The following is a 72,089-nucleotide window of genomic DNA, read 5'->3' as shown; positions in this document are numbered from 1 at the left end:
AGAATTGCACTATTGGTTCACCACCTAAATGCTTGAACTGCAAGAATGACCACCATACTCTTGCTGCCAGGTGCCCTACCAGAAGAGACATACTCAAGAAACAACAACAACAACAACAAAAGAAACCCAACCCACAAGCAACCACATATTCTGCTATCGCCAAGCTTCAAGCAGACACTACCAAGATACTACAAGCCACGCAAGCTGCTCCCACCACTTCCCAGCCAGCACCTACTGCCGACTCCACCAAGATTCTTTATTGCATTATGTATGCTCATGTACAGAATGCAGCAGAGCCTGGTTCATTCAAAACCACCATCAATGAACTTTTCAAACTAAACAATATGCCTGGCCTCACATTCCCTGCATCACCACCTTCCACTGAGATCCTAAAATCTACTGCAAATATTACCAGCATCACCGGTGCTCCACCGCTGTCACAACCTCCACTAGACACAGAGATGACCAATCAGAGACCACTGAGACGTCGGCAAACCCCACCAATGAGAGTCCATTACCGCTTGCATCCACTGCTAGAGCAATTGACCAGTCGGAAATCTCGCCTTCACCAGTTCAGCCACCAGCCAAGGAAGCAAAAACACAAGAAACTGCGGATGCACCTCACGGTGCCACTGCCACTGACACTGCTGCACCACAACAAGTCCGATGCCTGAAGGGTGCATACTTCTACACAACCAAGCAGTATAAGAACAGAATGCTGTCTTCAGAAATCCATCAGCACCTCCAGGACGGAACAGTCAAGTATACCTACGACCAAACTGTTACATACACCACCGCAGACATGACCAGACTACTCACTGCCAACACCCAACACCTTGTGGAAGTCGAGTACACCTCAAAGAGGAAATTCAGGATGCTTCAGAATGGGGACCTTGAAGACGGTACCCTCCTCTAGCACAACTATCCATGACCATTCACCATGAAGATAAGTTTCCCCAGCACTTTGCTGTCCACTAAAGCTGGAGTTTGGCTCCAATCGACCCTGTAACTGCTGCCTCTGCCCAACTGCGCTTCTCTTTGGGGAAGTCAGCGCAAGATAGAAGACGACGACACCCTCCAACCGGAGGGCCAAGAAAGAAGAAAGAAGAAGATGATCGTCACCCCCCACCCAGGGGGCCACTGCCGGGTCACCATCTGGAGAAGACCCAGGCCAGAAGTACCGGCGAATCAACATGAATGAATGAAAATGAACACCAACACACAACACTCCACACAGGAGAGCACAGCGCTAACACGATCGACACCATGCCCTCCCCTTCTAGGGCAGGGTTGGTGCCAGAGCCCAAGTTTGTAGCTCACAAGATGAGGGGGGTACTTGTGCCTCCTCCCATTGGAGACTTAGGTCTCAGACACTCCCTAGACAGGGAGCCAGTGCCAGGCCACCACTTGGAAGGGCCTGGGCCGGGAGAATACCGGCAAATCTTTAACAACATCCAGGATATAGAACTAGAGTGGACAGGCTCCTATATATTCTTGAGAATCTACATTGAAAAAATGCTGACCTCTCAGAAGCAGGCCGAGTATGGCAGATCCCATGCTCTACTCACTCAATGCCATGAGCCATGACGAGGCATCGTACAGGGGCGAGCAAAGAAGTATTTCGCTTGTACTATATACTACAAGCTGTGCACTCGCTCACTGACTACGGTGCACCAGCGTTGGCTCATCTCCTTCCCCCCCTCAGGGGAGGTTCCTTGATGCTGGTGAGGGGCTCTTGATCTAGGGAATTGGATCTGTGCTTCTGTTCCCTGAACTGAGCCTGAATACCTTCCATCCTCCCACATGCGCTGTATAATCCTACGTGTTTAGCGCTTTCCTGTGATTATAATGATAATAATAACCATCTCCTTCCACAGAGCAGGCAAAGGGCGGAGGTCGTACAAAACCAGGCAATAAGAACTATTCTTGGGGCCCCCATCTGGACCAACACAATATGTCTCAGATTTGAGGCCTGACTTCCTTCCCTGGCTGACAGAGTAAGATACATAAACGCCTGCAAAATAGCCATGATTCTGCACTGGCAGCAAGGTACCCCACTGAGAAGACAGATATTGGCAACCATGACACAGGATCCAACTCTCTTCACAGACTACCCCTGGATTTGTTCGTTTTCTTCTGCTGGGCAGAAGCTGTTGCCTATACAGCTAACCCTTGAGAAGAGTTGTGACCTTCCTCTTGCTGGGTGTTTGAACTTATTCGGTCCAAGAAGTCTCAACGGGGGAAAACACACCGTTTGAGGGCCCTTACACCCACCTAAAAACACAAACACACTCACCCGGGTTGGTGAAGGTGGTTGGAAGGCACTTAATTTATAGATTTACCCTTCAGGGAAGAAGTAGGTAGTTTATACTGTTAGTACACTAATATTAGGATTATTGAGGCAACTGTAGATAATAATAATGCAGATGTAATATATACAGACTTTGCAAAAGCCTTCGACAAGTGTGACCATGGCGTAATAGCGCACAAAATGCGTTCTAAAGGAATAACAGGAAAAGTCGGTCGATGGATCTATAATTTCCTCACTAACAGAACACAGAGAGTAGTCGTCAACAGAGTAAAGTCCGAGGCAGCTACGGTGAAAAGCTCTGTTCCACAAGGCACAGTACTCGCTCCCATCTTGTTCCTCATCCTCATATCCGACATAGACAAGGATGTCAGCCACAGCACCGTGTCTTCCTTTGCAGATGACACCCGAATCTGCATGACAGTGTCTTCCATTGCAGACACTGCAAGACTCTCAGTCTGGTTAGCGGCTTGCTAAAAACTGAGTCATATTGGGACTTGAGTAGCTCACTCATTTCCTTGCTGTCATCTGTGTAGGATCCATCTTGTTTAAGTAGGGGCCCAATACTGGACGTTGTTCTCGACTTTGATTTGGCATAGGAGAAGAAATACTTTGGGTTTCTTTCGATTTCATTTATGGCTTTTAGTTCTTCCCACGATTCCTAACTCCTATAAGATTCCATTAGCTTAAGTTCGATGCTTGCTATTTCTCCGACCAGTGTCTCCCTACGCATTTCAGATATATTAACCTCTTTTAGCCTCTCTGTTATTCTTTTCCGTCGCCTGTAAAGGGAGTGCCTGTCTCTTTCTATTTTACATCTACTCCTCCTTTTTCTTAGAGGAATAAGCCTTGTGCATACATAGAGTGCCACCAAGTTAATCTGTTCTAGGCATAAGTTGGGGTCTGTGTTGCTTAGTATATCTTCCCAGCTTATATCGGTTAGGACTTGGTTTACTTGGTCCCACTTTATGTTTTTGTTATTGAAGTTGAATTTGGTAAATGCTCCCTCGTGACTAATCTCATTATGTCGGTCTGGGGCTCGACGCATTCATGTCTGAACCTCAATTATGTTGTGATCTGGGTATATTGTTTTTAATATGGTGACATTTCTTATCAGATCATCATTGTTAGTGAAGATGAGGTCTAGTGTATTCTCCAGTCTAGTAGGCTCTATTATTTGCTGGTTTAAATTGAATTTTGTGCAGAGATTTAAAAGCTCGTGTGAGTGTGAGTTTTCATCAGAGCTGCCTCCTGGTGTTATTACTGCAACAATATTATTTGCTATATTCCTCCATTTTAGGTGCCTTAAGTTGAAATCCCCCAGGAGCAAGATGTTGGGTGCAGGAGCTGGAAGATTTTCCAGACAGTGGTCAATTTTTAACAGCTGTTCCTGGAATTGCTGGGATGTTGCATCCGGAGGCTTGTAGACTACCACAATGACTAGGTTTTGGTTCTCGACCTTTACTGCTAAAACTTCCACTACATCATTTGAAGCATTAAGCAGTTCTGTGCAAACAAGTGACTCTGCAATGTACAGGCCAACCCCCCCCCTTTTGCCTGTTCACTCTGCCACATCTGTATAGGATGTAACCTGGGATCCATATTTCGTTGCCCAAGTGATCCTTTATGTGGGTCTCAGTGAAAGCCGCGAACATTGCCTTTGCCTCTGCAAGCAGTAAACGGAAGAAAGGTATTTTGTTGTTTGTTGCTGGCTTTAGACCCTGTATATTTGCAAAGAAGAAAGTCATCGGACTGGTGGTAGTGTTGGTACTGGGGGGGATTTTTTTTCCGGCATTAGTATCTGTATCTGTTGGTTTGGAGTGAAGGCCATCGACTGTGGTTCCACTCCAGGAATGACTGGATTTGGTGTACGATTTCTGCCATTTCCTGCCAGTTTTTTTTTCCTTCCTGGCACTAAAAAACCTCTCCCTCTTGAGTGGATGTGGCTACCCAGGTTTTCCCATGGCCTGGATGTTTTGTATCTTTTTGTCCCCTTTAGATGGTGTGCCTGGCAATTTAAGTTATAGCACAGTCTTTCCTGTACTGAAGAGGTACACATTTCAGGGTGAAAAAGCTTACAGGAAGGGAGTTTGCATTTTCCTGTTGTCATATGGGCACGGCATTTTCTAGGGTGGTCATAGTTGCACGTCCCGTCTGTTTTTCCAGATTTCCCATGTCTACAGATACCAAGTGCATAGTATGTGCACAGGCTTGGTTTCCGTTTGCCTTGGGTTTCTGTGACTGTATTCCCTGTTGGTGCATGTTTCCCTGTCTTATTCCTATCCTCCCTAGCACCAACAATGGAGCTCCCACCAATTGTTTTTGGTAATATATCCTCACTATTGCTAGTGGAGTCCTCTTGTTTGTTATTGCCTGTGGTATTTCTAGTTTGCAATATTGGTTTTATCTTATCTTTGACTACACTTGTTTCCCCACTACGGCTCCTGTCCCCTATGAGGTCATTTATATGTATTCCTTCCTGCATATAATTCCCGACTACCTGGACAAAATCTCCAGCTTCACCATTACTGTCTCCCAGGACAGCACCTCCAGCTTCACCATTACTGTCTCCCAGGACAATGTAGTGATACTGGTCCTGTGGGGAGCAGCAGCAGGATAATACTGCACCACCTCTTGGGGCCCTTAACAACAACAACAACAGTTTGGTGTGTGTCATGGGCGCCAACACATGGTGTGTGATTCTCTCCTCCTCTATCTATATATATATTAGTGATGCAGATTACATGGTGAGTTTAAATATGTGGCCTGTAGTTATAACTTTTCTCTTGACATATGCAAGACATCACCATCCCTGTAGAAGCCATTATTAGATGTACTAGTCATTATATTTTGTTGTTGCAGAAGTACTATGAAGATTCTATGTTCAATAAAGCCTAGAGATAAGGCCTGTGTTTCTATCACAACAATTTATTGAACATAGAATCCTGGGCTACCTGGTGGTGATCCTGCGCTAGACTACATCACAACATGGAGCGTTTACTGAAACCTGAGAGGCTAGACTGTGACCCCAGCTTATCAACGGCTGCTCAGGAATGGAAGCACTGGTTTAAGACTTTCGAAAACTTCTTGGGAGCCCTTCCTAAAGAAGATCTAGATAAACTAAGTCTGCTCATCAATTTTGTGTCACCTAAGATATATGAGGCTATTTCTGAGTGTAATACCTACGAAGATGCTATCAAAACCCTCAAGTCTCAGTATATTAAACCTACAAATGAAATCTTTGCACGCTATCGCCTTGCAACTCGCCGCCAGCAGATTGATGAATCCTTAGAGGAATACTTTCAAGCACTGAAAATTTTAGGTAAGGACTGTCACTTCCAAGCAGTGACAGCTGCTCAGTATTGTGAAGAGTCCATCAGGGATGCTTTTATCAGTGGCCTGCAATCACCAATAATAAGGCAGCGTTTATTGGAGAATAAAACTCTCGACTTAGCCGCTGCCTTTGACCAGGCAAGAGCTCTAGATTCAGCCCAGAAGAATTCTGAAGTATACAGTACCACTCAGCCTTCTCGAGTGGTAAGTGCTGCAATTCCTGACCAAGACTCTTGCAATGAAGTTACTGTGGAACCTGCCTCAGTGACAGCAGCAGCAGGTACGGTGTGTTTCTTTTGTGGTTTTTCAAGACATCCACGTCCAAAGTGTCCTGCTCGTGAAGCAATGTGCCATAAATGCCACAAGAAAGGTCACTTTGCTAAAGTATGTCGTGCTAATGCATCAACAAGAGCTAGTGCCTCCACACATTCCAGTGATCATGCGACTCTAGCAACAGTGACTTCTGCGGCTACTCCAAATTTACTGTCAAAGGCAGTTGTGAAAGTATTCATCAAAGGAACAGAAGTAGATGGTCTTATTGATAGTGGCAGCTCAGAGAGTTTCATCAACCTTGACTTAGTTAAACGCCACTCCTTTACTGTACATCACTCATCAGGTACCGTTTCCATGGCATCAACATCTCTCTCTATTCAGACCTTAGGGTTTTGTAAGGTAAATCTCAGAGTTAATGGAAAGGATTATCAAGATGTACATTTAGCTATTCTGCCACAACTGTGCTCTGATGTTATCCTTGGTCAGGACTTTCAGAAGCTGCATGGTAGTGTCACCTTAACATATGGAGGTGAACTGCCTCCTCTTGTTGTCTGTGGACTTAGCACTTTAAGGGTAGACCCACCAAAGCTGTTTGCAAATCTTACCGCGGATTGCCATCCTATATCAGCTAAGTCACGCCGCTATTCTTATGAGGATCGGATGTTCATTGAGAAAGAAACTCAGAGGCTGCTGAAGGAGGGTATTATAGAACCGAGTGATTCCCCTTGGCGTGCACAGGTTGTTGTTGTTAAAATGGTTATAGGAAACGGAGACTGGCTATCGATTACTCTGAGACAATCAACAAATTTACACTTCTTGATGGGTACTCTCTACCTCGAATTGATGATACTGTGAACAAAATTGCTCAGTACTATGTGTTTAGCACAATTGATCTACAGAGTGCCTATCATCAAGTCCCTATAAGGAATGAAGATAAACCATACACAGTGTTTCAGGCTAGTGCATCAGTTTACCAGAGTCCCTTTTGGTGTCACCAATGGGGTAGCCTGCTTCCAACGAATTATGGATTCACTCATTCAGGAAGAGCAACTCATGGGAACTTACGTGTATTTAGATAATGTTACCATTTGTGGCAAGACCCAGGAGGAACATGATGCAAACCTTGATAAGTTTTTGGAAGCCACCAAGAGGAAAAATATCAGTTACAATGAGGAAAAGTGCACTTTTTCAAGTAAAAGGCTTAGCATCCTTGGTTATGTAGTGGAAGGAGGTTCAATATTCCCAGACCCTGAACGACTACGACCTCTACAGGAACTTCCAGTGCCTCAAGACAAAAAGTCACTCCGAAGAACTCTTGGTCTCTTTGCTTATTACTCACAATGGATCTACAACTATTCAAGTAAAGTCCGCCCATTGAGTCCTACCACATTTCCTGTGACAAAGAAAGCAGAAGCCGCTTTCCATACTCTTAAACAGGACATTGAAAACTCAGTAGTTCAAGCCATTGATGAGTTCCTTCCATTCGAAGTAGAAACGGATGCATCTGACATTGCCATTGCTGCAGTCTTATCTCAGGCAGGACGACCAGTAGCCTTCTTTTCGAGAACTTTTCAAGGATCAGAGAAATGTTACGCTGCTGTAGAAAAGGAAGCCCAGGCCATCATAGAAGCAGTTCACCACTGGAGGCATTATTTAACTGGTAGACATTTCACCATAAGGACTGACCAACGGTCCGTGATGTATATGTTCGACAAGAAGCACAAAAGTAGGATAAAGAATGACAAGATATTACGCTGGAGGATGGAACTATCGTGTTATGACTTTGATATTCTGTACCGACCGGGTCAAGAGAACATCTCACCTGATGCATTCTCTAGGTCCCACTGTGGAGCAGCATGTCATGATTTGCAATCACTCTCAGCGCTCCACAAGGCTTTGTGTCACCCTGGAGTTACACGCCTGTACCATTTTGTCAAATCAAAGAACATGCCCTACTCAGTGGAAGATGTGCGACAAGTGATCAGAGCATGCAGAGTATGTGCAGAGTGCAAGCCAAACTTTCATCAGCCAGAGAAGACTCATCTCATAAAATCCACCCAGCCTTTCGAAAGATTGAATATAGATTTCAAAGGACCTCTACCAAGCACAAATCAGAATAGGTATTTCCTTAACATAGTAGATGAATATTCAAGGTTTCCCTTTGTATTCCCCTGTGCAAATATGGCTGCTTCAACTGTTATTAGTTGTCTTTCACAGTTGTTCTCTATTTTTGGTATGCCAGCTTATATCCATTCAGACAGGGGATCCTCGTTCATGAGTAACGAACTTCAGGAGTTTTTGGCTAGCAAAGGTATTGCCTGCAGCAGAACAACAAGCTACAACCCTCAAGGCAATGGTCAAGTGGAGTGGTTCAATGGTACTATATGGAAGGCAGTTACAATGACATTGAAGTCGCGCAATCTACCTGTTCAACACTGGCAAACTGTCCTACCTGATGCTCTTCACTCTATTAGATCATTGCTGTGCACAGCTACTAATGCAACCCCTCATGAAAGACTCCTCAACTATTCACGTCGTTCCTCTACGGGAGCCTCCGTGCCCACTTGGTTATGTCATCCTGGACCCGTTCTCCTGAAGAGTCACCGTAGGATGAACAAGACGGATCCTTTAGTGGAAGAGGTAGAGCTCCTGCAAGCTAATCCACATTACGCCCACATTCGCTACCAAAATGGTGAAGAGACTACAGTATCTACAAGACATTTAGCCCCAGTTGAAATCCCCATTAGTGTGGAATCTCAAGATACACCAATAGATGTGAAAAATGATTCGTTTTCTCCTGGAAAGCCCCTTGAGACTACCCCTATGGAAATAGAGGATTCTGCTCCAGCAGTTAATCAAACCCACTGGAAAATATCGAACCTGGTGAAGAGCCTCAAGGGCTACGAAGGTCGGGACGTGTACGTCGCCCACCTAACACTTTGGGAGATTACTGTCTCTGATATTTTAGAAGGAGGAGATTGTAGTGATACTGGTCCTGTGGGGAGCAGCAGCAGGATAATACTGCACCACCTCTTGGGGCCCTTAACAACAACAACAGTTTGGTGTGTGTCATGGGCGCCAACACATGGTGTGTGATTCTCTCCTCCTCTATCTATATATATATTAGTGATGCAGATTACATGGTGAGTTTAAATATGTGGCCTGTAGTTATAACTTTTCTCTTGACATATGCAAGACATCACCATCCCTGTAGAAGCCATTATTAGATGTACTAGTCATTATATTTTGTTGTTGCAGAAGTACTATGAAAATTCTATGTTCAATAAAGCCTAGAGATAAGGCCTGTGTTTCTATCACAACAATCTGTTGACCCTGACAGGAAGAGAGCAGCAGCTGGCATGTACCACAATGGTCTCACACAAGGCTGGCGACTCCCTGACCACTGCACGGTCCTTCAAGCTGAGCTGGTGGCGATTCAGCAGGCATTGTCACATGCCCTACGACATCGGCTTCGAACTGTCATACATGTTAACTCCACCTCTGCAATCAACGCACTCTCCCATCCCCAACCACAGGACAATATTCACCTCAACACATCGATTCCGAGCCTATGTACAACCTTAGAAGTTCAGGTAACAGATCGACGTTGAACTGGATCCCCAGCCATGCTGCCATCCGGGGAAATGAGGCGGCAGATGATGCAGCCAAGGCAGTTTTAGTTTAATATGTTTATTATGCACCACATACCTATCCTGTGGGCGGTAGTCAAAAGATTACAGAGGTACGTAATGGGTCCAGGGACTGGACTCCAAAGTTTTGATAGCTGAGCAAGTTACAAAAGTAATGAACTCCGGGTAGATATGGCCACAATCATGACAAATTACAAAAGTATTTACAGATTACAGAGGTACATAATGAGTCCAGGGATTGGGCCCCAAAGTTTTCATTCAAATTCAAATTCAAAGTTTATTCTCTATAAGGATTACAATGCTGAGTTTACAGAATTTGGTTATTGTGTGGTTTACATGTAGTAAAGTAATGATTACAGAGTGTACCACTAGAACACCTAGCATGGCTAGGCATTTCGGGCAGACTTAGTTTAATTCTTAATTTTAAAATATTACAAATTATGAGGTAAGTTGGTATTTATTTATTTATTTACTACAAGTACATGTACATGGTATACAGTCCTAGCTGACAACAATGACATATTACTACAAAGAAAGCCACTTGTTATGCTGAGCATCTCGGGCAAATTAGGTCAGTGTCCCAGGATGCGACCCACACCAGTCGACTAACACCCAGGTACCCATTTTACTGATGGGGAACATAGACAACAGGTGGAAAGAAACACGCCCAATGTTTCTACTCTGGCTGGGAATCGAACCCAGGCCCTCGCCGTGTGAAGCGAGAGCGTTAACCACCAGGCCACCAGAGCTAAGTGACTAAATACTAGTTTGTGAGTTTAGCAATGTGAATGCTTTTGTTTTGGCACAGTACATAGTTTCAGTATTGGAGTATCGCAGGATTCATTATTTTAAGATTGAGATTAATATTTCTGTTTATGGTCAAATGGGTGAGTGTAGGTGTGAACCACCAGGTGGTATTCGTGCAGTTAGTTGACGGGGTGTATCAGGGAGATAAGATGTTTTCTAATGGTAGTTTTGAAGGTGATGAATGTGTCTGCAGTTCTAGAGTTCTCAGGTAGGGTGTTCCAGATTTTAGGGCCTTTGACATACATTGAATTTTTGTAAAGGTTTAGTCGGACACGGGGAATGTAGTAGAGATGTTTGTGTCTGGTGTTATGCCTGTGGGTTCTGTCACAACTATCAAGAAAGCGTTTTAGGTCAAGGTTGATATTGGAGTTTAAGGTCCTGTAGATGTAGATTGCACAGTAGTAAGTGTGGATGTACTGAACAGGGAGTAAGTTTAGATCTATGAAGAGTGGGGGGGGGGGTGTTGCCAGGGATGGGATTTAGTAATTATTCTTACTGCGGCTTTTTGTTGGGTTATTATTGGCTTTAGGTGTGTTGCTGCAGTTGATCCCCAAGCACAAATAGCATAGGTGAGGTATGGATAAATAAGTGAGTGGTATAGTGTGAGAAGGGCATTTTGCGGCACGTAGTATCGTATCTTGGAGAGGATCCCAACCGTTTTGGATACTTTTTTGGTTATGTGTTGGATATGGGTGCTGAAATTCAGGTTGTTGTCAAGGTATAGGCCTAGGAATTTGCCCTCATTATGTCTGGTAATTAGAGTGTTGTCGATCTTAATGTTAATTTGTGCATCTCCTGCTCTGCTACCAAACAATATAGTAGGTTTTGTCAGTGTTAAGCGTAAGTTTATTGGCTGTCATCCAAGTCGATATTTTGATCAGCTCCTCGTTAACAATGGTGTTGAGGGTGGCAAGATTAGGGTCGATATTTTGATCAGCTCCTCGTTAACAATGGTGTTGAAGGTGGCAAGATTAGGGTCATAGATGAACAAGGTACAAAGGTAATGAACTCACAAGTTACAAAGGTAATGAATCATGCAAGTAAATTTACGTTCAAGCTACGCCTTGAAACCAAACATGATGCCTTAATTAAGCTATATTGATAACTTAGTCATACAGCACACTCTCACAAATTATTTAGGTTGATGGTTCTGCTCACCAATCCACTGGTGCAGCTGGTAGTGCTGCCGTTGTCATACAGAGTGAAGACTTTCATAAAGAAATTGGATCACGCATCAATAACTGAGCCTCTACCCTTCAAACAGAACTGTTGGCCATACTCCTTGCACACAAATGCGTCCATGTATCTAAGGTTGACACTTTAATTGTAACTGATTCTCTGTCATCCATAAATGCTCTGAACTTATTAAGTATCAATTGTGGCATGCTCGTGTCAGAAACCAAACACAGGTATTGTAAGATTGTGGACAGTGGAGTCAGAGTGCACATGCTGTGGATTCCATCTTTTTAGATTTAGATTTTGCCACCGAAGTGGCTAGTTTATTGTGCACCCCATATCCATCCTGTGGACGGTAGCGCGAGAACATATGGATACACAAAAGGCCTAGGAACTAGGCCCCAAAGGGTTAACAGGAATACATATGGATTTATATCTACATATCTATAGTTCACTTATCTGTTACAAGCAAATTTAGGAAATTTGCTTAGTATATCTGGTATCTTATTTTCATTAATAAGATATCTTGACATGTCACATAGGTTATTATACTGTCTGTCTCTGTATTCCTCAATAAGTGGACAATTAAGCACATAGTGTTCAAGAGAGTGACCATATGCCTGATCACATAATTTACATTTAGACGTAGGTCACTAGGAGAGGTAAGAACTCAGATGTTGACAGGTCAGGTCCCTCTCAAATCCAGCCCCTCTCACTAGTGGAAGTTGTCGAAGTTGATTGCAGGTCTGTACCAAGATACCCTTGTGTTGCAGTGTCTGACAGATTGAACATTAAAATGGTATAAAATACCGACAGGTTGTTAGGTAAGACACATATGCAACAGTTAGGTATCTTTATTATGAAACGTTTCGCCTACACAGAAGGCTTCTTCAGTCAAGTACAGAAAAGTTGATAGAAGCAGAAGATACTTGAAGACGATGTAATCAGTCCATCACCCTTAAAGTTTTGAGGTGGTCAGTCCCTCTCCTAGTGGCCTACGTCTCACCTCTTGGCGCTATAAAAAGCTCCATCCTGTCACTTCTTCTCCATATTGTTTCATACTATGGAACAATGCTCTTCTCCAGAGTGAGGGACTGACCACCTCAAAACTTTAAGGGTGATGGACTGATTACATCGTCTTCAAGTATCTTCTGCTTCTATCAACTTTTCTGTACTTGACTGAAGAAGCCTACTGTGTAGGCGAAACGTTTCATAATAAAGATACCTAACTGTTGCATATGTGTCTTACCTAACAACCTGTCGGTATTTTATACCATTTTAATGTTCAATCTGTCAGACACTGCAACACAAGGGTATCTTGGTACAGACCTGCAATCAACTTCGACAACTTCCACTAGTGAGAGGGGCTGGATTTGAGAGGGACCTGACCTGTCAACATCTGAGTTCTTACCTCTCCTAGTGGCCTACGTCTCACCTCTTGGCGCTATAAAAAGCTCCATCCTGTCACTTCTTCTCCATATTGTTTCATACTATGGAACAATGCTCTTCTCCAGACTGAGGGACTGACCACCTCAAAACTTTAAGGGTGATGGACTGATTACATCGTCTTCAAGTATCTTCTGCTTCTATCAACTTTTCTGTACTTGACTGAAGAAGCCTTCTGTGTAGGCGAAACGTTTCATAATAAAGATACCTAACTGTTGCATATGTGTCTTACCTAACAACCTGTCGGTATTTTATACCATTTTAATGTTCAATCTGTCAGACACTGCAACACAAGGGTATCTTGGTACAGACCTGCAATCAACTTCGACAACTTCCACTAGTGAGAGGGGCTGGATTTGAGAGGGACCTGACCTGTCAACATCTGAGTTCTTACCTCTCCTAGTGACCTACGTCTCACCTCTTGGCGCTATAAAAAGCTCCATCCTGTCACTTCTTCTCCATATTGTTTCATACTATGGAACAATGCTCTTCTCCAGACTGAGGGACTGACCACCTCAAAACTTTAAGGGTGATGGACTGATTACATCGTCTTCAAGTATCTTCTGCTTCTATCAACTTTTCTGTACTTGACTGAAGAAGCCTACTGTGTAGGCGAAACGTTTCATAATAAAGATATCTAACTGTTGCATATGTGTCTTACCTAACAACCTGTCGGTATTTTATACCATTTTAATGTTCAATTTACATTTAATTTGATCATCATCTGTGTGTCTCCCAAACTGCCAGAAGTACTTGTAACCAAGCCTAAGCCTGGCCACTACAACATCAGTCAGTCTGTTCACATTGCAAGTTGCTCCATAAACATACTTATCTACGTTCATGTTATCATAGTGGGTTATAGATCTACTCAGGCTTCTAACTGCATTCCTATAACAATCATTTTCATTATTTACTTCTCTCCTAATATTATTCCTAATGCTAGACACTTAGGAGCTACATAGTTACCGTCAGCGTGCCTTGTTGTGCTCCCGGCTTTCTGGTGTTTTCACGGTCGCTCTTACGTGCTAGAACTTTAATTTGTGTCATCAATCCTATACGATACATCCCTCTAGCGCCTGGAACCAATCTTGGGCGGAAAACATTATATACTGAGTCAAAAAAGGAGAATTAGTGTGCATTACCTAGCAGAGTTTACTGCCAGAGGGGAATCATAGGCCTGTTTCCCGTGTGAAAAAAATAATAATAATTGAACGTTGTGTCAGAGGAAAGAAAGTCTCCCTGAAAGCATTGAGTATACATAGTGTATAGTGTATACTACAGTGGCTCCCTAGTATATTGATGATAAAGGCTAAAGTGTCATTTGAAAACAGGTGAATTTGTAAATGAAGTGATAAGCCTATAGAGGCAGGTGCCAGAAGTCGCCAGAAACTTACCACAGGTCAGCTGTTTTTAATAATCTTCCTGGCCTGCTAGTGTACTCGCATATAATCTAGTGATACCAGTGAATAGCAGAATACAGTGTTGTAGTAGCAACTAACCAGTATTATAATGGTACTTAGTGGAGTGGAGTGACTTTCATTAGTTTCTTTTTCTTGAAATACGAGACGTTACTGTGAATTTCATATAACCTGTAGTTACCAGCGGTCGCAATATACACAACGAGAAGCAATTATTACTACAGAAAAAGCGTCCTTCCTCCAAAATTTGCACCAGTCAACTATAGTGATAATATAGCATTTATTGTGGTGGAGACGGAAAAACAAAAATAGAAAAGCCAGATACAGCGATTGATAAACAAAGAGGTCGACTGTACGTCATTGTAGGAGCTGCCAGATATCACCGGCTCTTCAACACGCAAGTTATACTTTTGTATCAGTCAAATCACATATTACTCGGGTAGATAATTTCCAGTAGATCCTTCATGTGTTAGCTCAAATCACCGACCAGTATGTTTTAAATAAGTGACCCACTGATCAGAGCAGATCGACTGGTCCGAACCCTTGACTGGTCCGAACCCGGGACTGGTTTCAAACAGTTTCGTTGGACAATAAAGCAGACTGTAAACGGATGGGTTTGTAGGCGCCCTTATAAACACAAACATTAAAAATCAGGAACGTGACGGTAAGCTGTCCAATATACAAAAAGAGTTAGAAACAGAAATACAAATAGCTAGAGCTTCATTTAAGGTTATTAATATAATATTCAAGAGGTTGCTAGTAGACTTGCAGTAAATCAACCATTCAAATCATTATGAAGCTGTGTGTAGTCTGTGGTCAGTCAAACAAACGGGCTACCACATGGATAAATTGTCATTTTTGTGGAAATTGGTGTCACGCCCCTTGTGCAGATATCCCAGAACTAGCTACAAGCAGTATTAAAACAGAGAAGTGTTTTTGGGTATGCCCAAATGAGGAAAATCTGTGGACTAAAATCACAAGGGTATTAAAAGAGGATAACATCAAAGCTGCTTTCATAGAAAACCTGGAAGCTTTCTACAACAGATGGGAACATAAAAAGTCCGGGCTGAATGGTACTGCCCTTGATACTGGCCATGTAGTCACAAACTGTAAGGCTGGAGGTGATGTCCTGGTAGTCAGTAAATGTGGGGCTGATAGTGCTGTCCTGGGAGACAGTAATGGTGAAGCTGGAGGTGCTGTCCTGGGAGACAGAAATGGTGAAGTTGGAGATATTGTCCTGGGAGACAGTAATGGTGAAGCTGGAGATTTTGTCCAGGTAGTCGGGAATTATACGCAGGAAGGAATACATATAAATGACCTCATAGAGGACAGGAGCCATAGTAGGGAAACAAGTGTAGTCAAAGATAAGATAAAACCAATATTGCAAACCAGAAATACCGCAGGAAATAGCAAACAAGAGGACTCCAATAGCAATAGTGAGGATAAATTACCAAAAACAACTGGTGGGAGCTCCATTGTTGGTGCTAAGGAGGATAGGAATAAGACAGGGAAACATGCACCAACAGGGAATACAGTCACAGAAACCCAAGGCAAACGGAAACCAAGCCTGTGCACATACTATGCACTTGGTATCTGCTGGCATGGGAAATCTGGAAAAACAGATGGGACATGCAACTATGACCACCCTAGAAAATGTCATGCCCATATGACAACAGGAAAATGCAAACTCCCTTCCTGTAAGCTTTTTCACCCTGAAATGTGTACCTCTTCAGTACAGGAAAGACTGTGCTATAACTTAAATTGCCAGGCATACCATCTAAAGGGGACAAAAAGATACAAAACATCCAGGCCATGGGAAAACCTGGGTAGCCACAGCCACTCAAGAGGGAGAGGTTTTTTAGTGCCAGGAAAGAAGGAAAAAAAACTGGCAGGAAATGGCAGAAATCGTACACCAAATCCAGTCATTCCTGGAGTGGAACCACAGTCGATGGCCTCCACTCCAAACCAACAGATACAGATACTAATGCCGGAAAAAAAATCCCCCCCCAGTACCAACAATACCACCAGTCCGATAACATTCTTCTTTGCAAATATACAGGGTCTAAAGCCAGCAATAAACAACAAAATACCTTTCATCCGTGGACTGCTTGCAGAGGCAAAGGCAATGTTCGCGGCTTTCACTGAGACCCACATAAAGGATCACTTGGACAACGAAATATGGATCCCAGGTTACAACCTATACAGATGTGACAGAGTGAACAGGCAAAAGGGGGGGGGTTGGCCTGTACATTGCAGAGTCACTTGTTTGCACAGAACTGCTTAATGCCTCAAATGACGTAGTGGAAGTTTTAGCAGTAAAGGTCGAGAACCAAAACCTAGTCATTGTGGTAGTCTACAAGCCTCCGGATGCAACATCCCAGCAATTCCAGGAACAGCTGTTAAAAATTGACCACTGTCTGGAAAATCTTCCAGCTCCTGCACCCAACATCTTGCTCCTGGGGGATTTCAACTTAAGGCACCTAAAATGGAGGAATATAGCAAATAATATTGTTGCAGTAATAACACCAGGAGGCAGCTCTGATGAAAACTCACACTCACACGAGCTTTTAAATCTCTGCACAAAATTCAATTTAAACCAGCAAATAATAGAGCCTACTAGACTGGAGAATACACTAGACCTCATCTTCACTAACAATGATGATCTGATAAGAAATGTCACCATATCAAAAACAATATACTCAGATCACAACATAATTGAGGTTCAGACATGTATGCGTGGAGCCCCAGACCGACAAAATGAGACTAGTCACGAGGGAGCATTCACCAAATTCAACTTCAATAACAAAAACATAAAGTGGGACCAAGTAAACCAAGTCCTAACCGATATAAGCTGGGAAGATATACTAAGCAACACAGACCCAAACTTATGCCTAGAACAGATTAACTCGGTGGCACTCGATGTATGCACAAGGCTTATTCCTCTAAGAAAAAGGAGGAGTAGATGTAAAATAGAAAGAGACAGGCGCTCCCTTTACAGGCGACGGAAAAGAATAGCAGAGCGGCTAAAAGAGGTCAATATATCAGAAATGCGCAGGGAGACACTGGTCAGAGAAATAGCAAGCATCGAACTTAAGCTAAAAGAATCCTTTAGGAGTCAGGAATCGCGGGAAGAACTAAAAGCCATAAATGAAATCGAAAGAAACCCAAAGTATTTCTTCTCCTATGCCAAATCAAAATCGAGAACAACGTCCAGTATTGGGCCCCTACTTAAACAAGATGGGTCCTACACAGATGACAGCAAGGAAATGAGTGAGCTACTCAAGTCCCAATATGACTCAGTTTTTAGCAAGCCGCTAACCAGACTGAGAGTCGAAGATCAAAATGAATTTTTTATGAGAGAGCCACAAAATTTGATTAACACAAGCCTATCCGATGTTATCCTGACGCCAAATGACTTCGAACAGGCGATAAATGACATGCCCATGCACTCTGCCCCAGGGCCAGACTCATGGAACTCTGTGTTCATCAAGAACTGCAAGAAGCCCCTATCACGAGCCTTTTCCATCCTATGGAGAGGGAGCATGGACACGGGGGTCGTCCCTCAGTTACTAAAAACAACAGACATAGCCCCACTCCACAAAGGGGGCAGTAAAGCAACAGCAAAGAACTACAGACCAATAGCACTAACATCCCATATCATAAAAATCTTTGAAAGGGTCCTAAGAAGCAAGATCACCACCCATCTAGAAACCCATCAGTTACACAACCCAGGGCAACATGGGTTTAGAACAGGTCGCTCCTGTCTGTCTCAACTACTGGATCACTACGACAAGGTCCTAAATGCACTAGAAGACAAAAAGAATGCAGATGTAATATATACAGACTTTGCAAAAGCCTTCGACAAGTGTGACCATGGCTTAATAGCGCACAAAATGCGCGCTAAAGGAATAACAGGAAAAGTTGGTCGATGGATCTATAATTTCCTCACTAACAGAACACAGAGAGTAGTCGTCAACAGAGTAAAGTCCGAGGCAGCTACGGTGAAAAGCTCTGTTCCACAAGGCACAGTACTAGCTCCCATCTTGTTCCTCATCCTCATATCCGACATAGACAAGGATGTCAGCCACAGCACCGTGTCTTCCTTTGCAGATGACACCCGAATCTGCATGACAGTGTCTTCCATTGCAGACACTGCAAGGCTCCAGGCGGACATCAACCAAATCTTTCAGTGGGCTGCAGAAAACAATATGAAGTTCAACGATGAGAAATTTCAATTACTCAGATATGGTAAACATGAGGAAATTAAATCTTCATCAGAGTACAAAACAAATTCTGGCCACAAAATAGAGCGAAACACCAACGTCAAAGACCTGGGAGTGATTATGTCGGAGGATCTCACCTTCAAGGACCATAACATTGTATCAATCGCATCTGCTAGAAAAATGACAGGATGGATAATGAGAACCTTCAAAACTAGGGAGGCCAAGCCCATGATGACACTCTTCAGGTCACTTGTTCTATCTAGGCTGGAATATTGCTGCACTCTAACAGCACCTTTCAAGGCAGGTGAAATTGCCGACCTAGAAAATGTACAGAGAACTTTCACGGCGCGCATAACGGAGATAAAACACCTCAATTACTGGGAGCGCTTGAGGTTTCTAAACCTGTATTCCCTGGAACGCAGGAGGGAGAGATACATGATTATATACACCTGGAAAATCCTAGAGGGACTAGTACCGAACTTGCACACGAAAATCACTCACTACGAAAGCAAAAGACTTGGCAGACGATGCACCATCCCCCCAATGAAAAGCAGGGGTGTCACTAGCACGTTAAGAGACCATACAATAAGTGTCAGGGGACCGAGACTGTTCAACTGCCTCCCAGCACACATAAGGGGGATTACCAACAGACCCCTGGCAGTCTTCAAGCTGGCACTGGACAAGCACCTAAAGTCAGTTCCTGATCAGCCGGGCTGTGGCTCGTACGTTGGTTTGCGTGCAGCCAGCAGCAACAGCCTGGTTGATCAGGCGCTGATCCACCAGGAGGCCTGGTCACAGACCGGGTCGCGGGGGCGTTGACCCCCGAAACTCTCTCCAGGTAAACTCTCTCCAGGTAAACAGTTATACCAAAGTTATATTCTACATTCTCCTTCTGGGTACTCTTCTTGGCTAACATATCAACTTTATCATGAAGGAGTAATCCAATGTGTGATGGGATCCATAGCAATTGTACATTAATTCCTTTGTCCCTAATTTTTTAGTATCTATACCTGGCTTCCCCAATGAGCATGTTGTTGGAGTCATTATATGAGTCAAGAGCCTTCAATGATGACATAGAATCAGTAATGATGACAGAGTCAAGCTCAGTGTCATAGGTTAGCTTTAGCGCCATTAGGATTGCAAACAATTCAGTTTGCAGTGTAGACGCCCAGTTGTTAATTCTTATGCCTAACTCAACAAATTTATTATCGTTCTTAACTAGGGAGGTGGCAACAAGAGCAGATGCAGCCCTGCCAGAAGACTCCTGTTTAGATCCATCAGTGTATATAACTTGTGATAACTTATTACTACCGGCTAGGTGATAAATTTCTTCTTGAGCAGTTGCTCTAACAAGAGATTTAAGGAAGGGATTACTAGCAATGAGCTTCTTGGGAGGGACTTGTAGGTATGTGATATTAAATGAACACATCTTCCATGGAGGGGTGAAATGCTCTTGTTGCCTACAGTGATACAGTTCATGTAGGTTATAAAACTTAATGCAATTGCACGTTTTCATAATCCATTTAGATCTGTGTATTTACCTCTAGACACTTGGTAAGATTCACTGTGACAGTGTCTGGTTCGTTTCTCAACATTCTAATACCGAGTACAGTGTTAATTTCAACAATCCTATCACTGATACTAGAAATACCAAGCTCCTTCCTCATGTTAAGAACTTTTGTAGATCTGGGACAGCCAAGAATAATCCTGAGAGCTTCATTTTGCATTAACTCCAAGGGTCGGAGAGAACTTTCTCTAGCTAATATCAACATGGGAGCAGCATAATCAATTAAGGACCTAACATAGGCTATGTACATCATTCTCACGATTCTCACATTAGCACCATAGTTGGGATTGTAGCCAGCAACAGCTTTGAGAGCATTTAGCCTAGCTTTGCATTTCTTGTTTAGTTGTGTGTTCCATCTCACATTGGTCTTCAGATACATAACAAGCTTAGGGTTGCCGGGCTCACACAGCCCTCAGACCGTCGCGAACCTTCAACCCAACACTAACAACAACATCTGTATAAAAGTAACAGCTCGTTAGTTTATTTTGTTCAGGTAGAGAAAGACATCTGTAAGGAAACTACAAGTATCTTGATAAAACAGCCATTTGTCAAAGATGAAGGAAGAAGAAAAGAAAGAGGAAAGGAACAAAGTAAAGCAGAGGGAGTTGATGTACAAGCTCATAATTAGGTAAACTGAGATGTTTTCTTTCGAGAGGCTCTTGATCCATGGAACCGGACTTATCCTGAATGCGTCCGATTTCCAGGTGCTATATAACCTCTACGAGTTTACCTCTCAACCCCTATAGAAATAAATGATATATTTAAGGTTCATTGTTTCCCCATGAATGTTATAATAATATTGTATGACCCTAGCGGGTTTAGCGCTTAGTTATTGTAATAATAATAAAAACTGGAGATCTTTTCAATTTATGGTTTATCGCCTTAAAGGTATGGACTACCTTCCTTCAAGAAGATATCTTAATGCTAGTAAGGAGCTCTTGATCCAAGTATGACAATAATAATTGACCATTGGGTTATACTAGGACCTTGGTTAAGTGTTCAGTACATACTGTTCTTTTTATGTGCTGATTACACATGTGCCCTGGAGACCAGTATATATTTTATATGGAAAGCTTAAATGAAAACGTACTTATTAGAGGTCCTTCCAGAAACCAGAGCTACTCTTCTCTTCTTTGGATTAAAGCTGATTACCTCTAATTTACCAGGTGCTGGACGACCCCTCTGAGTTAAGCCCATCCTCATGAATATAAAAATAGTATGGAGTATGTATGTAATTTTCAAAAGTGCTGAAAGGTAGAAAAAATGAAAAACATGAGACATGCAATGTTTTGGGCAGATTTTAATAATAAAACTAACTAATACAATTAACTATACAGGTATGAAAGTGTTTGAAAATAGGAGTTCAGCAAAGAAAAAGTATTGACAGGTATAATAAAAAAATTAAGTTGTGGTAAAATTTGAAGGGCCAATGATGTAAGAGTTTCGTTTTCCATACTGTTCTTCAGTTGTGTAAAGAAACTGCAAAAACGAATGTGTTACCTGCTATTTATTAGTGATTCTGGGGATTATCCTCCCGACCAAGCCTCCCTCATTTCTAGTCTAGGAGGCCTGGTCTTAGACCAGGCCTCCTAGATTGGAAAGAAAATATTACTAATCTAGAACTATAAAGAAATACATAGGCAGAAAACTAAAGATATATGTATACTGAATGTAAGTAAAAGTATGTAAGATATATCTGTCATCTTGCTAGTTCATGAGAGAAAGAAAAGATAAGCAATCCTGCCTGAGTGCAAAAAATTTATTAGTTTCATTCCACATTTATTTGATAGAGTAGTACCTCTCTCTACAATAAAACTTTATTGAGAAAGCACCAAAATCAATGAGAAACTTAAACTTTGCTCTTATAGACTTCAAGTTGGGCTTTTTTTTATCAAAACTTAACCTTTAACCCTTAAACTGTCCAAACGTACATCTACGTTTGTGCGCGTAGCACACTGGCCTTGATTTTCTCCCTAAGAAAGAATGTAAAAAAACGTAGATCTACGTTTGGAGCGCTTCACGAACGAACGTACATCTGCGTTTGGATAGAGGGTTTAACTGTCCAAACGTAGATCTACGTTTACGCGCGCAGTGCTCCGACCTTGATTTTCTCCATTTGAAAGCATGTAAAAAAAAAAAGTAGATATACGTTTGGAGAGCTACGTGAGCGAACGTAGATCTACGATTGAACAGTTTAAGGGTTAAAATTTTGGAACAGTAAAATTAAAAAACTGAAGGCATTGAAAATGTACCCTGCCTAATAATGGTAATTTCCCCCTCCCCCCCCCAAAAAAAAAGTTCAAAATGTTAATAAAAGACTTACATGTTTATTTATTATTTATTAAGACTGTATTCATAAAACAATAGGAACTTGTTGCCATAGCACTTGAACTTGTTAAAAAATTATAAAAAAATTTGAAAATGGATATTTGTCATGAAAAAATTATAAGGACTTATAAAATGTTCTTACATCACAAAAATAATATACCATTTAATTCCACGAAACTGCACGAATAACCGTTCATGCAGTTTCGTGTTACGCAGTGAACAAGCAATAGTTGACTTGAATCTGTTACAGTTGTTAATGCAGAAAGTACATGTCATCCTTTTTGCATGAATGGCCAGTAAGGTAGTGTTGTGTTAGACATTTTATCAGGAATACATTTATCACTGTTCCCCTCAACTGCAGTAACACGGTCACTTTCACAGAATATAGTCCCTTTTCCTCTGATCTCTTAATCCTTAATCACAACATGGCCATGATAAATGAACAAGAGTGCACATTTGCAGTGTAAAATATGTTTTGTAATGCAAGTTAGTGCCCACAAAAAGAATCATTTATGGTGCCTTCTTTGTATATCATATTTCCACTTACTCACCTTTGTTACCATGTCATATGCGGTTTATTTGCTCATCAGAACTATGTTCATACATTCAACTAAGCACTGGAAACAAATTCAGAAACTTACTGATATTTTGGAGCAAGATATGGGAACTTTTGTAAGAAATCTGTCTTTGACAAGCACTCAGGTGAAAGTGTTTACATCTGGCTATCCCAACCAATGAGATGCAACAGAAAGCAGCCATGTCATAGATAATGTCACTCCTAGAAGTCTTGTGATTGGCCTGACATAGACAAAAAGTCTCTCGAAACACTTTACTTTGTTCCATGGTGGCATAAATCCCATGCTTTTAGGGCACTACATACAATGTGCTGCATTAAGCTGTACTGAATGTCTCTTTATCACACCACCTTTTGTAAATTTAGGTAAATATAATTATAATTCATTTTTTCTTGTAGTCAGTTGTTTTATGATGGGCACCAGACATTTGCTCAAGAATTGGCTGCTGTGGTGGAACAAGAAGCCAGTGCAGTTGCCCCCTCGGATCGCCTCATGAATGTATTAAACATTGGCCTACAGCATGAACATGGTATTCAATCACTTATTTTGGTTTGACTTTTAATATATAATTGTTTTCTCTTACGTATGTCTTTTTGTATTCCTAAATTGGTTGTTAATTTCACAAATGAAGTAGGTAGTATGCTTGTTCCTCTTTCTGGATTTTGTTTATTTTTGACATCTTAATAGTATATATTGCTAAAAATATTTGTTCCTAAGTAACATTTTGTTTTACAAATTGTACAAGTGTATTTTATTGTTACATAATTTTGAGTTAAATAGGTAGACTGTGCAGAGGTAATTATACTATAATTATTAATTTTTAAAACTGTAGTGCTGGATGAGTTTATTTATGACTACACCTACCATCCGACTTACGACCTGCTCGACTTACGACCACTCGACTTACGACCGTGTATTTTATGCCAAATTTCTGGGAAATAAACAACTATTTGTGTTGTACACAGTGTTTATCCTAAACCTTACAGTATAAAATACAGTACTAACAACATAAAAAGTAAAGTAAAACATGAAATACCAAAATAAAACAATAAAATAAAGTCATTACAAAAATGTTTTGTTGATATTCAATAGTAAAGTTCGACTTACGACCATTTCGAGTTACGACCGGTTTCTCGGAACCGAACTCGGTCGTAAGTCGGATGGTAGGTGTATTTTATGTAGTACAAGCATTTCAGATGAATTGATTAGGTGTTAGTTTTAGGAATTAGTTTTCTTTAGATGAACTGCCTGTGTACTCAGAAAGCCTGGGTGGTGATTTGAAAAGTTGTTTGTGACTTAGTAAGTAAGTCTATTCAGGTATACACTAATACAGTTACATAGATTATCATACATAGCAGCATATGTGTAGAGAACTTAGGATAACCCGAAAAAGTCAGACAGAGTGACTTATTTCCATTGGTAGTCATAGTTTAACTGAGTAAAATAATATAACGAGAATAATCAAATTGTGGCAGGAGTAGATGCTTAAAAGAATATTTGCTTCAGTGTTCAGTAATATCAGGTGGGCCTGACAGATTTGAGGAAATTACCATAGTACTATGTAATGAAATGTTTGTTAAATTAATTCTCAATTGTGTAAGGGGTTAAGTGCTCCAGTTAGTATTTATATGTTTAAAGATTCATGTGGAATGAGTCAAAAGACTTGGTAGGCGATGCAACATACCCCTAGTGAAAAGTAGGGGCGTCACTGGTACACTAAGAGAAAATGCAATAAGTGTGTGGGGCCCAAGACTGTTCAACAGCCTCCCACCAGCAATAAGGGGAATTACTGGTAGACCCCTGGTCATCTTCAAGAGGGAGCTGGACAGATACCTAAAGATGGTGCCAGGTCAACCGGGCTGTGGTTTGTACGCTGGATTGCATGCGGCCAGCGGTAACAGCCTTGTTGATCAGGCCCTGATCCACCGGGAGGCCTGGTCGTGGACCGGGTTGTGGGGGCATTGGTCCCCGGAATGCCCTTCAGGTAGACTCCAAGTAGCCACAACTTAAAGGTGATCTGATATATCTGTGGCCTCTTTATAAACATGTACATCTTGAGGTCTCCCCAACAGTTTTATCTACCAATACATAGTCCTACAAGCTACTGTCCTTATGCCTTACGTCATATCTTGTATACTTATTGATCCTCTTTTTCTTAAAATATGTATTACCTATAACCAAACCCCCATTATCATTTACACCTGGCACCCCAAGCTTACCTACCACACCCTCTTTAAATGTTTCTCCTACTTTAGCATTTAGGTCCCCTACCACAATTACTCTCTTGTAGTATTAATAAGAGCATAGCTATTTCTGTAAATTGTATATATCTTTCCTCTAATTAATTGCCAGTGATTTCTAGAGATGGAAAGGCCTCTAAATCGTTTGGAGTACACTCTTGGGCCTGGCCTTGACCTGGAGTATGAGACAGAACCTCAAACGAGTGCTCCAGAGCCAGCAATGTATGAAACAGCTTATGTCACATCACACAAGGATAAGTGTCGAGCTGCAGCTTTCTCTCTAGATGGTAACCTCGTGGCAACAGGAAGTGTTGATGCCTCTATCAAGGTAGACGTGAATTTTGAAGAGTTTACTTTGCATTATGTTGATATTTTTTAATTTTAATATGTACAGTGGAACCTCAGTTTTCGTTTGCCCTGGTTTTCATCAAACTCAGTTTTTCACAACTTTTTTCATCAAAATATTGTCCCAGTTTTCGTTTATCACCTTGGATTTCGTCCGCTGTACTGAACGTTTCCGTCTGCCCGTGCCCACACAAAGCATCCCACACATGCATTCTGAGTCAGTCTGGCTTTGTTTCTCGTCGCATTCATACGAAACATTTTGTAATAATCCATTTTTTTGTGCTTGTTTATTGAGTGCGACTGCTAAATAAGCCACAATGGGGTCAAAGAAAGTTCTGAGTGCCAGCTCTTTGATAAAGAAGGCAAGAAACATGATAGAATTCAGTGGTTGTAGAGGGTGGTAGTGATGGTGGTAGAAGGTGGTAGCAATGGTGGTAGAGGGTGGTAGTGATGGTGGTAGTGGTTGTGATGGTGGTAGAGGGTGGTAGTGATAGTGGTAGATGGTGGTATTGATGGTGGTAGAGATAACCTCTCCTCCCTCTCCCCTCCTCGCTGTCTTCCATATGCCAACAAGAGTCATCAGTAAAGGTAGAAGCGTTTTAAATGTTCATTTATCCATTTCATTAGTGCTTTATATTTATTTCTCATTGTTTTCTGTATGTAAAGCTATAGTTATTCTCTATATAATGTATTTATTGTTAATATTTTTGGGTGTTTGCAACAAATTAATTGGATTTACATTATTTCTTATGGGAAATGTGGCTTCAGTTTTCGTCGAATTCGGTTTTTGTCAGACTCTCTGGAACAAATTAAAGATTAAAACAGAGGTTCCACTGTATGGCTTTTTTTTTATATACCTTCTGCATACACATTGTAGTTCTCATTTTTTCATGAATTTTATATCCTTGCTTGCATTATTCCTTATAATTCAAGGAAAAAAGGGTTATATTGTTTTGGATTTTCTTTTAGCGAGAAATAAGCAATAAACAAGTTTTGCATTTGTTATGTCTCATATAACATTTGTCTGTCTGTTGAAGGGCTGATGTCTTCAAATTAAGTATCTACCTAATGTGCCTTTTACTATGTGTTTAGAAATTTATCATAAGATATATCACATACTCTAATTTCAACTTAAACAGATTCTAGATGTGGATCGCATGCTGGCTAAGAGCGACCCAGATGCTGTAGAGCTACATCCAGATGCTGTTGTAGGTCACCCGGTTATCCGTACTCTCTATGATCATTTGGATGAAATCACCTGTCTTGAATTCCACCCAAGAGAACAAGTTCTTATCTCTGGAAGTAGAGATACGAATGTCAAGATGTTTGATTTTAGCAAAACGTCTGCAAAGAAAGCATTCAAAACTTTGACAGTAAGTTTCAGCTACTGGTATATTCAGTTATTGCAGCAGATCTTGCTTATACAACAGGTTAGGTTCCAGGCTACTACTGTAAGGCAAAAATTGCTGTAAAGTCAGTCAGCTTTTTTAGAAAGATAAGATTTCTTCGGATTTTTTAACTCCGGAGGATTAGCCACCCAGGATAACCCAAGAAAGTCAGTGCGTCATTGAGGACTGTCTAACTTATTTCCATTGGGGTCCTTAATCTTGTCCCCCAGGATGCGACCCACACCAGTCGACTAACACCCAGGTACCTACTTGCTGCTAGGTGAACAGGACAACAGGTGTAAGGAAACACGTCGAAATGTTTCCACCTGCCGGGAATCGAACCCAGGCCCTCCGTGTGTGAAGCAGGAGCTTTAGCCACCAGGCCACTTTCAAATGCATATAAAAGCCTCATAACATGTTTATACTATCATATATTAAGTGAGCAATAGAGCTAGGCCTAAATAATGCATCTGTAGTGTACACATTATTTACCGTAAAATATTTTTGTCCTAAGCTTATAGTGAGTGGTGAATATATTTATTGTAGGTAGTCAGAATAAATGAAGAATGGGTATAATTGAAAACCACTGTATTAGCGAAATGCTGTAAAGTGAAGTACAGTGGTCCCTCAATAATCGTCCTTAATCCGTTCCTGGAAGTGGGACTATTATCGAAATGGACAATTTACGAATCAATTTTCCCCATAAGAAATAATGTAAATTCAATTAATCCGCTCCTGACACCCAGAAGTATTAAAACAAAAAATTTTTTTACATGAAATGTAGATGTAGTACATAAACAATACAGTGGCACATGATGAATTAAACATTAACAGAATAACACTTACCTTTATCGGTGATTCTTCTTTGTGTATGGAAGACTGGAGAAGGAGACTGATTGGATGAATTACTGTTTGGAAGGGGAATCCCCTTCCATCAACACCTTGGGTACCAATTGCTTTTCTGGGGTTACTTCTCTTCTCTGTTTCTTAATGCCACTAGGACCACCTTGAGAGTCACTGGAGTTATGTCTCGCAAAAAAACTGTCCATAGAGCTCTGTTTCTGGCGTCTCTTTAAAACTTCCCTAAAATGGGCCAAGACTCTGTCACTGTACAAGTTGCCAATATGGCTTGCAACATCCTTCTCTGGGTGATGTTTCTCCATAAATCTTTCCATCCTACCCCACATTTCAAAAAATCTCCTTAATTTCTGAAGAAGGCACCTTCCTCCATCTCTCTTCCTCCTCCTCTGCAGCAAGATTCAGAGCTGCCATCTGTTGCTGTTCCTGCTGAAGCTCTTGCAGCTCCTCAGTGGTTAGCTCTTTGCTGTGGTCCTCCACCAACTCTTCCACATCCTCCAAACTCACATCCAACCCCATGGAAGCCCCCAGTGCCACAATGGATTTAACAACTGACATAGGCTCATCAGGGTCAGCCCCAAACCCTTCAAAATCCCTCTTGTGGACACAATCTGGCCACAATTTTCTCCAAGCAGAGTTCAAAGTCCTGGTAGTCACTCCCTCCCAAGCCTTACCTATAAGGCTTACACAATGGAGAATACTGAAACGTTCTTTCCAAAAATCTCGTAGGGTCAAGTGAGTGTCTGAGGTCACATTCAAGCACCTTTCAAACATTGCTTTGGTGTAGAGTTTTTTAAAGTTTGCAATGACCTGCTGGTCCATGGGTTGGAGGAGAGGAGAGGTATTCGGGGCCAAGAACTTTACTGTGATGAACCCAAACTCCTTCAGAATTAGGTCATCCAAGTTTGGAGGATGAGCAAGTGCATTGTCCATTACTAGGAGGCACTTGAGATCCAATTTCTTTTCCAGGAGTTAATTCTTCACACTAGGGCCAAACACTTCGTTGAACCACTCTACAAAAATTTCCCTCGTGACCCATGCCTTACTATTAGATTTCCAAAACACACACAATTTACTCTTCATAACATTGTTTTTCCTGAACACTCTGGGATTTTCAGAATGGTACACTAGTAACGGCTTCACTTTGAAATCCCCACTAGCATTAGCACAGAACATTAGCGTCAGCCTGTCTTTCATAGGCTTGTGTCCTGGCATTGCCTTTTCCTCTTGTGTAATGAAGGTCCTCTTTGGCATTTTCTTCCAAAAGAGGCCTGTTTCGTCACAATTGAACACTTGTTCAGGTTTCAGTCCTTCACTGTTTATGTACTCCTGGAATTCATGCACATATTTTTCAGCCGCCTTGTGGTCCGAACTGGCAGCCTCACCATGCCTTACCACACTGTGTATGCCAGTACGCTTCTTAAATCTCTCAAACCAGCCTTTGCTAGCCTTAAATTCACTCACATCATCACTAATTGCAGGCAATTTCTTTACCAAATCGTCATGCAACTGCCCAGCCTTTTCACAAATAAGCGACGTCATAAGACTGTCTCCTGTTAATTGTTTCTCATTTATCCATACCAATAATAACTTCTCAACATCTTCGAGTACTGGTTAACTCATTTTTGTCAGCATATTTACCCCCTTTGCAACAACAGCATCCTTGATTTCCTTTTTCTTGGCTATGATTGAAGATATGGTTGTACGGGATTTGTTATACATCCTGACCAGTTCGCCCACACGTACGCCACTATCATATTGTTCAATGATGTTTTTCTTAAATTCAATCGTATTTCTCACCTTCTTTACCAAAGGCTTGGCACTATGAGCTTTCTTTGGAGCCATGGTAGCTTATTTAGCACTTAAATAACTTGCAAGCACTAAAATAAATGAAATATTATGAAATATTTCACTGGAGCACGTGAGGGGACCATTGCTCACTGGTAAACAATGGCACACTGGCTGGGAAGGAAAGGCTGAGGCGGCTCGAGGCCGCTCAGACCGTGTATACGCGTCTGGGACGAAGGACTATTAGCGAGTTACCGGACCATTTCCGAGCCAATATTTTGACGAAAAAACAGGACTATTTCCGAAATGGACGACTTTCAGGCCGGACGATTATTGAGGGACCACTGTACTGTAAAGCAGGGTCTGCCTGTATATGTAATTACTCTGTGATGGGGAACTTCCTCCTTTGTTCTTGGTGGATCAGTATTCTGTAATTCTAATTTATAGTTTTATTTAGCATAGTTAAAATGTTATGAAATCAGTATTTAATACTGATGTACTCTTAGGATGCTGAACAGGTCACCAGTATGTCAATCCATCCCAGTGGAGACTTTCTGGCTGTGGCAACTGAAGGGGTTGTAGTGAGGTTTTATGACATCAACTCTGGCCAGTGCTATGTATGCCCTTACCCTCGTGAGCACCACACTGGACCACTGACAGCTGTGCGCTATTCTGCTGATGCTAGAGTCTGTACCTCAGCTTCCAAAGATGGAGATATTAAGGTAAGCTTTTTTTTTACCATATTCATTCATCATCACTCTTGCTAACAGAGCATGGACATTACATTTCAGATGGCATTCAGAATGCAGGCATCACTTCCACCTCCAAAACTCCAATGAGGAGAGGCTGTATACAGCCTCTCCTCATTTAACGACAGAGTTCTGTTCCTAATACAGTGTCAGTAAACGAATTCGTCGTTAAATGAGGAGCATACTATAATGGTAGTGGGTTTATGTCAACCATCTTTGATATTGCTTTAATGTCGCCTTTGCACCATTTATAACATGTTTAGTATATTTTTATAGGTAGTAGGTTGGTAGACAGCAGCCACCCAGGGAGGTACTACCATTCTGCCAGGTAACTGTGAAACAGAAACTTGTAACTGTTTTACATGATGGTATGATTGCTGGTGTCTCTTTTCTGTCTCATAAACACGTGGGATAACAGGTACATCTTGCTACTTCTACTTACACTTAGGTCACACTACACAGGCAAGCACATGCGTGTGTATATATATACATACACACATCTAGGGTTTTTCTTTTCTTAATAGTTCTTGTTCTTGTTTTTTTTTCTCTCTCTCTATTGTCCATGGGGAAGTGGAAAAGAATCTTTCCTCTGTAAGCCATGCGCGTCGTATGAGGCGACTAAAATGCCGGGAGCAATGGGTTAGTAACCCCTTCTCCTGTACACATTTACTGAAAATCAAAAGAAGAAAAACTTTATAAAACTGGGATGCTTGAATGTGCGTGGATGTAGTGTGGATGATAAGAAAGAGATGATGTTATGAATGAAAAGGAGTTGGATGTCCTGGCCCTAAGCGAAACAAAGCTGAAGAGGGTAGGCGAGTTTCAGTGGAGAGAAATAAATGGGATTAAGTCAGGAGTAGCTGAGAGAGTTAGAGCTAAGGAATGGGTAGCAATAATGTTGAAGGACCAGTTATGGAAGGAGAAGAGGGAATATAAATGTGTAAATTAAAAGATTATGTGGATTAAAATAAGGGTCAGATGTGAAAAGTGGGTCACAATAAATGTGTATGCACCTGGAGAAGAGAGGAGTGTAGAGGAGAGGGAAAGAGATTTTGGGAGATGTTAAGCGAATGTATAGGAATCTTTGAATGAAGTGAGAGAGTAATTGTGGTAGGGGACCTAAATGCTAAAGTAGGAGAAACATTTAGAGAGGGTGTGGTAGGTAAGTTTGGGGTGCCAGGTGTAAATGATAATGGGAGCCCTTTGATTGAACTTTGTATAGAAAGGGGTTTAGTAATAAGTAATACTTATTTTAAGAAAAAGAGGATAAATAAATATACAAGATATGATGTAGGGCATAACGACAGTAGTTTGTTCGATTATGTATTGGTAGATAAAAGACTGTTGAGTAGACTTCAGGATGTACATGTTTATAGAGGGGCCACAGATATATCAGATCACTTTCTAGTTGTAGCTACAGTGGGAGTAAAAGGTAGATGGGATACAAGGAGAATAGAAGCAGCAAGTAAGAGAGAGGTGAAGGTGTATAAACTAAAAGAGGAGGCAGTTAGGGTAAGATATAAACAACTATTGGAGGATAGATGGGCTAATGAGAGCATAGGCAATGGGGTCAAAGATGTATGGGGTAGGTTTAAGAATGTAGTGTTAGAGTGTTCAGCAGAAGTTTGTGGTTACAGGAAAGTGGGTGCGGGAGGGAAGAAGAGTGATTGGTGGAATGATGATGTAAAGAGATTAGTAAGGGAGAAAAAGTTAGCATATGAGGGGTTTTTACAAAGTAGAAGGGATACAAGGAGGTAAGAGTATATGGAGAGAAAAAGAGAGGTTGAGAGAGTAGTGAAGCAATGTAAAAAGAGAGCAAATGAGAAAGTGGGTGAGATGTTATCAACAAATTTTGTTGAAAATAAGAAAAAGTTTTGGAGTGAGATTAATAAGTTGAGGAAGCCTAGGGAACAAATAGATTTGACAGTTAAAAATAGGAGAGGAGAATTATTAAATGAAGAGTTAGAGGTATCGGGAAGATGGAGGGAATATTTTGAGGAACTGTTAAATGTTGATGAAGATAGGGAAGCTGTGATTTCGTGTATAGGGCAAGGAGGAATAACATCTTGTTGGAGTGAGGAAGAGCCAGTTGTGAGTGTGGGGGTAGAATGAAAAGGGGTAAGGCAGTTGGGATTGATGGGATAAAGATAGAAATGTGTAAAGCAGGAGGGGATATAGTTTTGGAGTGGTTGGTGCTATTATTTAATAAATGTATGGAAGAGGGTAAGGTACCTAGAGATTGGCAGAGAGCATGCATAGTTCCTTTGTATAAATGCAAAGGGGATAAAGGAGAGTGCAAAAATTGTAAGGGAATAAGTCTTGAGTATACCTGGTAAAGTGTACGGTAGAGTTATTATTGAAAGAATTAAGAGTAAGACAGAGAGTAGGATAGCAGATGAACAAGGAGGCTTTAGGAAAGGTAGGGGGTGTGTAGACCAAGTGTTTACAGTGAAACATATAGGTGAACAGTATTTAGATAAGGGCATTTATGGATTTAGAAAAGGAATATGACAGGGTGGATATGGGGGCAATGTGGCAGATGTTGCAGGTGTATGGTATAGTAGGTAGGTTACTGAAAGCAGTGGAGAGTTTTTACGAGGATAGTGAGGCTCAGGTTAGAGTATGTAGAAGAGAGGGAGATTATTTCCCAGTAAAAGTAGGCCTTAGACAAGGATGTGTGATGTCACCTTGGTTGTTCAATATATTTATAGATGGGGTTGTAAGAGAAGTGAATGCTAGGGTCTTGGCAAGAGGTGTGGAGTTAGAAGATAAAGAATCGAACACAAAGCAGGGGTTGTCACAGTTGCTTTTTGCTGATGACACGGTGCTTTTGGGAGATTCTAAAGAGAAGTTGCAGAGGTTGGTGGATGAATTTGGTAGGGTATGTAAAAGAAGAAAATTAAAAGTGAATATAGGAAAGAGTAAGGTTATGAGGATAACAAAAAGACTAGGTGATGTAAGACTGGATATCAGATTGGAGGGAGAGAGTATGGAGGAGGTGAATGTATTCAGATATTTAGGAGTGGACGTGTCAGCAGATGGGTCTATGAAGGATGAAATGAATCACAGAATTGATGAGGGAAAGAGGGTGAATGGTGCACTTAGGAGTCCGTGATGACAAAGAACTTTGTCCATGGAAGCAAAAAGGAAAATGTATGAGAGTATAGTTGTACCAACACTCTTGTATGGGTGTGAAGCATGGGTGATGAATGTTGCAACGAGGAAAAGGCTGGAGGCAGTGGAGATGTCATGTCTGAGGGCAATGTGTGGTGTGAATATAATGCAGAGAATTCGTAGTTCGGAAATTAGGAGAAGGTGTGGGATTACCAAAACTATTATCCAGAGGGCTGAGGAGTTGTTGAGGTGGTTCGGACATGTAGAGAGAATGGAACAAAACAGAATGACTTCGAGAGTGTATAAATCTGTAGTGGAGAGAAGACAGGGTAGGGGTTGGCCTAGGAAGGGTTGGAGGGAGGGGGTTAAGGAGGTTTTGTGTGCGAGGGGCTTGGACTTCCAGCAGGCCTGCACGAGTGTATTTGATAGGAGTGAATGGAGACAAATGGTTTTTAATACTTGACGTGCTGTTGGAGTGTAAGCAAAGTAACATTTATGAAGGGATTCAAGGAAACTGGCAGGCCAGATGAGTCCTGGAGATGGAAAGTACAGTGTCTACACTCTGAAGGAGGGGTGTTAATACTGCAGTTTTATAACTGTAGTGTAAAGCTCTGGCAAGACAGTGATGGAGTGAATGATGATGAAAGTTTTTCTTTTTCGGGCCACCCTGCCTTGGTGGGAATCGGCCGATGTGTTAATAATAAAAAAAATAGTAGTATATTTTTAAATGTTTATACAGTAGTGTACTGTATATTGTAATAAACAGAATAGATGAAATCAGCTCTGATATACATTATTTAGGTATGCATACTGGTCAGAGAGCCCGTCATAAGTCCAAGTCATCGGAAAACAAGTACGTCACTAAGTAAGGAGAAGCTGTATATACATTTACCTCATGTGTGCCCCCTTCCTCCACTCAAGCATTCAGCCTTTCATTAAAAAACTATTAGCATAAGGATAGAAGAGCACTGCAGGTCCAGCTCAAACCTAACTATTTCAACTTGTACATTTATCTAATCTTATATATCCGCTGAATTTATCGTTTCTGCCCACCAGTCCATCCTGCTTTCTTATCAGGTTGGATAATCAAGTCTTAAATTTATTCAGAGGTAATAATAGTATGCTAGATTCTAGTGAGTGGAGGTAAGTGGCCTTTGGAATTTGATATATTGGAGTGTTAAGCTTATCAGAAGTGGGAAGTACAATGCCTGCATTTTAAAAGTGGTATGGGGATATTGCAGTTCAACGTCGTCATTGACCTGTGATGTCTTTGCCCCTCTGCAAAGTTTAGAGAGCCTGTAATGGTAAATATGTTTTCAGTGGGGTAAAATATTAAAAATTACAGGTGGCTGGAATACAGTACAGTATTTCTGTGCATATCAGATGACTTTAATGTTTCAGCTTCATATGTAGGTTTAATAGCATGTGTTCTAACAGGTATGGGATGGAGTGTCAGGACGCTGTGTTCAGACATTTCCTAAATGTCATGATGGTGCTGAGGTCTGCTCTGTTCTCTTCTCTCGTAATGGAAAGGTAAGTCAATACAGTACTTTATATAGTTCTGCATATTTTGTTGCCACACTCTTATTAGCACAGGTAAGCCATTCATCAGTAATCTCTGATTACCTGTGGATAAAGAGAGAGTAATATTTAACATTTTCAGAGATTAATTCTCTTATTTATATGCATATACATGCTGGACTTGAGTCCCTGAGGTGGGAAGTACAATGCCTGCCCTTTAAAGGAGGGGTTTGGGATATTTACTGTTTGGAATGACATCTGACCTGTCATATTTGCATGCCTCTTCAAAGACAGTGATTATATGTGAATGATGGTGGAAGTACTGAGTGATGGTGAAAGTGTTTCTTCTTTTGGGCCACCCTGCCTCTGTTAGAGGTGACTGATGTGTTAAAAAAAAAAAATGCATCTCAGACTTAGTTAGGTCAGCAGTATTTTGGTTTATATAATAGAACTGTGTAACCTCTTACCAATTTCAAACAAAACTACTTGTTAGCTAAATTTTTGCTTTATAGGTGTATTATAAGATAAAATTTTCTCTATTGGCTTTGTACAGTGTTTTTGAAGTGGTGTTTGTCAATGAGATACCACAGTTTGCATCAGTACTTGTACACCAGCAGAAAAAAAACCATACCCCGGCCGGGATTGAACCCGCGGTCAGAGAGTCTCATTACGATTTCGTGAGTCACACCAGCAGAAGACAGCAGAAGTGGATGAGGTGCAAGAAACTAAGACCTCCAATAGCAAGAACAAATAATTATTGTCACTGTAGTTGCAGAAATTGAACAAATTCCTAAGCAGTCAATGTATCACCTTTCAACAGAAACTAGTGTTAGCACATTTTGTGTTAATACATAAACCACTGAACTCTTCATCTGCTTACATTAAAAATTGCCAGAATATTGAATATGTTCTTAAAAATTGTCAAATTTTTGTTATTGGTTTCATGAATTGCTTGTCAACCCTTTCAGGGTCCATCCCATAGATCTATGGCGTAGATCTATTGTCCAAACAATAGATCTACGCCATGAGCTCAGCTCACTCAGACAACCTGTGAGCAGTAAATTTGGGCCTAGATATGAGAGAATACCTCTGTGTGGTAAGTGTGCACCACATAAAGCAAAACCTGCAGCACGCTGTGCATAACGAGAGAAAAAAACTGCGACCATAATTTTGGATTAAAACGGCTTTTTTTTTTTTTTTTTGTATGTTTTTTACAGTTGTATTTGCAATTTCTTGGTCTCATTTGATAGAATGAAAGATTCTTTACAGAAATAGAGATGATTTTGATTGGTTTTTTTACTGAAAATGGCTTGAAACTGAGCTCAAAGTAGCAGAAATGTTCATTTCTTGCCGATGTTCAAGAGTAAACAAATGTAGTTACGAGTCTAATACACATTAGCTGGTGGGTCTGATATACGTTAACGAATGTGCTGATATTATTTATACAATTATTACAACATTACGTAACAGTAAATCTATTTTTTGATGTGAATAGAAATTAATTATGTGAATAAAAAATAAAAATGGAATTCATTTGTAAAGCCTGAAAACGTAACTAATGAACAGATGAAATGTTAGTTTAGTGCCAGGAATGCCTGCATTGTTTATTCTGGATCCTATTTTGAAATTGGAATGTTTTGAACTTTGTGTCAAATTGGCCCAATTACCAATTTCCGATCACTTTATTGGGTACATAATTGAAACAGTTGACTGGGTGATTTCTTGTGCTCAATCGATAAAATGGATGTAATACTAGCAAAATAGCTAAGAATTTGGTCGACTGGAATAATGTAATTAGCCTAAAATGGGAGTCAAAGTCAGCAAAATTGCCAATGCGTAAATATTACTGACGCATCAAAATTCGCGAGAGCGTAATTTCATCAGTTTTCCATAAAATTTCGTACTTTTTGCTTTATTACCTTCAGAAAAAGATTCTCTACCATTTCATAACAATTTTTTTTTTTTTTTTTTTTTTTTTTTCAAAAATTCTTGGACTCTGGCTGTCACTCTGGGATTTGGCTTCTGGACCCTGAAAGGGTTAATGATATTAATGAAAAATAAAGTTGTTTATGATATTACTGGGCTAAGGAAAATCCTGAAGACTTACAATAAAAAAAAGGCTGCATCTTGAAAGTCGCTTAAGGTGTGCTATTGGTGCATGTTGCATCATTGAATCACATTGTTTCAAAGAGAATAGCTTTATCCAGTGCTCTGATATGCTCACTTTTGTCTACACTCTCTAATCTGACAATTCCATATATAAACTTCACATCTTGTGATGTGCTATTTAAAGTGATAATGTTGAAATAGGTAAAAAAAAAAAAAAGTGATACATGGCCACAACCCAAAATCTAGGAGTTGCCTACAGGTCACAAGCTGTTGACCACTAATCTAGGTAATCTACTAGCTGTGTTCTTTTGATTGTCTCCATTTCTTTAAGGGGCATACAAGTGTTGCTTTTTTTGGATTTGATATGTTGGAGTGTTAGCAAGGTATCAACCATGAAAATATTTGGAGCAACCTTGAGTTCTGGAGGTGAGAAATACAGTATCTGTTCTCTGAAGTACAGGGAGGAATGATGCATTTTGATGGATCTTTTGATGTATGGTGTCTGTGTACTTCTAAAAAACAGCTTAAGAATAAAAATCAACAAATATTTTTCCTCTGCCTTGATGGAAAAGGACTAATTTGGTTTGAAAAAACATTGAGGTATAATTGTCTATAGTCAAGACCATACTGCTTGTCCACTTTTCTGAATACTGTGTTAATATAGTAATCTATGTTGGTGTAGTGAGTACCTATAGCCTGTCACTGTATAATAATTAAAAAAAAATTAAACCATTTTAAAATGAAATGCTATATTTACTAAAAGTTTTTTTTTGAAATGTACATAGGATATTAAATTTTAAATGAGTTATATGATGAGCACCTAAGATACATGCTGTTGCTTTGTTTTAATAACTAGTTTTTTTTTTTTTTAGTACATCCTCTCTTCGGGCTTGGACAGTGTTGTGAAGTTATGGGAGCTCTCAACGGGACGCTGTCTTATAGCCTACACTGGTGCTGGATCAGTGGGTGAGCAGATGAATGACATAAAGATCTTTGTTGCAAGTTTTTTCTGTAATACCTTTGCTATACCTTTGATGAGTTCCAAGAGTGTTTCTACTTCTGGAGCCCAGCCATGGGCCAAGCTAATTTTATATTTCCATAAATTAACCATATTCTTCATATGAAAATTGGATTATATTTGAAAGTAAAGCAGATGTAATGTTTGTGCATTGATACAGAGGGAAAAAATTTGAGTCAATTATGTTATATAATGATACTGTATCGATTTTTAGATGATTTTTTTCAGTTTCTTTTAATAATCATTGTAAAGAAATTGAGAGTGAATATTGGTGAATGTCTTTTCTTTTTTGGGTCATCCTGCCTGGCAGGAGATGGCCATTGTATTAAAAAAAATCTACTAATTTTTGGAGTATGACAAAGAAAACAAATTTAGAAAACAAAAACTAAAATTCTCTTTTAATCCTTGCTATGGGATCCTTCTGCAAATATACTTGTGTGAGGTATGCATAAATACTAAGGTATTTTACTGACATGATTGAGGATAAGACACAGGTGTAGACCAAGCTTTTATTGTGTCAATGTTTTGCCCTATATTGGGCTTTATTGAGTCAGTTGACTTTATAACTCTACACAATAAGGATTCAAGAACTGGGATAAAAATATATAGCTTTATTATTATTATTATTATTATTATTATTATTACACAAATAACCCGCACATAAAAGAGAGAAGCTTACGACGACGTTTCGGTCCAACTTGGACCATTGACAAAGTTACACTAACAGAGGTGGAGCAGGACGGCTATATATAGGCAGGAAGAGGTGGAGGTAGTAGTAGTAGTAGTAGTAGTAGTACAAGAATTGTGTATAATACCGATAAGATGAAATTAAGACACATGCACAACACCCGGGCATCCCCACCCGGGCATCTTTCAACGCACCAGCCATATCCCACTGAGATGGGGTGGCCCAAAAGGAAAAACGAAAGTTCTATTGTATCAAGGCAGGTGAAATTGCTGACCTAGAAAATGTACAGAGAACCTTCATGGCGCGCATAACAGAGATAAAACACCTCAATTACTGGGAGCGCTTGAAGTTCCCGAACCTGTACAGTGGACCCCCGCATACCGCTGGCATCACATAACGTTAAATCCGCATACCGATACATTTTATCACTAAGATTTTGCCTCGCATACCGCTAAAAAACCCGCTCAACGCTATTCGTCCGAGACACGTCTATGTGAGGCCTGAGCCAGCCTCACATGTTCCGCCGGTGGCATTGTTTACAAGCCAGCCTCCGCGGTAACATCCAAGCATACAATCGGAACATTTCGTATTATTACAGCGTTTTTGGTGATTTTATCTGCAAAATAAGTGACCATGGGCCCCAAGAAAGCTTCTAGTGCCAACCCTGTGGTAAAAAGGGTGAGAAATATTATCGAAATACTTTGGTACCATGGTCAACTGCTGATGCTGCTGCTGCTGTACCACTGTCAGCTGCTGCTGCTGCTGCTGCTGCTGTAGTACCGTCTGCTGCTGCTGTAGCACCGTCTGCTGCTGCTGTAGCACTGTCAGCTGCTGCTGTAGCACTGTCAGCTGCTGCTGCTGTAGCACTGTCAGCTGCTGCTGCTGCTGCTGTAGCACTGTCAGCTGCTGCTGCTGCTGCTGCACTGTCAGCTGCTGCTGCTGCTGCTGTAGCACTGTCAGCTGTTGCTGTAGCACCGTCAGCTGCTGCTGCTGCTGTAGCACCGTCAGCTGCTGCTGCTGCTGTACCACCGTCAGCTGCTGCTGCTGCTGCTGTAGTACCGTCTGCTGCTGCTGTAGTACCGTCTGCTGCTGCTGTAGCACTGTCAGCTGCTGCTGTAGCACTGTCAGCTGCTGCTGTAGCACTGTCAGCTGCTGCTGCTGTAGCACTGTCAGCTGCTGCTGCTGCTGCTGCTGCTGCTGCTGCTGCTGCTGCTGCTGCTGCTGCTGCTGCTGCTGCTGCTGTAGCACCGTTGTTGGTGTGGCTTATTGAGAATACCAAGAAACAATTAACCCCAGAGGGTTAGCCACCCAGGATAACCCAAAAAAGTCAGTGTCACTGAAGACTGTCTAACTTATTTCCATTGGGGTCCTTAATCTTGTCTCCCAGGATGCAACCCACACCAGTCGACTAACACCCAGGTGAACAGGGAAAAATGCCTGGAACTAGTGCTCATATTGGTGAATTTAAAGCCAGCAAAGGTTGGTTTGAGAGATTTAAGAATCGTAGTGGCATACACAGTGTGATAAGGCCTGTTCTGGAAGAAAATGCCAAACAGGACCTACAGTACTCAGGAGGAAAAGGCACTCCCAGGACACAGTGTCTCATCAGTCATTGCTGCATCTTCAATAAAGGTAAGTGTCATTTATTCTTCATTTAGTAGAGTAGTACATGCACAATATATATTGTGCATGTACTACTCTACTATTGTGCATGTATCCTTCTCTTTGTGTGTAGGAAAATGTATATTTCATGTGGTAAAATTTTTTTTTTCGTACTTTCGGGTGTCTTGCTCGGATTAATTTGATATCCATTATTTCTTATGGGAAAAATTCGTTGGCATAACGATAATTTCGCATAACAATGAGCTCTCAGGAACGGATTAATATCATTATGCGGGGGTCCACTGTATTCCCTGGAACGCAGGCGGGAGAGATACATGATTATATACACCTGGAAAGTCCTAGAGGGACTAGTACCGAACTTGCACGTGAAAATCACTCACAATGAAAGCAAAAGACTTGGCAGACGATGCAACATCCCCCCAATGAAAAGCAGGGGTGTCACTAGCACGTTAAGAGACAATACAATAAGTGTCAGGGGCCTGGGACTGTTCAACTCCCTCCCAGCATACATAAGGGGGATTACCAATAGACCCCTGGCAGTCTTCAAGCTGGCACTGGACAAGCACCTAAAGTCGGTACCTGACCAGCCGGGCTGTGGCTCGTACATTGGATTGCGTGCAGCCAGCAGTAACAGCCTGGTTAATCAGGCTCTGATCCACCAGGAGGCCTGGTCACAGACTGGGCCGCGGGGACGTTGACCCCCGGAACTCTCTCCAGGTAAACTCCAGGTACCTGCCTCACGCAGCGCATTTCAAACGTACTGCCCAAGCACAAGCAGGAGACCACCAAGGTATGCACTTCTGAAAATACCTGCCCTAGGTTTGGGGTATAGAATGAGAAGCTGTGGTTAAAACTGAGGTTGAGAAGAAGTGTAAAAGCTCATCAGTGCAGGACAAAGAAGGAGCCTCACTAGAAGCAATTAGTTGCGAGTAAAGGTCCCAATTTGCTTGATGAAATTGCCAGCGTGGGCTACGAAGAGGTGGTGAATATGAAGGAAAAGTAAGAATGATTGGAAAATGATCGCTGTCATGTAAGTCCGGGAGAACAGACCAGGTGAAGTCTAGTGCACTGGAGGAAGAGCAGACCGAGAGATCAATGCCAGAGAAAGTATGAGTATGAGGATCAAAATAGGTGGGAGTACCCATATTTAAAACATGGAGGGAGTGAGAAGCGAGAAAAGCCTCCAACTGAATGCCACGGAAGTCACAGTGAGACTTCCCCAGAGGAAATGATGAGCGGTAAGGACGAAACAAGGCAGGCAACATCCAGGATAGATAATGCCCGAGAAGGAGAGAGATACAAAGAACAGATTGTATACCACTTATGCAAGTGGATACGGGCTGCAGTGTAATGCAGCGAAGTACGAACAAATAGATGATGGTATGGAATATCAGTGCGTAGAAGAAGGGCACTTTCATTCAAGGTCCCATCAGAAAGAGGATCCAAAGAATACAATAAATTATAGCCTGAGATGGGATAGATAACAGCGAAGTGTAATTTTGGTTCTTGTAAGTAAACACCAACAGGGGAAAACTGGGAGAGCAACATCTGAAGCTCACCCTGATTACCCCTGAGGCCCCGGATATTCCGCTAAATAAACCATGACTGGCAACGAGAAAGATACCAGAAATCCACAGGTAAGGGTACCTACGGACTGGAGGGGTTAGAATTCAATGATGTTGCATGCGAGACAATATTGAAGATGGAAGGAGGAGGGTGAGTAAAGATTGGGAAAGCAGTGGACTGTACCAAAGTAGGGGGGATGAAAGGGTGGAGGGAACTGGAGAAGAGTGTGGGAGGGGACAGAAGAGGCAGAAACCTGGGAGGGAGCAGAAGAGGAAGAAACTTCAGAGGGGACAGGGGAGGAAGGCACAGTATGAGGAGGAGGGGGGTGAACCTCCACACTTGTAACAGAGCCAGTGAGAGGGGAAGAACCAGGTACAGAGACTGGAAAGGTAAAATGTGGAGATGGAAGAAGGGAAGGAGAGGTTAAAGGAGATTTGAGCAATGGGAATTTTTTTAACCTCTGAGAAGTAGAGGGGTGATTGGGAGGAGGTGTCGTACGAGGTCTTATCGGTACCGGGACTTGTGAGGGAGAACATGAAGAAGTGAGAACAGACTGACGTGTTGAAGTAGGGACTTCTAAGTCCAGGACAGCGAAAGAATTAGCAACAGGAGTGACTATGGAAGGGGTAACCACAGAAGAGGCTGCAAAAGATGGGACTCCAGAGTTGGGGGGATGTTTAGAAACACGAGAATAAGAAAGACAGGGTAGTCTCCCTTGGAGGTGTAGATGAGAAACTGCCATAGCATAGGGGAAACCTTGTGCCTTTTTGAGGTAATGGATTTTTCGCTCATTTAAGTAGACTTGGCAGTGGCGAGAATAAGAAGGATGAACCTCATGACAATTAAGGCAAGAGGGAGGTCGACTACAAGATGTATTAGAATGGTCATCGGCACCACAGACTGGGCATTCAGCTATAGATCTGCAATATTTTGCTGGGTGACCAAATTGCCAGCAATTTCTACACTGTTGCAGTGTAGGGATCACCTTTCGAACTTCTAAACGATGTCCTGCTACATAAACAGAGGATGGGAGTTCACGGCTGTCGAATGTTAATCGAGCTGCATTGCAAGGGTATTGTCTCCGCCCGTAGGCAGGGAGGACATAAGTGTCTACTTTGAGGATTGGGAGATCTTGAAGTTCCAGCTGTTCAAGAATGTCATCGCCACATGTCTGGAAATTCTGTTGGACTAGGGTATGGGACAGAATGACAGTACCACTACAAGAATTGAGGGAATGATGTTTTTCGATAGTGACAGGAATAGTATCGATATGTGAAAGAAGAGAAAGATCATGAGCTTGGGTAGCATTCTGGACAGTGATGATGCATGTACCACTTTTGAGAGCATAAAAGGATATATCTCTGCCAACATGGCATAGGAGCGCCTTGCCAATACTGTGGCTGGAAAGATAGGCAATAGAGGAAGCCAGTCGTAAAGTAAAGAATTTAGTCCATCGTGCATTCCGAAACTGAGCGTGGAAAAGGAGTGCATGACGTGTCAGTCTTGTCTGGCAATTGTCGTTGGCATTTAGGAGTGGGACTGGAGTTGGTCCGACGTTGGACGGGCTGGCGATATGAAAATTGCCGCACCGTAGAGGGAGAGGCCGGAAGCATAGTCAAAGGAGAGCGGAGGTCAAACAAATCGAAGGAGTCAGTCGAAACCCCGGTACCTGAAGCGGGTGATGAAACAGCACCAGCAAGAGGTACAGGGGCATTAGAAGTGTCCAAAGAGTGGTCATAAAAATAAAAATAAAAAAAAGAATAAAAAAAGTGGGGAACGAGGAGGAATAGCTCCTAGGAGGAATGAAAGGGTTGTAAATCTCCCTCCATGCCCAAGAGGACCTCAGCACCACCAGTAGTGCAGATGCAGCATGGAATTCGTGCCATATCCTACCCTTCATGCCAGCAAACCAGCAATCCGGGATATCAACCTCACATCCGCCGAGCCAACTCGGTGGACAAAAGAGAGGGGGGCCAGATACCTGCCACAAAGCATACCTCCTTTGGCCACCACCCCTAGAATCTGAAAGGCAGCCTCCAGAGATATACCCGTCACCCGAAAGACACCCAAAACCACCCCCCGGGAGACCGGAGAGGGATTGGACATCCCCAGGCGATCCAGATTCCACAGCAAACTACACCACCGCCAAGAACCTCAACAGAATGGGATGGACTACGGCACCCTTCCCCCTACCTAGGAACTAGATTGCCTGTGGGAATAATCTCAATGGCCGAAAAAAGATAAAGGGAATAGGGGAGGGGTAGGGAGGAGGAGGAGGAGGAGGAAAGGGAAAAAGGGAGGATGGGATAGGGTAGGGGGGCAATTAGGCTCAGTCTGATGAAGGAGACCAAAAGGTCTAATTCCTCAGACTAAGAGCCTCTTCACCACGACAAGGAGGCTCCCTTGAAGTGGTATCCAGCTTTAGTATACAGCACTTTTATTATTCAAATTGTAGGTTTTCTTTGTAATTTATAAATCTTTCTTTCATTCAACACACCGGCTGTATCCCACCAAGGCAGGGTGGCCCAAAAAGAAAAACGAAAGTTTCTCTTAAATTTAGTAATTTATACGGGAGAAGGGGTTATTAGCCCCTTGCTCCCGGCATTTTAGTCGCCTCTTACAACACGCATGGCTTACGGAGGAAGAATTCAGGCACTTCCCCATGGAGATAAGAGGAAATAAACAAGAACAAGAACTAGAAAGAAAATAGAATACCCAGAGGGGTGTGTATATATATGCTTGTATATGTATGTGTAGTGTGACCTAAGTGCAAGTAGAAGTAGCAAGACATACATGAAATCTTGCATGTTTATGAGACAGACAAAAGACACCAGCAATCCTACCATCATGTAAAACAATTACAGGTTTTCGTTGTACACTCACTTGGCAGGATGGTAGTACCTCCCTGGGCACTTGCTGTTTACCAACCTACTACCTAGGTAATTTATAAATATGATACAAAATTACACTTTTTGATAATTGATTTGATTGCTGTTGTGTTTACAGATATTGTGTATTGACAGTAAATTTTATAAGGAAACACACTTGGAATATCTCACTACATTTTTCACATGCAAAATGTATGTAAGAAAATGGTTAGATGAGTGGGATGTAGAGTGCCTGCACTCTGAAGGATGGGTGGGGTGTACAATACCTGTATTCTGAAGAGGGGTGGGGACGTTGTAATTTGGAGGGTCATTTGAATTGTGAAGCTTGTGCACTTCTGACAAGATAGCTATTGAATGAGTGACGGTGAATGTATTTTCTTGTGTTTTGGCTCATCATTTCTAGGCAGATGTCCAGTGTGTGAAAATAGGCCTTAACAAATTAAAACAACAAAAACAATTTAAGACTACAAGTCAAGAAATAAGTTTGAAAAATAGAATGATTCCCTATTGTAGTGTTTTAAATTGATGTTATAATTCCATATTTTTGAGTAATTGTTTCCCTTCAAGGGAGGTTCCTTGATGCTGATGAGCGGCTCTTGTTCTAAGGAATTGAATCTGTGCTCTAATTCTCTGAAATGAGTCGCAATGCTTTCCATTTCCCTTCATATGCTGCATAACCCCTATGGGTTTAGTACTTCCCCATGAATGTGGGTTTAGTACTTCCCTATGAATGTAATGATAATAATTGAGCAATTGTCTTGATGAAAGCTTTAATTAATTGTTTGAATGTTGAATGCAGAATGTGGGCAGATCTGAGAGAAGGACTCGTCTTCTGATGGTGTCGTGATCTAAAGAAATGGAGCTCATTAGTCCCTGCATTTCTTTGCACCCAACCTCAATATTTCTCACCTTCCCTGTCATTAGTTCTCATGCCACTGGGTAGTAGTCACCTATATGCCTGTCCCGCTTTTTTGTGAAACTCTATAGCAATTTTTAGGCCCTTTTCTATTCCTGAGTTTCCAGGTTTATACATGATTATAGTACTTCCTCCAAAATGCCAAAACAAACCACAGTAAACCCTGAATTTAATGTACCGTACTCTGGAAATTTAGGATAAAATCGGCTGGTTGGAAATAATGGCCAAAGTCTTCTGGTTACAATCACAGCAAAACAATCTCATTTCTAGCCACCATGGCATATTATGTTGTTAACTTGAGGGTTTACTGTGCAGGGTTTTCTGTCCTTTCGAATGGAAACACGAATTGAAGTACAGGGATTCTTACACATTAAGATTCAGATGCTTATTTGAAATGAAAGTATGCACATTAAACCCTTGAAGATGAAATGGATTCTACAGAAATATTAATAAAAATATCTAAGTTGCAATTAAGTTTTCTTTATTGGAAACAGATAAGAAACAGAATAGACTCATCATTCTGCTTAGTTTGCAATAAAATCCTGCCCTGAACCAATTGTTTATAAGCTGTGAAACCTTTTTTGAGCTGGTAAATTTTGTATGTACATCTCCAAGGATGATTTAAATATTCATTATTTTATATGTCTCTAATAAAAGTTGCCCTCTTGTGCTTGTTTGAAAAGATGTCAGCACTCAGGTCCTTAACTTATCCTGGTATTCACGGTTATTTAGTTTTGAGGCAGTTTTTGTCGCATACAGAGAACTTTGCCAGTGATGATTACTATGCTTGAATACCATTGTCACAGTAAGGAGTCACAAAGGATTTATAATGTGTGGTTACAGCGTTTTTTTTTTTTTTTGCTCCTTCATTGGCACAAATAATCATTCACAGTTTTTATGGTTATTTCTACTGGTGCAGCTGGAAAAAAAAGGATTTGTGTTTAGGTTGTTAACTATTTTCACAATAACAAAGTAATATTATGAAAGTGTCAGTGAGATGTACACTTGGAAAATCCTAGAGAGACTAGTACCAAACTTGCACACGAAAATCACTTCCTACGAAAGCAAAAGGCTCGGCAGACAGTGCAACATCCCCCCAATGAAAAGCAGGGGTGCCACTAGCATGATAAGAGACACCACAGTAAGTGTCAGGGGCCCAAGACTGTTCAACTGCCTCCCAGCATACATCAGGGGGATTACCAATAGACCCCTGGCTGTCTTCAAGCAAGCACTGGACAGGCACCTAAAGTCAGTACAGGAAGGCCCCACTTATACGGCGGGTTAGGTTCCAGGCTACCGCCGTAAAGCGGAAATCGCCGTAAAGTGGAACACCCTTTTTTTCCACTTATAAATGCATACAAACACTAGATAACAAGTTTACACTAACATATATTAAGTTAGCAATAGAACCAGGCATCAAAAAACAATAAAAAGGTACAATACACACATAGTGCACTCATTACTTACCTTAAAATATTTATAGTCTTAATCTAGGGTGAGACAAGTAGTATTTATTGTAAGAAATCAAGTGTGGTATGTATTGTAATAGCCTCACCAGGCCACCCCACCCACACATACTATTCTATGATATTTAAGCATCCCAGAGCGATAAAATGTATATACAGTTCACTCATTACTTACCTTAAAATATTTGTAGTCTTAATGTAGGGTCAGGAGTAAGTAAATGAGATAAAACGAATAAATGAGAGAGAGAAAGAATGAATACATGAGAGGGGGCAGGCGCAGTTATGTAAACAAACCAGGCGAAGGTAAGTTTTGTAAACAAACGAAGTGTACACGTCTGGTTTGTGTACAAGTTACATTGTGTACAGGTTGTCTCTACATTGATACGGTAGAATTAATAAAGAAGAACACTCCCATTCTCATGTAACATCATTTTGAGAAGAAATGAAGCTCTGAGTGAAGGCAATGGAAATAAGTCACACTGACTTTTTTGGGTTATCCTAGGTTCTCTACACGTATGTTGTTATGTATGATAATCTATGTAACTGTATTTGTGTATACCTGAATAAACTTACTTACATACATACGAAAGGAATAATTTTCTACAGTTACCCCCAGTAACACATTTACTCTTATGTTAGATTAGAGAAAATGTTATTCTTGGCGTCACTTGTACAAGTTATGTGGCTCCCACATCTTATATTTATGTTTATTTATTCTATTGTGGGGTGTATTTATCTTATTTATATGTTATGCATCGTGTTTATTATATAATTTTGAAAAAAATATCATGGATGGATTAATGAAAATGTGTATATTACCGTAATATACGACATTTAATGAGACTCCGTGACTATTGTTATTATGGCGTCACTTGTGGAAGTCGTCTGCTACCAGAGATCACATTTATGTTTATTTATTCTACTGTGGGGTGTATTTATCTTATTTATATGTTATGTATAGTGTTTATTATATAATTTTGAAAAAAATATCATGGCTGGATTAATGAAAATGTGTATATTAACGTAATATACGACATTTAATGAGACTCAGTATTGTTATTATCACCACTTGTGGAAGTCGTCTGCTACACAGCTCACATTTATGTTTATTTATTCTACTGTGGGGTGTATTTACCTTATTTATATGTTATGCATCGTGTTTATTATATAATTTTGAAAAAAATATCATGGATGGATTAATGAAAATGTGTATATTAACGTAATATACGACATTTAAATGACTTGATGTATGTAAGTTTATTTAGGTACAGGTATACATAAGTATAATTATCAGAGTATATATAAAATATGAAATAACTTTTAAAAACATTTGAAATTTTGGAGTTTCCAGACAAAATGGAGAGACTTAGTGCTTACTGAGCTCATGGAGAATGTAAACAAACAGGGTGGGGCACGGTGACCGTATTAGAAAGTCAGGTGGGGGGAGCCGTATAGTGAGTTTTGGTCATAATTTGAAATGTCCGTATTAGCGGAACGCCGTAAAGTGAAACGCCGTAAAGCGGGGCCTTCCTGTACCTTACCAGCCAGGTTGTGGTTCGTATGTTGGATTACGTGCGACCAGCAGTAACAGCCCGGTTGATCAGGCCTTGATCCACCATGAGGCCTGGTCACAGACCAGGCCTCATGGTGGATCTCTCTCCAGGTATTGTGTTCTGTATGCAGTGTTGCATGTTGCTAAGGTATTAACCCTTTGAGGGTCCGTGCCATAGATCTACGGCTATACGTTGAGGGTCCAAACCGTATATCTACGCCATGAGCTCAGCTCACTCTGATAAGCTGTGAGTGGTAAATTTGGGCCTAGATATGAGAGAATACATCTATGTGGTATGTGTGCACCACAAAAACAAATCCTGCAGCACACAGTGCATAATGAGAGAAAAAAACTGAGACTGTAATTTTCGATTAAAACAGCGACTTTGCAGTGTTTTTTTGTATGTTTTTTATAGCTGTATTTGCGATTTCTTGGTCTCATTTGATAGAATGGAAGATATATTACAGAAATAGACATGATTTTGATTGGTTTTAATAATGGAAATGGGTTGAAACTGAGTTCAAAATAGCAAATATGTTAAAGTTTTGCCGATGTTCAAGAGTAAACAAATGATTCCACACGTCTAATACACGCCAGCTGGTGGGTCTAATATATGTTCACAAACGTGGTGATATTATTTATACAATTACTACAGTATTGCATAACAGTAAATCTCCTATTTTTTGGTTTGAATAAAAATTCATTATGTGAATAAAAAACCAAAATGGAATTCATTGGTAAAGCCTGAAAACAGAGGAAATGTTAGTTTAGTGCCAGGAATCCCTGCATTGTTTATTCTGGACCCAATTTTGAAATTTGAATATTTTGAACTTTGCATTAAATTGGCCAAATTACCAATTTCCGATCACTTTATTTTGTAGTTGAAACAGTTGACTGGGCGATTTCTTGTGCTCAATCGATAGAATAGAAGTAATACTAGTGAAATGGCTAAGAATTTGGTCGACTGGAGTAATATAATTGGCCTAAAATGGGAGTCAAAGGCGGCAAAATCACCGATGTGTAAATATCGCCGACACGTCAAAATTCGCGAGAGCATAATTTCGTCAATTTTCCATCAAATTTCGTACTTTTTGTTTTATTACCTTCAGAAAAAGATTCTCTACCATTTCATAAGAAAAAATAACAAAATTATTTTTTGAAAATTCTTGGACACTGGTGTGCACTTTGAAATTTGGCTTTTGGACCCTGAAAGGGTTAAATACTATTTGACAGGTTTTTATGGTCATCTGTGAAGTTCTTTGAGGTATTTGCTTGAAATAGTGTTAGTTTGTTGTTTTTTCCTGCTATTTCCTTTGAGATATATTGAATTTGATTTCTTTTTAATTAGGGAGAGGTTTGATAGGGCCTGATTTTTCAATATCATTGCATAAAAACCTCTCAAGAAAAGGGAATTCCCAGATGGGGGGGAAAATCACTATATAATAATAAATTATTTATCACTGAATAGGTCGTCAGGAGCATAGTGCCCATGCAATGTTCAACCATACAGAAGATTTTGTGATGTTTCCTGATGAGGCAACTACATCATTATGTGCCTGGGATGCTCGCAATGCTCAGCGGAAAAACTTGCTCTCCCTTGGTAAGAAACTGGGATAGTGTATACGCCATTCATCTATTATTTAACTACGTGTGTGTGTGTTGTATTCTGCATGCAGAGTCTGGCATTTTGCTACCGTATAATAAATAGCATTTGATAATTTTTTTGACCATTTATTTAGTTCATGTAGGTCCTTTAATATGAAAGTAGTTTTCTGTTTGTTTGCAAGCTTTCTACAAACCTTAGTATACCTGTGACTCATTTCAAGGGTTTATCTGCTCTTGCAGCCCAGTCTAAAACTGAGTTAAATCTACTTAATCAGTGAATAATTATCTATCTGTTGCTGTAGGAGTAGAGCAGTACTTGTGGTGTCCCATTTTCAGTATTTAATGTATCTTATCATTTTTTAAAAATTTTCAGGCATTTTTAGCACTTGTCACCACCTCTTGTATCCCAGTATACTGTTTTCCATCTGTTAAGAAACTTTCTAGGTTTTTATCCATTTTTCTTTAATGGCTTTTTCCAATATTCTTACAGTAACACTTGTCAGAGAGAGAGGCCTTGAGACCTGTATTTCTTAATATTGGTATAGTGTGTGCCATTTTCTATTTGCTAGTTTACCTTCTCATAATGAAGCAATTTTTTTTTTTTTCTAGCTTTGATAACTTAATTCTGCAAGGGTTTTTAAAATGCAAAACATTTGGACCTATTGCTTTTTTCTTTCCAACATCTGGTAGTAGTTTCTGTACTTCCTCATGAATATTTAAGTGTCCTCCATTTCACCTCTTTGTTGCTTAAATTCACTGCTTGTAATGTGCCCTCTTCTGTAAACATATTCTGGAACTTCACATTAATATTTCATACATTATCTCCACCTCACTGTTATTGCTACTTTCCTTAATTCCTTGTGTTTTGCCTTTAATATTTAGTTTGCATTTTACTATCTTGAATAAAAGATTTATCAGTAAATTGTAAGTATCTGGAGTAAAAGAGCATGTACTAATGGTGTTCATTGGTATTACAATCAAGTGTTTACCACACTTGTTTCTAATTAAAAAAATGTGTGTTCTTTCTGCACTGTTTTTCTTAATTTAAAGTTGTGGCATCCTTGTGCTCAAAGTTCTTAATTTCTTTTCCTTTTATGATACTGTTTGTACTTATTATACTTCGTCTTTTCATATGTTTCAGTGATGGCATTTTCAGTCTTTTCTGTCTATTTTCCAAATTCATGTCTTTTAAAACAGAACCATTTTGTAGCATGTCTTTTGATTCCTTTTATATTTGGGAAGGAACTTGTCAGCATATGGTCCTCTGAAAGATGAAGTGAACCATATAATTGATGAAGGGAAAAAAGTATGTGCTGCATTGTAGCATCTGCAGAGACAAAGAACTTTATCCCTGGAGGCAAAAATGGAGAATGTACCAGAATATAATGATACCAACACTGTTGTATGGATGTGAAGCCTGGATTTTGAATGTTGCAGCAGAGAGGAGGCCAGAGGAGGTAGAGATGCTCTGTTTGAGGGCAATGAGTGGTGTGAATAATATGCAGAGAATTTGGAGCTTGGAGATTAGATGTGGAGTTAACAAAAGTATTTATTTAGAGGGCTGAGTAAGGGTTATTGAGGTGAGTTGGATATTTAGAGAGGGGTGGAGAAATAAGGTGACAAGGAGGGCATATAAATCTGGGGTTGAGGGAAGGAGGGGTATGGGTCATCATAAGAAAAATTGGAGGGAGAGGGTAAAGGAAGTTTTGAGTGCTAGGGGCTAGGACATCGACAGGCTTGTGTGATCATGTTAGATAGGAATAGAGGCAAGTGGTTTTTATGATTTGACAAAGTGTTAGAGTGTGAGAAAAGTAACATTTATGAAGGGAAACCTGTTTGCACGTCTTGAATCTTGGAGGTCGGAAGGACAGTGCCTACATTCTGAAGGAGGAGTGGGGATGTTGAGATTTAGAGGGTCATCTGAACTGTCATGCCAACTCCCTTCTGCTAAGACAGTGATTGAATGAGTGACAGTGAAGGTGTTTTCTTCTTTATCAGGTCACTGTACCTTGTTGGGAGACAACCAGTGTTAAAAAATGATATGTTATCTTTTTTTTTTTTTTTTTTTATGGTCTGACATATGGTGTGAAATTTTTTTTTTTAGCATTTCACCATCTACATACAGCCTCTCCTCATTCACAATGTGCTTGTTTACCAACCAGTCAGACTTATGACCAGCTCTCCAACCAGTATGTAAACCTAGATAATGTATATTAGAACTGATTTCCTCTATTCTGTTTATTACAGTATGTATACAGTACACTACTGTATAAACATTTAAAAATATTCCAGAAATGTTATAAATAGTACAAAGGTGACATTAAAAAAAATATTTAAAGATGGTTGACACAAACCCACTACCAGTAGTTTGCTCCTCACTTAACGACCTACTTTTAGGAATGGAACCCCATCATTAAGTGAGGAGAGGCTGTACATGAATACTCAGGAGTAAAAGCTTTTACAAAAGGATTCATTATTTTTATGTACTAATTTTGCTTTTTTTTTCAGGTCATAATGGGCCTGTAAGGCACATGGTTCATTCTCCATGCTCTCCAGCTTTCATCACGTGCTCTGATGACTATCGGGCACGGTTTTGGTACCGAAGAAATGTCCATTAATAAGTTTGCATTGTACTTTTATAAGACATGATAAAATAAAAAGAAGCCAATTTTATAACTTGAGTAATTGCCCTGCTTGACAGTGATGGTTGTAATAAGTACTTTAATTGTAGTATGTCTTGTGTTCATTTGAAAAAGAAAAATGTACTGCTTTAATTAAAAACATACATTTATTTGTAAATTTCTCATTAAGTAAATACATCCAAGTACTGTACTTGTAACAACAGGGATAATTTTTTAAACCATAAATAATCCCAATTCTTGACTGTAGTATTATTACCCTCTTTTCCATTGTATTATATTATGTTACATATTGTAACACATTGTTCATATAATTATGAGGTAGGGTTCCCAGAATAGGTTGGAGGGATGGGAATAAAGGAGGTTTTGACTGATGAGGGCTAGGACATCAACAGGCTATTGTGAAGATTGAGACACTTATGCAACATATGGGAATCTTTATTCAGGAAACGTTTCGCCACACAGTGGCTTCATCAGTCCAATACAAAGTAGAAAAGCGTAAGGAGAGGAGGAGTTTGAGGTAATCAGTCCCTCAGCCTGGAGTCGATGTGTTCAGTCCATCAATCTTGTAGAATGTACAGCATAGGGCTGTAGAGGTGGCTTATATACTGTAGTGAGGTGAGGCGAAGCAGGAGGAGGTAGGTCATAGTGGTACCATCCACGAGTCGAAGTAGGTCTTCGTCCAAAGGTTGGACAAGTGTTGAAGAATTCTTTGTAACAAGATCCCATGATGCTGCAGTGTCTGACAGTTGTGATGAATGGTTTGAAAAACCGACAAGTTGAAGATTGAGACACTTATGCAACATATGGGAATCTTTATTCAGGAATTGTTTCGCCACACAGTGGCTTCTTCAGTCCAATACAAAGTAGAAAGGCGTAAGGAGAGGAGGAGTTTGAGGTAATCAGTCCCTCAGTCTGGAGTCGACTCCAGGCTGAGGGACTCGTAAAATTAATCATTTTCAACATTTCTTCAGAAGCATTCTCTAAATTTGTTTTAATATGAGATGGAAGGTTTTCATGCCTGGATGTTTTGGACCAGTCATTTATGAGGTCATTTGCTTTTTCAAGAGGAAAGGGATGAGCAACATTGCCAATCTTTTTCCTGGTTATTTATATTTATACCTTTCCAAGCCAAACTTAAAGGGGTGGACCTATTTAATCCACTAACAAATTGTTCCCATTCCTGTTGCCTAAGTTCTTGCTTTCTATTCCTTGCATTTGTTAGTGCAGCTTGGAACGTTCTGAGCAGGTCTGGGGGTTTACATTCACGGTACGCTTTACCAATCCTCCTAGCTGAATGTGTTAGATTGCGTAGCTCTGGATCATTATAGTATTTACATTGGTTTTTATTGTCACCTCTAGTGGAAGGTCTATGTTTTCTTTTCCTGCCCACTTGATCTGTGAGGACAGTCTCAATAGTGGCAACTAAATCATTGTTGAATTGTTGTGTGTCACTGGGCTGGTAATTCTTATACCATTGATCCAAGTGGTTAATAAAGTTGTCTCTGTGCTCTGGGTTGAGAATAAGTTTCCTCCTTCTGTATTTAACTCCTTGATTACTGGAGATGTAATCAAGATTGACAGTTGTGAGTCTTGGGAAGTGATCACATAGAAGATCATCACTATGACAGAGTCATGCATCGTATATGATGTATTAAATCCAAGGCACAGATCTAGTATGCCACGTATATAAGCATGCTCAGTAGTGCCCACAATTCGAACATTATCATGCTCATTTAGCAATTTCTCTAGTTTAGTTCCATTGGTGTTTGTCATAGACCCACCAATATTCTTATGTCTGGCATTAAAGTCTCCAAGAATGAGGGTAGGTTCGCTATTGATGCGATCTGGTAAAGCATCAGGTCGAAGCTGGTTTGCTGGGGCATAGAAATTAAAAATGTTTAGGGAAAAATCGCCTGCATATATTTTGACACTATGATACTGCATGTTTACTCGACTCTGCAGGGCAAGGAGTGAATGTGGCAAGTTCTTTCTGACATACATCACACAACAGTTGGTTGACCTTAAGTTATAAGCTGCATATCCAGGCAACTTTGGTGGAGGTGCTCCATCTCTCAGTCTACATTCCTGCAAACAGATGACATCAATATTCTTGGTTGCACTAATATGATGTAAGTCAGGCAACCACTTCCTGATGGAAGCAATGTTCCATGAAAAGATCTGTAATGTATCCATTGTAGTGAGTTATTACAATCTCTTGCTCATAAGATGGTAAGACTATTGTGCTCTGCCTACAGTGTGCAGACACTTAAGAGCAAATAGCATAGTTTGTACGTCTTTATCTTCAGAACCTTTTGCTTTAAGCATTTTTTGGCATCTTGGCAGCCAGTTCCAAGGCAAGTCTTGAAGCCATGAGTCATGGGCTTCTTTCTTACAAATTGCTTGAAACTGAACAGAGATTGCTCCACTTTTTACATGATCAACGTACTCAAGAGCATCATCCTGACTACATATATTTATTAAGGTCAGGCGAATCCAATGCCTCTCCAGTGGATGGCACTTCTGAGGTAATTCTTTCTGTAACACCTATCACTTTAACAGGTACCATGATTACATTAGTGTTCTCTGATGATGCCTGTGGCAAGACTGTCTCATCATTCATTGTAGGTAGGTCCTGTGCATCTGACTTATCTCCAGCTTCCAGGGGGGTTACAAGTGTGGTGTTTGTCTGACTGTTGTAGATGTGTGTATTGGGAAAGACATGCTCATCCCCATATTCAGGTGTAGGTGTATGTATAGGTGGTGGCAGATCAGTAGTTCTACATGTGTTAGCAGGGATGGCTAGCTCCTCCACAACTGGTATGAGTGATGGCATTCTGGTATCACCAGCATCCTTTACAGGGAGGTTGGGTTCTTCCACACTTTGCAGAGATTCAGTCTCAGATCTGGCTGTGGTAGACTGGATGGCCTCATCCTCAGTTACCATTAAAGGACTGTTATCAGGCTTACGTAGAAGGTTGTTTGGGTTCTGACTGTAGTCCTTATGGGAAACTGTAACCCCAACTTTTTTACAGTTAATACACTTAAATTTTTGGCTGTCAAGGCCTACTGTGCATTCTCTAGTGGAATGTTTCCCAGCACACTTACCACACCAAGAATGTAGTATTTCACAGGCTACTGCAACATGGCCATAGTGCTGGCATTTGTAACACCTACGTTTAGGGGGTAGGTACACTTCGATGTTTAGGAAACGTAAACCAGGTACCCAGATATTTCGGGAAAGGGGCATAGGGCCTACCAAACTGGCAATAATTTGGGATCGTCCTTTAAGTCTTTTAGGCTTGATGATATGCTCACTTAAGAGTCAGATGGGATGGGTTCATTTAAAGAGGGTATCCAAAGATTATGATACTGACCCATTTTTTAAAGTGGTGAGTGTCTGATGGAGGGCAGAGCAGCTTAATACCCCCATAAGGTGTATTAAGTAGATCACTGATCAATTCTTCATTCTGTTCCACAAACACAAAGTTGTGTGAGTTATTTCTAAACTGTATCCTTGCCTTAGGATGTTTCTTTACTGCTTCCATTAGCCATGCACACTTAGCAGGCAGCAGGGTGTTGTAAGGGAAGTTCAGCTTAACACATTCTTCCTTTGAAGAAAGACTTTTTGCAGCCTGTGTGCACCAAGGATGTTTAGTTTCACATTGCCTACGAGTCAAGTGAGCCTGACTACGTCGGCGCTCTAGCCCTTTCTCACTTTTTCTCTTTCGTTTACTTTTAAAGGTCTGGAAGCTATCATCACTTCCATCACCTGCAGAAATATGTTCCTCTATGACAGTTGCCATGTTTGCCAGTAATGATATCTCATGTAAGACTCACAACGCAAGAATTCCTCACTTACCTTCCCCTTATAGCTAATGCAAGAGTAAATATTTACTATAAAGTCAGAAGTCTAAAATAGATCATATGACGTGTGTGAAAGTTGCCTGGGTATTGTAAAGGGGGTACATGCCACGACTTAGGCAGAAGCTTGGCTTCATCTCGACGGACGATGAACCCGTGAGGGACCACAACATCCGCATCTCTGCGGTAAAACATTGTGCAGTTGAAGATGCCATTGAGGGTTCTGTAGCCGGTGTGATGGATGCTGTTGGCTCTGGGTGGAGCTTCAAAGGTGCTGAGGATCCATGGCTGGGTGGGGTCACGGGGTGACAATTTCTTCAAGAGGAGAGAGATCTCTGCTGGGGATCCCACACATATGCACAACCACAGCATCAACACTGCTTATCTGCAATATAACCAGCTTTTTGCAGTCTTCCTTGATGCAGGTCAGGCACTCTTGATCAAAGATACTGAACCTGCTCCAACCTTCCTTGACTCGAACCCTATTGCCTCCCATTCACTAGGCTCTGTATGATCCCTGTTTGGTTAATGCTTCACCTAATAATAATGATAATAACAAAACAATCCGTGTTCTATTAATGTGCCCCATCTTATTTGAATGTGCCAATATATGGGTATCACAATTAGCCATTACTAAAATAAAGCTATAACTATTATTCATTACTTGTTTTATTATATATATGTTGGTAACTGTTAACGATAGGCATCTTGGCATTGACTCATAAGCTGCACAGCACTTTGGGCAAAGATCTGTACATATGAAGATCGGGGAAGGGCAAAGAAAACCGCAGACGGAGTATAGGCTAGGTGGCCAAAGACTGCAAACCTCGCTCAAGGAGAAAGATCTTGGGGTGAGCATAACACCGAGCACGTCTCCGGAAGCGCCAATATGTTGCAGATAACTACTGCAGCATATGGGTATTGCGACCCCTGAATGGGTCACAATGTATATAATGTATATTACCTGTTCATATAATTTTTTATTGCTTATATTTGCGATATTAGCTAAATCGTAAATATATTGCTTTATGTTATTATTTGACTTAGTTATATTAGGTTGGATTTAACATTTATATATTATTCAGTGCTCATAGTTCGAGTCCCCTCAAGGAAGGTTCCTTGATGTTGGTGAGGGGCTCTTGATTTAGGGAATTGGATCTGTGCTCCAGTTCCCCGAATTAAGCCTGAATGCCTTCCACATCCCCCCCCCCCCAGGCGCTGTATAATCCTCCGGGTTTAGCGCTTCCCCCTTGATTATAATAATAATAATAATAATCATAGTTCGAGTGTTAAGTAGCTGACAGCATTGTCTAACTACTGTAGTTTTCACTCCGCTTGTTTTGCTGCCGGCTTCTGTGTTGCTGGGCAGCAGCAGTCCACGGAGAGTCACGTGATCAGGGTGGGGTGATCACACCTCACCAGGAGTGAGTGTCTGCCTGGCCTGCGCTTTCTTGTTTGTTTGACGTGCCTTCCAACAAGGCGTGCCTCTCCAGCTCCCTTGCTGGCCCTTGTTGGAAGATCGTCTCTGTTGCTTTCTTGTTAGTTCTGTGTAACTCTGTTCTCAGAACATAGCCTAGACTTAGTGATTTTTGACGTTGTACTGAGGTTGTGTGTTGCATAGACACTCTGAGAAACTCAGGTCCTGAGCTGTAGCTTCTGACCTAATTTGTACTGGTATCTGTGTACTGTCACAGTTGGGGATTTTCTAATGCTGAACTTAGATTCAGTAGTATGGGAGTTTTTTGACTTTTGTGGAGGATCTGCAGATGGTCCCTACCTAGTGTCATTATATTATCTCCTTGTTCCTGATTCTGTGTTGCTGTTGCTTGTTATATTGCTGTTCGGTTTAACAGTTGCTTTATTGTTCTAGCAAGCTGTTCTGATTGCCAGGTTGGTCAAGAAGTTAGTTTATGTGAGGACTTTTAGTCAGTCACTGGTTAAGTCTAGTCGAATATTGAGACATAGCGAACTACTTAGAGCACTTACACACATACACACAAACTTACTTGTATATATTTGTATTATGTTATTAAATGCTAACAATGTACCAGACGGTACTTAAAAGCCATAATGATGTGATATGTGCCTTCAGCACAATACTACTGTACACGGGAGAAGTGTAGGAACTTGTATCCTATATTATATTCAATTGATTACTATAATTTACTTTGAACTTATACGCCTAGACAACTTTATTGTTATTAATAAACTTATTAAATTTTAATTTCTTTAGTTAGTAGCCTACCAGTTGTAATCCTGAAGCACTATTGAATCTTACTAAATTCTAATGGATAATTGGACCAGGATACTGACTACTTGTTACAAAAACCCAGTAACAGGCTGGATGCTTGAAGGGCAGTCCTTTCTAGAATTCACTGGAGATCTCTATCATTAATAGATATTGCATTTTTTGTAACAATGGGTGCCTGGCAAACCTGAGAAAAGCGTTCTGATACTGTACACTGTGTACGTCAGGCCCATACTGGAGTATGCAGCACCAGTTTGGAACCCACACCTGGTCAAGCACATCAAGAAATTAGAGAAAGTGCAAAGGTTTGCAACAAGGCTAGTTCCAGAGCTAATGGGAATGTCCTATGAAGAAAGGTTAAGGGAAATCCACCTGACGAAACTGGAGGACAGGAGGGTCAGGGGAGACATGATAACGACATACAAAATACTGCGTGGAATAGACAAGGTGGACAAAGACGGGATGTTCCAGAGAGGGGACACAGAAACAAGGGGTCACAATTGGAAGTTGAAGACTCAGATGAGTCAAAGGGATGTTAGGAAGAATTTCTTCATACGAAAAGCAAAAGACTTGGCAGACGATGCACCATCCCCCCAATGAAAAGCAGGGGTGTCACTAGCACGTTAAGAGACCATACAATAAGTGTCAGGGGCCCGAGACTGTTCAACTGCCTCCCAGCACACATAAGGGGGATTACCAACAGACCCCTGGCAGTCTTCAAGCTGGCACTGGACAAGCACCTAAAGTCAGTTCCGGATCAGCCGGGCTGTGGCTCGTACGTTGGTTTGCGTGCAGCCAGCAGCAACAGCCTGGTTGATCAGGCTCTGATCCACCAGGAGGCCTGGTCACAGACCAGGCCGCGGGGGCGTTGACCCCTGGAACTCTCTCCAGGTAAACTCCAGGTAAGTGGAATAGTCTAGCAAGGGATGTAGTGGAGGCAGGAACCATACATAGCTTTAAGATGAGGTATACATGGAGTTTACCTGGAGAGAGTTTCGGGGGTCAACGCCCCCGCGGCCCGGTCTGTGACCAGTCTGGTTAGCGGCTTGCTAAAAACTGAGTCATATTGGGACTTGAGTAGCTCACTCATTTCCTTGTTGTCATCTGTGTAGGACCCATCTTGTTTAAGTAGGGGCCCAATACTGGACGTTGTTCTCGATTTTGATTTGGCATAGGAGAAGAAATACTTTGGGTTTCTTTCGATTTCATTTATGGCTTTTAGTTCTTCCCGCGATTCCTGACTCCTAAAGGATTCTTTTAGCTTAAGTTCGATGCTTGCTATTTCTCTGACCAGTGTCTCCCTGCGCATTTCAGATATATTGACCTCTTTTAGCCGCTCTGTTATTCTTTTCCGTCGCCTGTAAAGGGAGCGCCTGTCTCTTTCTATTTTACATCTACTCCTCCTTTTTCTTAGAGGAATAAGCCTTGTGCATACATCGAGTGCCACCGAGTTAATCTGTTCTAGGCATAAGTTTGGGTCTGTTGCTTAGTATATCTTCCCAGCTTATATCGGTTAGGACTTGAGAAATGGTTTACCAGCTAAGGCTAAAGATTAAATATAGGGAGTACTTAGCTGATAAGACAGCTATCATCCACACAGCTGTCCCTGCAGACGAGGTCTGGAGAAGCTGTCTCATCCACTTCTTAACAGGCTGAAATAAGTATATTAGGTAAGATTATAAATTAACCCTAGGGGGTGTTATGTCAGCATATAGTATCAGACACTGATGGCTGACGACACTTACTTGTGTGGACTCAAAAGGTCCCCTTATCACCGGGGTCTATGATAAGTGACTAACTTGTAACTTAGACTCAACTGCGCAGTCAATATTAGTACATCACGAGTTAGAACACTTACCTGGGTATATGTATCTGACCCGTAGTAATGTCCGGATATCCGATGAGTTGATTGAAGAATAGTGTTCTTTGAAGAATGTCGCACTACACTCTGTTGGATCGCAACACTCGGTGTTACACTGTTCATCAATAATTATTCACACCATGTCACTAAAGAAGCTGATCACACTTCTCTGTAAGTGTTTATCGTGTTTTGTGAGACACTTTGTTCACACTAACGCATGAATCAGTGTTCTTTGTTGTTATCCTGGCGTCAGTGTGACTCCCAGTAGGGTGAAAAGTAATCTGACCTCACAGCGTCCTACGCCACTGAAGTGCCCCTCGAACATAAAGGAAAAGCTGACCTAGTACTTTTTGCTTCCTTGCCAAACTTCCTCCATGAAGCAAAGCAGAATGTTTGATTCTTGCTGTCTTAAGCACAGACAACAATGTACACTATCTTTACCATGGTAATAAAGTGGGAGCAGGATTTTCCTTAGTTGTCCTGCTAAGGTAAGAGATGGACTGTCTCTTATTAAACTACACTTTGCAACACTGGACTCTTGCAAGGAGCAGCGGTCGCTTGACCACGTCGTATACTTGTACTGCATCTGGGATCAATTACTTGCTGTAGCAGTAAACGAGATGTTTGCCCCTTCTGAGAGGGCTGGGCCCCTCAGGGCTGAAAGGGGCTGAAGGGGGCTGATACCCCCCTCCTGGAGAAAATTTCTCCACAATAAAGCTCATGGAGCAGGGTGAGAGAGGAACTAGTAGCGATCAGTGAAGAGGCGGGGCCAGGAGCTGAGTATCGACCCCTGCAACCACAATTAGGTGAGTACAATTAGGTGAGGACTATCTCTAAGCCCATAGCTTTGTAAAACAAGAAATGTTTCCCATTTAGCAGCTAAAAATCAATCATTTCTTCAAGAGGTGCAGCTATAAGTCAACCATCCCTTCAAAGAAGGTAGGTACAGGTATTAACCAACCATCTCTTCAAGGAAAGTTGGGTCTCTAGACCCAAAGAATTGCATCTCCTCTAGCCTTTTTTGGATCGAATCTGCCTACCATTCCTCTGGTGCTGTATGACTCTTATGGGTTTAGCGCTCTCCATTAATGTAATAATATAATAATGATAATAGCAGCAGCAGCAACTCCAGAAATAACAATAATAAGAAGAAAATAATAATAAAGTCGAAAGATTCTCTGAGACTGATCCCAGAGTTAACAGGAATGTTTTCTAAAATTTTCTCTAATACGTTTAAAGATATGTTTTCACTTATGTTAATATAAAAATTAATAATTTTGTATCAAAAGAACCTTACAAAATTTACCTAACCGTATTATAACAAGCGCAGTTTAATTTAGCCTAATTCAACTTATTACACACTCAGGTAATCAAAGCCTGTAAACCTGGTCGTAAAGGTGACATGGGGTTAGTTAGTTACTTTAATATGTTTATTATGCACCCCATACCCATCCTGTGGGCGGTAGTCAAAAGATTACAGAGGTACATAATGGGTCCAGGGACTGGGCCCCAAAGTTTTGATAGTTGGACTAGGTACAAAGGTAATGAACGCACAAGTTACAAAGGTAATTGTGGAAAATTTTATAGGGTGCTTACCTGTATGTACCTCAACATTATATACATACAAGTAATCTCATTGGGAGACAACCATATCGTTTACCGTAGTCACCCCGTGTAGACATGTGAGAAAACTTAACCACCTCTGGTCACTACAGGTGGCCCCTCGACCCTCACAATCTTGTCCACATCTATCCGAGACCAGTATAAATTGGGTAGCACCCTCAAGCACGGCGCTATTAATTAATTGTGGACTGTATAGATTATATTAGTTTAACTGAATGAAGGGGGGAGGATAGGATACACATGGATACATCCATCAAGGAAAAACATTTGTACATAATCCCACCACTTACCAGATATTCCCTGGTGGTCACTTGATGTGGCTGGATCACCCTTAACCTATCCAATTAAAACATACCTAACTGGCCAGTATCAGTCTGTTATAACTAGAAGGGTTACTTAACTGGGGGTGATTGATGCTCCTTATTTCCTCCATTCACCATCTCATTTCGACGTCCCGCCACACCGACACGGTTCTTATTCCAGCAGGATGAGGTATCCGTTGGTTTGTCCCGGTTTAGAAGTCGTGATACCATAAAACTTCACTATCCTCGATACGATAATCACTCGTTCACTCGGAGCAGGGCGATCTATTTCACATCCCGCATTCTCTTAACTTAATGTTATTATCACTGATTACATTACCATTCACAAGACGATTTAACGTCTCATAATCATTATACACATTAGAGGTCACTCCATTAAGATCTGAGGCCGATGAGTAAGGATTAACTCACGGGTATTTCCCCTGGACACACACCATGGCCGCGCACCAGTCACACCTGGTCGAACCATTATTCACTGATTTTACCTCCCTTTTACGGTGGTCCCGTAAATCACGTTCCCTCACTCTTCACTAGGGACAGTCACGACACTTCCTATTATGAATTGAGGCCTATATTAATCCTTAGGCCGCCGTGAACACCAGTTTCCTCATCCCCGGTTTTCACAGCCTCCTCACCCATTCAAAACACTGCCGCCACCTCGTGCCCCAGCTCGACCCCTCACCCCCCCGCACATCTGCGCAGGCGCAGCGGGAACCCAGCTGGTTCCATTCAAAATACAAATTCATTTTGACCCAAATCAACACATTAAACACTTATTAGGCACTATAGCTTCTGAAATTAAATAATTTCCACAGTAATGAATCATGTAAGTAAATTTACTTACTTACCTTTATACATGGCTAAAATCATGAACAAATTATAGAGTAATGAGCAATTCACACGTCCACATTCAGCCACAACTGTAATGAGTTATCAGTGCAAATATTAATTGTTGGGTCACACACACACACACACACACACAGGGGCCAGGAGCTAAGACTCGACCCCTGCAACCACAAATAGGTGAGTACACACACACACATACAGGACTTCAAAGAGACCTGGACAGGCTGGACACCTGGTCCAGCAACTGGCTTCTTGAATTTAACCCCGCCAAATGCAAAGTCATGAAGATCGGGGAAGGGCAAAGAAGACCGCAGACAGAGTATAGGCTAGGTGGCCAAAGACTGCAAACCTCGCTCAAGGAGAAAGATTTTGGGGTGACCATAACACCGAGCATGTCTCCTGAGGCACACATCAACCAGATAACTGCTGCAGCATAGGGCGCCTGGCAAACCTGAGAATAGTGTTCCGATACATTAGTAAGGAATCGTTCAAGACACTGTACACTGTGTACATCAGGCCCATACTGGAGTATGCAGCACCAGTTTGGAACCCACACCTGGTCATGCACGTCAATAAATTAGAGAAAGTGCAAAGGTTTGCAACAAGGTTAGTTCCGGAGCTCAGGGGAATGTCCTACGAAGAAAGGTTAAGGGAAATCGGAGTGACGACACTGGAGGACAGGAGGGTCAGAGGAGACATGATAACGACATACAAAATACTGCGTAGAATAGATAAGGTGTAGTTTTAAAAATAGGTTAGATAAATAGATGAGTGGGTGTGGGTGGGTGTGAGTTGGACCTGACTAGCTTGTGCTGCTGGGTCTGTTACCGTGCTCCTTCCTTGAGTGGAGGTGAACAGACTGGGTGGGTCATTGGGCTAATCCGGAGGGGGGGTCATTGGTCTAATCCGGGGGGAGACATGGACCTGCTCCGCATGGGTCAGTAGGCCTGTTGCAGTGTTCCTTCTTTCTTATGTTCTTATGTTCTTATGACAGAAACAGGTTGTTCCAGAGAGGGGACAAAGAAACAAGGGGTCACAATTGGAAGCTGAAGACTCAGACGAGTCAGAGGGATGTTAGGAAGTATTTCTTCAATCACAGAGTCACACAACAGCCAGGTTGCACTGAACGTTTCAAAAGTACTTTCACAAGCTAACACCAGAGTCGCCATCGCTTCTAGCACTTCCATAAAGGATCTAACCAGAACAAAATCCAAGCACCACGAACCAGTCAACGCAGGAGTTTACACTATACCCTGTGGAGGTTGTGACAAGATTTACGTAGGTGAAACAGCAAGATACCTCGACACCCGTCTCAATGAACACATTTACGCATGTAGGAACGATAACTTGAACAACGCCTGTGTACAACATCGAAATTCTACCAATCATCTCATGAAATTCAGAGACGCCCAATTAGTAATTAAAGAAACTAATTTCCGCAGACGCAAGTGCCTCGAATCAGCACTGGTCGCTGTTTCGAATACCATTAAACAAAACAACGGCAGCTTCACCATCTCTGAAGTCTTAGCAGGAATCCTCCTGAAAACAGTAAACCCTGCCATCACATAGTCTCTCCTGTTATACTACACAAAGCACATTACAGAGAGTGAACACTGAAACAGGCTGCCTCTTTCCAGTCTATATTTGTCCAACCTATTTTTCTGTTACCCTAGTAATAGCTTTTATATTCTTTTACTCATGTACGAATTAATTGCTCTACCATATTGTATTACTACTACTACTACTACTACTACTACTACTACTACTACTACTACTACTACTACTACTACTACTACTACTACTACCACTAGTGAACATCTAAATGGTGCCTCACTAGTACTGCACCTCACTCTGAGCTTTTATATACCCTCTGTGTCCATGTATTGTTTGTAATGGCTTGATAAAGCTCCTGGAGAGCGAAACGTTGCCACAATGAAATGTCACATTAGTTGCATTTGTGTCCTTTTACTTTACATATTGTCGGTAATTCTACCAACTTTATTACAATCACAGAGTCGTCAGGAAGTGGAATAGCCTAGCAAGTGATGTAGTGGAGGCAGGAACAATACATAGCTTTAAGACGAGGTATGACAAAGCTCAGTAAGCAGAGAGAGAGAGAGAGAGAGAGAGAGAGAGAGAGAGAGAGAGAGAGAGAGAGGACCTAGTAGCGATCAGTGAAGAGGTGGGGCCAGGAGCTGAGTCTCGACCCCTGCAACCACAATTGAGTACAATTAGGCGAGTACACACACACATACACACTCAAATATGTTAGTACACACACACACGAGTGCACATACACACACGAATACGAGCACTCACACATATGAGTACACAAATACACATGCAAACACACACACGAGCACACACATACACATACAGACACAGACACAGACACAGACACAGGCACACACACACACACACACACACACACACACACACACACACACACCAATCTGAAGGTATGGTACACAAACACTGATGGAATAACAAATAAGTGGGAGGAGTGGCATGAAAGAGTCAAAGAAGCATCACCGGACATCATAGCTCTCACAGAAACCAAGCTTACAGGTATGATAACAGATGCCATCTTTCCAATGGGATACCAAATCCTGAGGAAAGACAGAGGGAACAGGGGGGGTGGAGGAGTGGCATTGCTGATCAAAAATCACTGGAATTTTGATGAGCTGGAGAGAGGAGACAGCGGAGAAGAAAGTGATTACATAGCGGGAACGCTTCACTCTGGAGGTCCCAAGGTGGTAATAGCAGTGATGTATAACCCACCGCAGAACAGCAGGAGGCCAAGGCAAGAGTACGACGAGAGCAATAGAGCGATGGTTGACACACTGGCTAGAGTGGCCAGAAGAGCTCATGCATGCAGGGCAAAACTCCTGATCATGGGTGACTTCAACCACAAGGAGATCGATTGGGAGAACTTGGACCCACATGGGGACCAAGATACATGGAGGGCTAAGATGATGGAGGTGGTACTGGAAAACTTCATGTGCCAACACGTAAGGGACACTACAAGAGAGAGAGCAGAGGATGAACCAGCAAGGCTGGACTTAGTATTCACCTTGAGTAGTGCAGATATCGAGGACATCACATATGAAAGACCCCTTGGGGCCAGTGACCATGTGGTTTTAAGCTTCGAATACACAGTAGAGCTACAAGTGGAGGGAGAAGCAGGAAGGCCAGGACGAATGAAGCCAAACTACAAGAAAGGGGAGACTACATAGGAATGAGGAACTTCCTGAACGGGGTTCAGTGGGACAGAGAACTGGCAGGGAAGCCAGTTAATGAGATGATGGAATATGTAGCAACAAAATGCAAGGAGGCTGAGGAGAGGTTTGTACCCAAGGGTAACAGGAATAATGAAAAAGCTAGGATGAGCCCATAGTTTACCCAAAGGTGCAGGGAGGCAAAAACCAAGTGTGCTAGGGAATGGAAGAAATATAGAAGGCAAAGGACTCAGGAGAATAAGGAGAGCAGTCGTAGAGCCAGAAACGAATATGCACAGATAAGAAGGGAGGCCCAAAGACAATATGAAAATGACATAGCAGCGAAAGCCAAATCTGACCCGAAACTGTTGTACAGCCACATCAGGAGGAAAACAACAGTCAAGGACCAGGTAATCAGGCTAAGGAAGGAAGGAGGAGAGACAACAAGAAATGACCGTGAAGTATGTGAGGAACTCAACAAGAGATTCAAAGAAGTGTTCACAGAGGAGACAGAAGGGGCTCCAGAAAGACGGAGAGGTGGGGCACACCACCATGTGCTGGACACAGTGCACACAACCGAGGAAGAAGTGAAGAGGCTTCTGAGTGAGCTAGATACCTCAAAGGCAATGGGGCCAGATAACATCTCCCCATGGGTATTGAGAGAGGGAGCAGAGGCACTATGTGTACCCCTAACAACAATATTCAATACATCTATCGAAACAGGGAGATTGCCTGAGGCATGGAAGACAGCAAATGTAGTCCCAATCTTTAAAAAAGGAGACAGACATGAAGCATTAAACTACAGACCAGTGTCACTGACATGTATAGTATGCAAAATCATGGAGAAGATTATCAGGAGAAGAGTGGTGGAACACCTAGAAAGGAACGATCTCATCAACAGCAGCCAACATGGTTTCAGGGACGGGAAATCCTGTGTCACAAACCTACTGGAGTTCTATGACATGGTGACAGCAGTAAGACAAGAGAGAGAGGGGTGGGTGGATTGCATTTTCTTGGACTGCAAGAAGGCGTTTGACACAGTTCCACACAAGAGATTGGTGCAAAAACTGGAGGACCAAGCAGGGATAACAGGGAAGGCACTACAATGGATCAGGGAATACTTGACAGGAAGACAGCAGCGAGTCATGGCACGTGGCGAGGTGTCAGAGTGGGCACCTGTGACCAGCGGGGTCCCACAGGGGTCAGTCCTAGGACCAGTGCTGTTTCTGGTATTTGTGAACGACATGACGGAAGGAATAGACTCTGAGGTGTCCCTGTTTGCAGATGACGTGAAGTTGATGAGAAGAATTCACTCGATCGAAGACCAGGCAGAACTACAAAGGGATCTGGACAGGCTGCAGACCTGGTCCAGCAATTGGCTCCTGGAGTTCAATCCCACCAAGTGCAAAGTCATGAAGATTGGGGAAGGGCAAAGAAGACCGCAGATGGAGTACAGTCTAGGGGGCCAGAGACTACAAACCTCACTCAAGGAAAAAGATCTTGGGGTTAGTATAACACCAGGCACATCTCCTGAAGCGCACATCAATCAAATAACTGCTGCAGCATATGGGCGCCTAGCAAACCTCAGAACAGCATTCCGACATCTTAATAAGGAATCATTCAGGACCCTGTACACCGTGTACGTTAGGCCCATATTGGAGTATGCGGCACCAGTCTGGAACCCACACCTAGCCAAGCACGTAAAGAAACTAGAGAAAGTGCAACGGTTTGCAACAAGACTAGTCCCAGAGCTAAGAGGTATGTCCTACGAGGAGAGGTTAAGGGAAATCAACCTGACGACACTGGAGGACAGGAGAGATAGGGGGGACATGATAACGACATACAAAATACTGAGAGGAATTGACAAGGTGGACAAAGACAGGATGTTCCAGAGATTGGACACAGTAACAAGGGGACACAGTTGGAAGCTGAAGACACAGATGAATCACAGGGATGTTAGGAAATATTTCTTCAGCCACAGAGTAGTCAGTAAGTGGAATAGTTTGGGAAGCGATGTAGTGGAGGCAGGATCCATACATAGCTTTAAACAGAGGTATGATAAAGCTCACGGCTCAGGGAGAGTGACCTAGTAGCGATCAGTGAAGAGTCGGGGCCAGGAGCTCGGACTCGACCCCCGCAACCTCAACTAGGTGAGTACAACTAGGTGAGTATACACACACACACACACACACACACACACACACACACACACACACACACACACACACACACACACACACACACACACACACACACACACACACACACACACACACACACACACACACACACACACACACACACACACACACATACATACACATGGTAATGCTTTATTTACAGTGAGCAAAGTCAGGGTATTTTTCCAGAATGGTTTGTAATATACTACTGTGGATAAAATACTTTAATATATCTTGAACATTTCTGAGTGAGTTATCTCTAAATTCATTAATTCGATCACACTCCAGTACATAATGACGCAAGGTGTGACAATAGTCCATCCGACAAAGTTTACATTTCGTTTGGTCTACATCTGGTGGTGGTGATTTAACCTGCCAAAGATACTTGTAACTCAGCCGGAGCCGGGCGGTAGTGACATCCAAGAGTGCTTATTTTGCTGGATGTACCATAGACATGTGGCTCCTGCATGATGGAATGATAATAGATGGACTGACTTGTGTCAATCTTCCTGAATCTTAAGTTGAAGTTCTTTTCGTATTATTGTTCTGAAACTGCCAACCGACAAGCCAAGATTCTAATCTACTCCCTCTTTGAAAGCATACAGCTTAGCCAATTTATCAGTTCAATCATGCATCCAAAGACCAATGTGAGATGGAATTCACAGCATGTGCGCTCTGACTCAGCTGTCCACAATCCTACCATACCTGTATCTGGCTGCTGACACGAGGATGCCACAATTTATGCTTAATGAGTTGAGATCATTTATGGATGACAGAGAATCAGTTACAATTAAAGTGTCAACCTTAGATACATGGATGCATTTCAGTGCAATGAGTATGGCAGACAGTTCTGTCTGAAGGGTTGAGGCCCAGTTATTGATGCATGCTCCAATTTCTGCTAGGTCAGATGCCGAGCTCCTTCTTTAAGTGAATGTGATCTGACCTGTACGACAACAGCAGCACTACCAGCTGCACCAGCAAATTGGTGAACAAAACCATCAACGTAAATAATTTGTGAGTGTGCTGTGTGACTAAGGTATCAATACAGTACACAAATAACCCGCACATAAAAGACAGAAGCTTACGACGACGTTTCGGTCCGACTTGGACCATTGACAAAGTCACACTAACAGAGGAGGAGCAGGACGGCTATATATAGGCAGGAAGAGGTGGAGGTAGTAGTAGTGGTAGTAGTAGTAGTAGTAGTAGTACAAGAATTGTATATAATACCGACAGGATGAAATGACACACGCACAACACCCGGGCATCCTCACCGTAGACGTTTCGCCATCCAGCCAGCCACTGGATGGCGAAACGTCCACAACAAAGACAACCAGACGCCGCACATGTGTCTAATTTCATCAGTAGTTGTAGTAGAAGAAGAAGAGGTAGTAGTAGTGGTAGTGTGTCATTTCATCCTGTCGGTATTATATACAATTCTTGTACTACTACTACTACTACTACCACTACTACTACCTCCACCTCTTCCTGCCTATATATAGCCGTCCTGCTCCTCCCCTGTTAGTGTGACTTTGTCAATGGTCCAAGTCGGACCGAAACGTCGTCGTAAGCTTCTGTCTTTTATGTGCGGGTTATTTGTGTATCGTTCCAGTCACGGTATTGTGCCTTTTTGTTATTTATGTATCAATACAGCTTAAGGCACCCTGTTTGGCTTCAAGGCGAAGTTTTGGTTGTGATTTAAGAAGTCGTTTGGGGGGGAAATGGAGGAATGGTAGTTTGGAATCAGGTAACATCCCATGGAGCGGAGAAATGCCGCTGTTGCCTTACTTGACATAGATCATGTGTCTGATTCATGCGGAGGTCGGTTCCAGTTTTTTCGATCCGTCTGGTGGAGTGTTCACCAGTGCTGAGGAAAGTTTGGAGGGCATCTGTGCAGGGGTTTGAATGAGCTTGCCTGAGCATATTAACCCTAGTTAGGATATTTCTTTCAGTAACTCGATCTTTGATGCTTGGAATATCAAGTTCTTTTTGCATATTTAAAATTTTGGCAGTAGGAGGGCATCCTAAAATGATCCTCATTGCTTCGTTCTGCAGTTTTTCCAGCCCTCCATCAAGCTTCCAGTCAGACACAAGAGCAAGTAGTGGCGCAGCATAATCAATCGATGATCTAATATATGCAAGATGCATCATTTTCACAATTTTAACATTAGCACCGTACCTGGGGTGAAACCCAGCCATATGAACGAAAATAAACACAGCAGTAATGTTTGAACTGTATTTTCCTTCACCAAGTATGAATAGATGTATTTACACTTATATACACTCTGTACAGCAGTAGGAAATATAACAACATGGTAAGTCAAGGCAACAACAACAACAACAGCCAGAGAGAGACAACCATGCTCAACCAGCAGTAGTCTGAGAGTGACAAGAGCTGACTGTGACACCATATCAAATCAGCAATTGTCCGACCCAGCTATATGATTGGTTGAACCAAGGTTTAATGATGGGGCCCCCGAAATCGTTAAACCCTTAGCACCCGGTTCGCTGGTTGGGAGGCAGCCTATATGAGAGTGTGTACATATGCCGAATAAATGCAACGTACTCTTTGGATGCCGCACAACTAAATACTTTTTAGATAAGGTTACAATAATTTAATAATAAACAAACACAATGAAATATATTTTTTCGTTATGTTCAGAATAATTTTTGTAAAATTATTACATATATACACACACACATATATATATATATATATATATATATATATATATATATATATGTGTGT

The 72,089-nt window shown here is 41.4% G+C and overlaps 1 protein-coding gene across 1 annotated transcript; it reads left to right on the top strand.

Moving 5' to 3' along the window:
• The first annotated feature begins 20,609 nt into the window (after positions 1–20,609).
• Positions 20,610–53,419, top strand: CstF50 (cleavage stimulation factor subunit 1 Cst50). The gene is made up of 9 exons (XM_053778233.2): positions 20,610–20,829; positions 23,503–23,633; positions 25,467–25,672; positions 26,829–27,062; positions 30,230–30,445; positions 35,024–35,119; positions 38,089–38,182; positions 50,402–50,533; positions 53,047–53,419. The coding sequence occupies exons 1-9, from the start codon at positions 20,756–20,758 to the stop codon at positions 53,154–53,156; spliced, it is 1,293 nt and encodes a 430-aa protein (XP_053634208.2). The 5' UTR covers positions 20,610–20,755; the 3' UTR covers positions 53,157–53,419.
• The last annotated feature ends 18,670 nt before the right edge of the window (positions 53,420–72,089 follow it).

This window comes from Cherax quadricarinatus, chromosome 22 (assembly GCF_038502225.1).
Source record: "Cherax quadricarinatus isolate ZL_2023a chromosome 22, ASM3850222v1, whole genome shotgun sequence".
Lineage (NCBI taxonomy): Eukaryota > Metazoa > Arthropoda > Malacostraca > Decapoda > Parastacidae > Cherax > Cherax quadricarinatus.
This window is presented reverse-complemented; position numbering and strand designations above follow the sequence as displayed.

What these genes read in the sequence shown, in the direction of transcription:
- CstF50 (XM_053778233.2), top strand. Translation starts at nt 20,756, where the DNA reads ATGAAGGAAGAAGAAAAGAAAGAGGAAAGGAACAAAGTAAAGCAGAGG. An exon ending in ATGTACAAGCTCATAATTAG is followed by an intron (nt 20,830 to 23,502) that starts GTAAACTGAGAT and finishes TTTTTCTTGTAG; the next exon opens with TCAGTTGTTTTATGATGGGC. An exon ending in AAGCATTCAAAACTTTGACA is followed by an intron (nt 27,063 to 30,229) that starts GTAAGTTTCAGC and finishes ATGTACTCTTAG; the next exon opens with GATGCTGAACAGGTCACCAG.